We start from the raw sequence: 72,089 nt of genomic DNA, 5'->3' as shown, positions 1-72,089 counted from the left end.
AATGAATCAGTTTAAAAATCTTAAAATCTAGACCAACTGTTTTTAAATCTGATGCGGAACGGTAAAATATTAATTTTATTTTAGTTTTCAAAATAGTTAAACTTAGATTGATTTAAGAAAGTTTCCTGAAACAATATTAATATTAATTTGTTAATTTTTTAAATAACTTTAAAAACAAACATCTTAAAGTTTAACACCATTTCGAGTTAAATTAATTAAACAAGCATATTTTAAATTATTAAAACGATTTGATTTCCAAATCAAATTCGCTAAAATTTAAAGCAAGTATCATAACTATTTAATCATGTATGGATAAATGTCATTGAAGTGTTTAAATGTAAAAAAAGAATCCTTTGATAATATATCAACACCACAAGAAAAAAATTTATATTGGTAGTAATGAAAATTGTAAGTTTTATTATGCTAAATACAGAAAATTTAGTTTTACTTAATTTATATTACAGTTTGTACAGAACTTACTAAATTTTTAATTTTTTTTAAGTAATTCGAAATTTTTAAAACTTACTACAAGTATATAAATCTTTCAGTTCAAAATTAATTTTTATAAACAGTTTTCAACATAATCTGCGTAATCAGCATTTTTATTAAAATATGAGTTGTAATCACTGCATTATTACGGTTTTTTAATTAATTTTGATGTTTTACACTTTTATGTATTAAAACAAATTTATTGAAATTTAAAAGCAATTAATTTAATTATCGAAATTATTGTTCGATGTATTTTTTTGGTCTAAAGTTGTTACAAATTTTTGATACATCAAAACAAGCCAGTCAAAATTCTTAACTTTAGAAATAACAACTAAAATTAATTTATTAAAACGATAACTTTTTTTCAACGTACTTTTATATACATATTGTTTTCAGAACAAAATTACGTAAACTGGTTTTAATAAACTTGTCTCTGGACTTATTAAAGCAAAAATATGTTTTTAGATAGCTTCAAAACAACTTCTATCGAAGTATAGACTTTTTGAGTACTTTTTTTAGTAATCAGGTACCGTGATAGAAATATTTCACTTTAATAAACTAAATCGATTTCAGCAGTACTTATAAAACTACTTCTACTCGTAAAATTGAACTTTACTGTAAAATTATTACTTTTCAATACAGATATTATTTTCATTTGTATTAAGTAATTTGTTTACTTAGTTTTTATCAACTTAAAATCTTTTTTATAAACCGACACCTTTTTTAACCACTCATTTAAATTATTATAATTTATGTGATTTTTAGCGAATTGTTGCGTTAATTTGAGTTAGTAAAAGTAATTAAATATTTTTTTTTATATTTATATTACTAAACTCAATAAGTTTACTTGAACATAATACACCAAAGTTTCAAAATACTTTTTTTGTAGTTTAAAACTTTAACACTTTAAAAGTAGCAATAAAAAAAGAAAGAAATTTACTTAATTTTTCATAACTTTTGGTATTTGTTATAACCAATTGCTTATAACCAATAATATTGTCGAACGCTCAAAATATTTGGTCCTATGACTTGGTGCACAAAATAAAACCTTTCGGTTATCGAGTCGCACACCATGGATACCTTTTTACGTCTTGTCCAGGACAAACTACTTAAGTAATATAATACTCTAAACTCTTTTTTCTTTCTAATAATGAAGGTTTACAATAAAGTTATTACAACTTCGAGTTTTAACGAACATTGGCGAAAGTTGATTTAAAATATTTGTACTTATATTTATCTCTTAGAATCTTGTAAAGTACAAAGTCAAAAGTGTTAGAAAATATCCTCCAAATTATGCTGGTTTTAAAGCGGGTTACAATTAAATTACACGTTGTATATTTGAGGTTTTTTCTTACTGAACAGTTATGATACGTATTTGTTTTAATTTTTAAATAATTAGTGATTTTTTTTATTACTATTTACCATTGTAGAATGACTTGATTAAAAAGCATATTTAAAAATTGATGCTATTGTTAAAAATAGGTATAATTCTAATAATAGCTAATCTTTACTGAATAATATACAGCAGTGGTCGACACGGCGTACACTGGTGCACATTAGTGTACATGAAATTTCTTTTTGGGTGCACGAGACTTTTGGGGTGCATGAAACTTATTTTGGGGTACTTGATTTTTTTCTTTTGCGCAGAAACTAAACTAAAGTTTTTTTTTAGTCTTTCTACATTTAAGACACATTCAACCTTAATATCTAATTGACCATTTTGTTGTCAATAAAACGACCATTTTTGTACTCTCCTAGTTCTATTCTGTTACAGTATGTAAAAATACTTCTACCCTTAGCCTAGAAATGAAAGCGTAAAGTAGTAAATTTAAAGTTAGCGTGTAAAAATTAACTAGGTGTTACCGAATTAATAGTAAAAAAATCTATTAAAAGTGTTTACATATTCTTAAACACTAGCGGCGCTAAAGAATGCAAATTAGGGTGCACAGAATTTTAATTTTGTGACTTAGGGTTCACGGATTCGAAGTAGCGTGCCGACCACTGATATTAAGTATTAACTCTTTGTGGTTATTTAGTTACTTTTTATTTAAAAACTAAAAGCAACTAAAGTTAAAACATTAAACAACAAGACAAGAACTAGCATTTACTTTATTAAAATTCTCAAAACTATTACTTTTTTAAATTGTTGTAAAAGAATATATTCTTTTTTTAAGTATTTAATAACCAAAAAAGAAAATCAACATCTTATACTATAAGAGGCATACAACTTGGAAAAAAAAGTATTGTTTGTAAAAATACCTGGAAAAACTTAGTGGTTTAAAAATTAAAATTTTTAATAAAAAATTTTAAAGTTAATAAGCCACATTGTGTTCTGAGTTTTAAAAAATCGTGATTAATAAATTGCTGATCGTGTTTTAGAAATGAAAATTCAGATCAAACAAAGTTAGTATTCACAAATAAAGTAATGTCTGTTATCCGGATTGTTATAAATGGTATTTTTGATTGAATTTATGTTATTCAAGAAGTACCATTTCAAAAAATCATAACCATCGGTGCTACGAGGAAACTCATTACCATAAGGAAACCATCCCTCTAAACTAACCTGGACTCCGTCGCTGCTCCTCCTGAAGATAATGGTGTTCTTTTCGTATCTTCTGATTCCCGTGTGGTAGACATGACTAAGCGGCATATCTAGTTCTTCAGAAATTTGTCTACAAAGTTTTAATTAATTAATTGTAAAAAAACTAATTTACATACTTATCAATGGTAAATTCAAGCTTTTGCATAATTTGAAAAAAAGATCATACTTTAACCTTGTATAGTTTGCTTACTTTAAATTAAAGTAGAAAAATAGATATAATTTCTCAAATATTAGTACATAATACCTAGTATAGCAAAACAATGAGACCACTTAACTGTATTAGCAAAATACACAAAAATTTACTAGTTTGATGTTATTTATAAAGTATTAGTTACACTGCACAATATTTCATAGTTAAGTTTGAACATTTAGTCTAATAATGTTAAATTATTTTATAAACTTAAGCAAACTTGTGAAAGTTTATAAAAAAGATTACCACATCTAGATATTAATCAACTAACTTTCTTCCACTTTTTGTCAACAATCTTTGGTCGTGTTGTATTAAGTCTCCAGATCTGTTCTGACAATAACTTCTCGCTTGATTCCAATACATATTTCGCTTGACAAGTTCGAGCCTATACTCTGTTGATTATTTATCATTTAACGAACATTTCATATACCCACTTCTTTGGTTATTACAAGTAAAAAAAATTTTGAAGCCACTAGTTAAAACTTTTTTTAAATAAAAAGCTAATTTTCAAGTTTTTTTAAATTGTTAAATTTAATGTACTAAGGTTTTTTTAAATACCCTGTTTTGTTTAAAAAATGCTTTACCACTTTACACAATAGTAAGTTGCTGCATTTATCTTAAGTTGCATGTTAAACTAAGAGTTATTATTTCAGATTAAACATTAGAAGACGTAAGAAACATTTTATTTTTAACTTAAAAACCTGCTTTAAGTAAATAACTTTATAGTACATTCAATTTATTCACTTTGTAAGAACTTTAGCTGTGATTCAAAAACTCACAACGCGAAAAAAAAGTTTATTTTAGAATAAGTAAAAGAAAGTAGTACAAACTTTGACAAGTAAATAAGTTAACTAGTAATTAATCTAAGTTAGTAGTAAAAAGAAGTTTCATTAGATTAGTTTATGTGTATTTAAAAATTTGACTTTGCAAAACTGTAAGCTTAAATGAAGGAGTTCAACTATTCGAAAGTGTACTTCATAAAAAAGCTTTGTATTTTTCAAAACATTAGTAAATTAGTTTATCCTGTAATCCTCCGAATGAATTTACACATTTGTTAAACTATTGACTGTTGTAAATTTATTTAATTATACAACTAACTATCAGTTTTAAAATCATACAAAGCGTTTTGCCATATTAACTAGCTAATAAAATTTAGTTATTACGTCATAAAAGATCTTCGAAATTGTAAGTTTTAATAAATTTCAACTTTTGTCATTCTTTCATTTATCTGAGGATACTTTGAGAGTAGAACATTAAGTTTTAACTGTTTTTAAGTATCCTAAAAATCAAGAACCTTATAAATGTTTACTTTAAAAAACAAGTAGAAGCAAAAACAAGTTTATGAATCATTAATTTCCTTTTGTTTCTAAAAATTACTTAATATATAACTACTATTTATGAATTTACACGAAAAAACAAAATCAAACTCAAATGATACAAAAACATTTATTAAATACTTAACTAAACCCTTTATTTCTGATAAAAACAAAACTTTTAGGTTTAAGCAATTTGTTTAATTTCGTAACTAAAAAATAAAATGTATAGTTATTTATGTAAAAACATTTGAAATTTTGAAATCACCATGTAATATTTGCACTTTTATATACTAATTTTCTCGTTTTTACTTGTTTAATTAAATAAAAATTTGTTTTGTCTTAATCCAATATGTTTAAACTTTTCTAAATTAAAGTAGATTAATAAAAAACTTAAGTTTTGCTCTTTTCAATTTAATATATGTATGTTTTAAAAGACTTATTCGTTATTGGACATTTTTGATTACTTAATCAGTTATTAAAACAATTTAAACTTCAATGGCTATGTTATGCATAACATCCTTGTTAAAAGGGAAGTTTAATGAAAATCAAAATTAAACTGAACGTGCAATCACTAATCAACAAATAGATAAACTGCGATTCATTGTAAAATGTGAATAAAAAGAGTTTCTTGTGGATACAATAGTTAATTGATAAATGATTTTCAACCAGGGTGTTGAATCTTACTGTTTATTTGTCAACCAGTTTGAATATGGGTTTTGAGCTTCGGATAGTATTTGTGCAGCTTGTTTTTGAATCCAAACTGAGTTAGTTACTAACCTTTAACTCTGCTTTAGTCAGCTCTGTTTTGGTCACACAGTTTAGAGTTTGGAGAAAGATAACATTTTTACTGTTTTTATTTGCAAATTAATTATGGTTTATGTTAATTTAAGTTATTGTTGTACTGCTAAGTTTTATTTTTGATTAATTGCCAGTCTTATAAAAGTTTGTACTACTGTTTATAACTTTTTTACTGAAACAATTTGATACTTTATATTTTTTGCTCGTTTTGATTATTTTTGAGTGCTTGAAATTATGTCAAAATCAAGTTTATATCTGGAACATGGACCAAACTTGATTTTTAACCTCCCTCCAGCCTAGATTTAGCTAAACTACTGAGAAGAAACCCTTCACCGCGGTTTAACATTAGCTATAGGGTGCCCAACATTCCACCCTCAGGCATTTAATTGTTAGTATAAAAACAATATATATAACCATTATTATAAAATGTTTTCAATTTAGAAATTTGAGAAAGTGTTAGAAGCAGGAATCATGAGAAAACAATGCCAATTAAAACCATACTTTTTTAAATAAAACATGATTTCGTTATTAACATTAATAAAAGTATCAAAATAATACCTTTTTTGTTGCATGTTATGTTGGACACGTCAACTTGGCCAGGTATATCGCTTCCACAAGTTACTGACTGGGTAGTTGTAGGAACAAATCCGTTCTCACAGGTGTAGTCGATCCTTGTTCCATGATCAACTTCAGTGACGATTGCTGATCCGTTAACAGTTTTTTTTGAATTGTTTACAGAAGGAACAGTGGTACATTCTGTTAATCATAAACATTGTAAATCGAACTTGTTAGTAAATCATCAGCCAAAGTTTTAGTTTTTAAAAGTAAAATGTAAATAAATACTGAAAAAAATATCTATTGTTATAGTTATTGAAACAAATTACCTTGTTTAGATTATATATTATTTATTAAATATTTATGAGTATAGTTTTAGACTAGTTACTAATTACTAATAAAAACATAATTGACTGAAATGAAAGTTAGATGATTAAAGTCAGAGTTTCTAAAAAAAGAAAAAAAAAACAAATACCACTCAATTAATATAAAACATGACTGTAATCATAGGAACTATAATTTTTTCGATGTAAAGTTTTTCAATAGTACATAACCTTTGCAAAATGTAGAACTAAGAAAGTTTTAAAAAGTTAGCTAAATAATTTTTTGAATACATGTTTCATTGATCAGTTAATTATAAAGTATAATTATTAAGTTTTGTATTAAAATAGCTTAAAAATATAAAGATATTTTTGACAAAGGTTAAATGTATACTTATTTATTTATATTTATATTAATCTCGGTAAACTATATATCGAACTCGATTTAAGTAAGTTTCCAGTTTACTTCTAAATTTTTTAGCTTTTAAATTTACGAAAAAAAAAAACAACTTTTGAACTTACTTTCGTTACATTTTATGTTTTGGCTGGCGAGAGTGGCCATGCTTCCGTCCGCGCCGCAAACCAAATCGGGTGACGTCACAGAAGCATCCATTGTGTGCGTGACGTCACAAATGTATGTGATGACGTCATTGTATACAACGGATCCGTCACCGGTATCATTGGACCGTGACTTGAAAGCGTAGGAACCGCCACTTAGAACTGGAGGGGTGCATTCTGTTAGTATTAATTGTTTTTTTTTAACTTCTAAACTATGTGCAGATTTTAATACTGTATATAGCTCAAGAGCATCTACGGCACTTTAATGTTTCAAGGTTAATAAATAATTTAAAACTTTTGCCAATAATTCAACTTTCGGTCACAATTGCTTTTTCGAGTACAAAAATATATTTTACTGCTTTAAGCTAATCATCAGGTAGAAATAAGCAACGCTAAATGCGTTTATATACATAAACTTATAATTAAAAATAAATGTTTATAGCTATAGATAGATATATGAAAAACAAGTAAAGTGTTATAGTTTAATAGCGATTAATAATTAAGCAAAATATGTGTCTTATTTGATTAAATTTAAAGAATTAAATTACTTATGTGTTTTAATGAAATTAAGTATTTTTCTTATCTAATATACAAAACAATACCTCTTCTGTTGCATGTTATGTTGGACACGTCAACTTGGCCAGGTACAACGCTTCCACAAGTTACTGACTGGGTAGTTGTAGGAACAAATCCGTTCTCACAGGTGTAGTCGATCCTTGTTCCATGATCAACTTCAGTGACGATTGCTGATCCGTTAACAGTTTTTTTTGAATTGTTTACAGAAGGAACAGTGGTACATTCTGTTAATCATAAACATTGTAAATCGAACTTGTTAGTAAATCATCAGCCATATTTTGCTTTTAGTTTTTAAAAGTAAAATGTAAATAAATACTGAAAACAAATATCTATTGTTATAGTTATTGAAACAAATTACCTTGTTTAGATTATATATTATTTATTAAATATTTATGAGTATAGTTTTAGACTAGTTACTAATTACTAATAAAAACATAATTGACTGAAATGAAAGTAAGATGATTAAAGTCAGAGTTTCTAAAAAAAGAAAAAAAAAACCAAATACCACTCAATTAATATAAAACATGACTGTAATCATAGGAACTATAATTTTTTCGATGTAAAGTTTTTCAATATTACATAACCTTTGCAAAATGTAGAACTAAGAAAGTTTTAAAAAGTTAGCTAAATAATTTTTTGAATACATGTTTCATTGATCAGTAATTATAAAGTATAACTATTAAGTTTTGTATTAAAATAGCTTAAAAATATAAAGATATTTTTGACAAAGGTTAAATGTATACTTATTTATTTATATTTATATTAATCTCGGTAAACTATATATCGAACTCGATTTAAGTAAGTTTCCAGTTTACTTCTAAATTTTTTAGCTTTTAAATTTACAAAAAAAAAAAAACAATTTTCAAACTTACTTTCGTTACATTTTATGTTCTGGCTGGCGAGAGTGGCCATGCTTCCGTCCGCGCCGCAAACCAAATCGGGTGACGTCACAGAAGCATCCATTGTGTGCGTGACGTCACAAATGTATGTGATGACGTCATTGTATACAACGGATCCGTCACCGGTATCATTGGACCGTGACTTGAAAGCGTAGGAACCGCCACTTAGAACTGGAGGGGTGCATTCTGTTTGTATTAATTGTTTTTTAAACTTCTAAACTATGTGCAGATTTTAATACTGTATATAGCTCAAGAGCATCTACGGCACTTTAATGTTTCAAGGTTAATAAATAATTTAAAACTTTTGCCAATAATTCAACTTTCGGTCACAATTGCTTTTTCGAGTACAAAAATATATTTTACTGCTTTAAGCTAATCATCAGGTAGAAATAAGCAACGCTAAATGCGTTTATATACATAAACTTATAATTAAAAATAAATGTTTATAGCTATAGATAGATATATGAAAAACAAGTAAAGTGTTATAGTTTAATAGCGATAACTTTTTTAATGCTATGTTTTTTTGCTTTTATATTATTTTGCTTAAATATTAAGCAAAATATGTGTCTTATTTGATTAAATTTAAAGAATTAAATTACTTATGTGTTTTAATGAAATTAAGTATATTTCTTATTAAAAATACAAAACAATACCTCTTCTGTTGCATGTTATGTTGGACACGTCAACTTGGCCAGGTACAACGCTTCCACAAGTTACTGACTGGGTAGTTGTAGGAACAAATCCGTTCTCACAGGTGTAGTCGATCCTTGTTCCATGATCAACTTCAGTGACGATTGCTGATCCGTTAACAGTTGTTTTTGAATTGTTTACAGAAGGAACAGTGGTACATTCTGTTAATCATAAACATTGTAATTCGAACTTGTTAGTAAATAATCAGCCAAAGTTTTAGTTTTTAAAAGTAAAATGTAAATAAATACTGAAAACAAATATCTATTGTCATAGTTATTGAAATAAGGTACCTTATTTATATTTTATATTATTTGTTAAATATTCATGAGAATGGTTTTGAACTAAAAACTAATTAAAACCTAAAAGTATAAAAGTTAGCTGACTAAGTATTAGTATAAAGTAGTATAGCTATCTTTGTTTAAATTAGGAACTCCCAAAAATGTACTAGAAGTAAATAAAAACATAGCATTAAAAAAGTTATTTATATTTTTAAAATATTTATTGAAAAAAAATTAAATATTAAATAAAACGTAAAATTAGTTAAGTATTTTATACATTAGTAAAGTATAAATAATAAGATGTAAAAAGCATTAAAAAAAAAAAAATTTGTCGAAATTAAATGTCCACATTTTTAGAGATTTTTATAAGCTGAGACTTTAAGAAAAATTACCAATTATCACTCAATTAATATAAAGCATATTTGTAATCGCAACATTTTTTTTTTGTAAAGTTTATCAATAGCAAGTTACGTTTGTAAAATGTAGAACTAAGAATTGTTTAAAAAGTTAGCTAATTAATTTTTCAGATACATGTTACATTAATCAATCAATTATAAAGTATAACTATTAAGTTTTGTATAAAAATAGCTTAAAAATATAAAGATATTTTTGACAAATGTTAAATGTATACTTATTTATTTATATTTATATTTATATTAATCTCGGAAAATTATTTATTGAACTTGATTTAAGTAGGTTTCCAATTTATTTCTAAACTTTTTAACTTTTAAATTTACAAAAAATAAAACAAATTTTTAACTTACTTTCGTTACATTTTATGTTTTGGCTGGCGAGAGTGGCCATGCTTCCGTCCGCGCCGCAAACCAGATCGGGTGACGTCACAGAAGCATCCATTGTGTGCGTGACGTCACAAATGTATGTGATGACGTCATTGAAGACAACGGATCCGTCACCGGTATCATTGGACCGTGACTTGAAAGCGTAGGAACCGCCACTTAGAACTGGAGGGGTGCATTCTGCAATTATTAATTGTTTTTTCAACATCTAAACTACGTGCTGATTTTAATACTTTAAATAGCTCAAGAGCATCTACGGCACTTTATGTTTCAAATTAAAAATAATTTAAAATTCTTGTTGATAATTCGACTCTCGGTCACAATCGCTTAAATCACTATCATCAGTTGTATGCTCAAATGTTAAAAATAAAAATATAATTAATGATGCTGTAAAAGATGAAAAGATATAAAATAAAAACATCAACATTGGTTTAATAAATTCTTGTGTTTTTAAATGTAACAGATTGAAGTGTTACTTAAAAAACAGATTGTTATATTAAGTGTTTAATAGACAAATAAGTGAAATAAGTTATTTTGAAATGTTGAGAAAACAAGTTATTAAATCAAAGTTGTTCTAAATTTCCAAACACTTAGTATTTAAAACTATTGGATGTATTTCAAGGAGTTATTAACTACAACATTTTACATTGAGTTTGAATTTTAGACACTATTTTTTGTTTTACTTAACTTTAAAGTGCTTTTGTGAATGTTTTTTGTAATATTAATACAATACTTACTAAATTAATCCTTATTTATTCAAAATAAATAGCAGATTAGTTAAACTATTGACTATCACTGATCTATTAATTTATACAAGTAAATATTAGCTTTGATATTGTATTGCATTTTACCAGCTTAACTAGCCGAACGAAATTCAATTATTACGTCATAGAAGTTCTTAATTTAATTCAAAGTTGTGATTACTTGCATCACTCTTTTAATAAACAGTTTTTAATTTTATTAAAAATTCTTTGGAATCCAACTTTTACTAAAATCTTAGAGTAGAAAATATGAAAATATGTGTATCGTTTGGCAGTTAAGATTTATCAATATAGTAACGCAAAGTAAAAACAGTTATTTTTTATAATATATTTGTAAGGATGTAGAAAAAACAAGTAAGCGTTAAAACGTCAGCTAAACAGAGCAAGTATAACCAAAAACTAGTTAAATTAATCAAAGAATTGTTTAAAAAGTTAGCTAATTAATTTTTCAGATACATGCTTATTTAATTTGTTCGATTAATCATAAAGCATGAATATTGAGTTTTGTAATGTAATAATTTTAGAAGATATTTGTGTTAAGGGTTAAATGTATACTTATTTATTTATTTATTTTAATATCGGTTAATTGATTATCGAACTCGATTCAAGTAAGTTTCCAGTTTATTTACAAGTTTTTTAGCTTTTAAGACTAAGAAAAATAAAAATATAAACAATGTTTGAACTTACTTTTATTACATTTTATGTTTTGGCTGGCGAGAGTGGCCATGCTTCCGTCCGCGCCGCAAACCAAATCAGGTGACGTCACAGAAGCGTCCATTGTGTGCGTGACGTCACAAGTGTATGTGATGACGTCATTGTAGACAACGGATCCGTCACCAGAGTCATTGGACCGTGACTTGAAAGCGTAGGAACCGCCACTTAGAACTGGAGGGGTGCATTCTGTATTTATTAATTTTTTTTTAAATTTCTAAACTATGTGCTGATTTTAATCATTTAAATAGCTCAAGAGCATCTACGGCACTTTATGTTTCAAGATTAAAAAAAAATTTAAAATTCTTGTTGATAATTTGACTTTTGGTCAAATCGCTTAAATCACTAGCATCAATCGTATGCTCAAATGCTTAAAAATAAAAATATAATTAATGATGCTGTAAAAGATATAAAATAAAAATATCAACATTGGTTTAATAACTTTTTGTGTTTTTAAATAAAACAGATTGAAAGTTACTTAAACACAGATTGTTATATTAAGTGTTTAATAGACATATAAGTAAAATAAGTTATTTTAAAATGTTGAGAAAACAAGTTATTCAATCAATGTTGTGTTGTTATTCCAAACACTTAGTATTTAAAACTATTGGATGTATTTCAAGGAGTAACTAAGTATAAAATCTTACATTGAATTTGAATTTTAGACACTACTTTTTGTTTTACTTAACTTTAAAGTGCTTTTGTAGATATTTTCTGTAATTTTAATACATTACTTATAAATTAATCCTTATTTATTCAAAATAAATCGCAAATTAGTTAAACTATTGACTATCACTGATCTACTAATTTATACAAGTAAATAAAAGCTTTGATATTGTATTGCATTTTACCAGCTTAACTAGCCGAACGAAATTCAATTATTACGTCATAGAAGTTCTTAATTTAATTCAAAGTTGAGATTACTTGCATCACTCTTTCAATAAACAGTTTTAGTTGTATAACATTACAATTAAGATTTATCAATATAGTTTAGCAAAGTAAAAATTGTTTTTTTAAAGTATTTGTAAGGGTAAAGAAAAAACAAGTAAGCGTTAAAACATCAGCTAAACAGAGCAAGTATAACCAAAAACAAGTTAGATAAATCATTAACTTCCTTCTGTTTAATAGTTTACTTACTTTATGGTATGTTAAGATACTTGTTATCATTTTTTTAGACTTTTTAGGAAGTTTAAACCTAACGCAAATGATTGATTTTTTTATATCATACTAAAGCATTTATCTCTGTCAAAAATAAAACTTTTGGTTTAGATATTAAGCTTAACTTCTCATTGTAACTTTAAAATTTCTCGTTTCTGATATAAAATTGTTTTCAAGTGTAATGTACCATATAATTTTTATAAGTTTATATATTAAAAATCTCGTTTAATCAAAATCAAGCTTAGAAATGACTCGATCAATTTTCTAAATGAATACAATTTAAGCTATTTATTTTTATTTAACACATTCTATTTTTTAATACTAATTAAACTCTAGTGCATATATGAACATCAATTTAACATTACTTTTAGATAAACTTTAGTTATTATTATTTTTATACTTCTTTTCTAAATATTATTTGTAAATAACTTTTTATTATATATTTAAAAATTACAATGATTAGTCGTCTAATAATGTACATAAAATTAATTTATCTTCTTTATTAGAATAGAAAAAAAAATTGAATTGGATCATAAATAAAGCTACATTAAACAAAAAAGTACGTTAATGTTAACAGTAAAAACGCAATTTACCTTTAGTCACATTTGTGACGTCATACTTTGCCACATTGATAGTTGCGTTGAAACCCCGGTGGTGTCGGCTGCACTCGGTCGTCGAAAGAGTGATCAGCACACTGTTCGACCTGACACTAACCGTCGTTGCGCTGGTAACTTTCGTGACTAGTGTTTTCAACGTTTCATTTTTTGTCTTATCTTCCTTCAAACTGTAAACTCGAATTTGGTCGACACTGTTTTCGATGTCGACAAAGTTAAAATCAATATTCAAATGATACCCTGACACCGTGCGGACAAGCCATCGATGCTTGGAAATTTTCGGGTAAGTCCCGTGACCGAAGTTTGCCGAGCTGATGTGGACGTTGAGGTCTTCCGGGGTACGGCTGAAGAAGTCTAGAACTGTTAGGAACTGGTTAGTGAAGTTAGAGTGGATGGTTCTTGCGAACGAATCTGCGTCATAATTGAATGCAAGAATCAGCTCCCTACCACTCCTCAAAATCAGTTTTTTAGAAGCTGCTTGCAGCTCGTTTACTCCTGCTAAATCATCGCCTAAAAAAGTTTTGTCATTTTTACATAGAACATTTTATCAACACAAAAAATAACAACACTTCACTTAAAACACAGTTGTGCAATTTTCTTTCTTAATGTTTAACATGATGGTTTATTTGTTAAATTTTTATTACCGGTAAGGGAGGCAAGATGTTGGAGCATCTTTAACGAAGGCTTTTGAGATATTCTCGTTCGCCTGCCAGTTATTTTCGAATCTAATGCCAACATTTCAACATGATCTGGAAAGAACAATTTCATCGAGACGTATTCGGCCGACTTGCCTTCGTTCAGAACTTTTATAGTGACTAAATCGCCAAGATAGTCTATTGTTTCGTTGTACTTATTCTGAAATTAAGTTACAGTAAAATTTATGCTAAAGACACAACTGATACTAATTATTTTGACTTATTAGAAAATACAATTGCAAAGCAGTTGATAATGTAATGAAAATATGAATTGTTAAAAATCATTTGAAAGTATGTTTACAACTTTTTCATCTAAAATGCTGTCCTTTATTAAAAACTGTCATAAACAAAAGTGACAAGTTGAATCAGTTCTTACTTTTAAACTTTCAACCATATCTTCCAACTGCGACTTGAGAGCCACATCAGCAACTCGGCATTCAACCGAAACGAGATAAGTGATCATCATAATAATATGAACATTCATCTTTAAACTTTGAATTAGTAATTAACTGAAAAACATTATTCTATGAAGCAACTAATAATTTTAACTCTATGCATATTTTTGTTTTAACTTTTTTCTTTTTTTTTTATTCTATAGCTTAAAAATCTAGATTGATAAACAAATACTTTATGAAGAACTCAGTTTAATAATTTGAGTTGAAAAACATGTTTTTGCTAGCACCGCCCCAACCAAGTAAATCTTAAACGAAGCACTAGCAACAATGTTTTCATTGAACTAATCAACTACTGACCGAACCGCTAACACAAGCTGTACTAAACTAACTGTGTTCTAGGGCGTATATAAGCTGTAGATGGGTGATTCATAACCAACACGTACACGGAAGTTAAACACGGAAGAAAAAAAGCGTTGTAAACACGGAAGAGTTTCAAAATGTTCTGAAATTTTATCTCTCGTTTTTTTTTTTGAATATTTCGGTAACTGAAGCTGACCAAATGAAACTTTTGAAGTACACGCATTTAAATTTAAAGCAGTATGAACGAAAGACTCAAAACAAATATATTGAAACTAATACACTTATAATTACATAAACTCATTCATATACTAATGCTTTTTCTTAGGCAGGATTAAAAGATATCATATAAAAGAGCCAGTTTTTTGCAAAAGATATTGATTTTATGAAAAATACAAAAACTTGTTAAAACGTTTGTAGCTACTGCAACATTTTATGAAACAATTAATGTCATAGGGGGTGGTTAGGAGTAAAAGCTAATATGAGAAATTTATTCAAAAAAGTTTTACGTAGTTTGGTGTTTTATTTTGATGTTACAAAACTAATATATATATCAAATTGAAAATGTATGAAAATAATACATTAGAACCTCATTACCATCATTTCACACTTATAAAAAGTATTTTTATGTAAAACTATAATAACTTATCATCTAGCACTTTATTTTCAATTTTAAACTCAGTTACAAGTTCTACCGAGAAAAACAAATCAACGCTTTGAGTTTTAAAACAACAATGCACTACTATTGCACGTATACAACTAAATAAAACAGCATTTCGCAAGCTTAACTATCCTAAAAAGTTTCAATTATTACGTCATACAAATTTAGTTCGTACTTACTTTATTGAAAACAATGTACGTTTCTCTGTGCTAACCTAGTAACACAGCTCAACGGATATTTTAATGAAACTTTCCAAATGATTATTAGCTACATGGAAGGCTTCATAAAGAACTCCGTAGAACTGTATTTACTATTTTTACATGCTGTTGTTCTTGTTATATTCCAACAAATTTGTTACTTTCGGACTTTTTTTAAAAAGCATACTAAAATATAACACTTTTAAAAACTTGCGGTAAATATTTTTATTTTGGTTAAAAATTGTAAAGTTCAAAAACTTCTACCTGTATCAACCTTTAAATGTTTCTGAAGATAGCTTGATAATAAAACATTAAAGTTAGTTGATATCTAAACAGTGTTTATTTTTTTTAAATAAATGTACATGTTATAAAATCTTTTCGAATATAATGTTTTAGTATGTTATTTTAAAATGTTGTACTTTCAATATCGCAAAATATAATCAAGTTAACTTTTATGATAAATATTTTTGAAATTAAATAAAATGAGCGATAAAATTATAAGCTGAACAGAGCAAGTATAAGCAAAAAACAAGTAAAGTGAATCATTAACTTCCTTTTGTTTAAAAAAATACTTACCTAACACTTCGACCATTGTTTTATTTTCTATTTTTGTGTAGTTTTACAAAAAACATTTTTACAACGCAAATGACACTCCGATAGCTTTCAAGGTTTGACACGTAATCATTTACTTTTATTAAGTATTAAACTTTTTGGCTTAAATATTAATTTAATCCCTCAACAAACTTTTAAATTGTGAAGTTTTTTATGTAATTGATTTTAAAAGTCAAACACATTATGTAACTATATTATCTGATAGATATCTCATTTTAACTTGGTTAAATCAGTCACAGTGTAATTAGTGTTTATGAAAAATATTCAAAGTTTTCCTAATTTATTTTGTTAATAAATACTTAAACTTCACTGTTTTTACTTTAATATATGTTTTTTAAAAATGAATTTTGCTTTGATACACATTCTTGGCTGCTGAATTAATCATAGATAAGATATAAAATTCAATCATTTAGTTTAACTTATAAAGATAATTCACAAGAACCTTTGTACAAACAATTCACGCTCATATATAAGGTTTTTATATTTTTTCACTAAAAACTTTAATAATTTGTCCTCTAGTTTTAATTTTTCAAGTTTTAGACTCAGTTACAAGTTCTATAAATAGAAAAAAAATAATTGGAAGCGTTGAGTTTTGAAATTTAAATATAATATTTATTAATTACTTCAAGTTTAAAAGCAATCTATTTAATTCGGGAGCCGTTATATACTTTCCGTTTTAAAGACTTTTATTTTTTTTAATTTTAATAATTAATATCAATTATAACACTGTTACTTAAAGCGTAATAATTAAATGATATATAAACAATATATAAACTACAAGCAAAACACAAGTTAAATAAATTGTTTACAACTGATTAGCAACATTGTGTAAACCTTTGAATAATGTACAGCGTTTCGGCAGCTTAACTATCCTAAGACGTTTTAATTATTACGTCATAAAAATTTAATTCGTACTTGCCTTATTGAATACGATTTACATTTCTCTGTGCTAACTTAGTAACACATCTTAACAGAGATTTTAATGCAACTTTTCAAATGATTAGTAGATACTTTGAAAGCATCATGAAGAACTCCGTAGAACTGTGTTTACTATTTTTACATGTTGTTGTTCTTGTTATATTCCAACGAATTTGTTACTTTCGGACCTTTTTTAAAATGTATACTATAAATATAACACTTTTAAAAATTTGTCGTAAATATTCTTATTTTTGTTAAAAGTTCTAAAGTTCAAAAGTTTCTACCTGTATCAACCTTTAATTGTTTCTGAAGATAGTTTGATAGTAAAACATTAAAGTTAGTTGATATCTAAACAGTGTTTATTTTCTTTAAATAAATGTACATGTTATAAAATCTTTTCGAATATAATGTCAAAGTATGATATTTTACAATTTAATACTTTTAATATCGCAAAAGATAATCAAGTTAAATTTTATGATAAAATTTTTTGAAATTAAATAAAATAAGCGATAAAATTATAAGCTGAACAGAGCAAGTATAAGAAAAAAACAAGTAAAGTGAATCATTAACTTCCTTTTGTTTTAAAAATACTTACCTAACACTTCGATCATTGTTTTATTTTTAATTTTGTGTAGTTTTACAAAAAGCTTTTTTCGACGCAAATGACACTCCGGTAGCTTTCAAGGTTTGACACGTAATCATTTACTTTTATTAAGTATTAAACTTTTTGGCTTAAATATTAATTTAATCCCTCAACAAACTTTTAAATTGTGAAGTTTTTTATGTAATTGATTTTAAAAGTCAAACATGTTATGTAATTATATTATCTGATAGATATCTTGTTTAACTTGCTTAAATCAGTTGACATGTAATTAATTTTTATAAAAAACATTCAAAGTTTTCCTAAATTATTTTGTTAATAAAATACTTAAACTTTACTGATTTGACTCTAACATGTGCTTTTTATGAGAAAAATTTGTTTGATAAACGTTCTTGACTGTTGAATCAATTGCAAGTATAATTTTGGAATTCAATCATTTAGTCGAACTTATAAAAATAATACATAAAAACCTAAATACCAACATTTCACGCTTATATATTCAGATACAAGTTTTATCGAGAATTGAAAATAATAAAAGCTTTGAGTTTTTAAATTTTAACTTGAAATTTATTACTTACTTGAATTTTAAAACAAATTTTCTTTAACCAGAAGGTTAAAGTACTGCATTTTTTAAATATTATTTTATAATTAAAGCAAAAGACTTTAACATAACACTTTTACTTAAACCGGGTGCCTTAAAGTACTGCATGTTTTAAATTTTATTTTATTTTAAACCAAAAGACTTTAATATAACACTTTTACTTAAATCGTGATTCTACAAAAAGGCATCAAAATGCTGTCTAAGCAATATATGAATTATAAGCAAAACACAAGTAAAATAAATTGTTTACCACTTATTACCAACATTGTGTAAAGCTTTGAATAATGTACTTCATTTTGCCAGTTTAAGTACCATAAAAAACTTCAATTATTACGTCATAGAAATTCAACTCGTGAAGTACTTGCCTTATTGAAAACGATGTACATTTCTCTGTGCTAACTTAGTAACACAGCTCAACGGAGATTTAATGAAACTTTCCAAATGATTATTAGCTACATGGAAAGCTTCATGAAGAACTCCGTAGAACTGTATTTACTATTTTTACATGTTGTTGTTCTTGTTAGATTCCAACAAATTTGTTTCTTTTTAACCTTTTTTAAAATGCATACTAAAAATATAACACTTTTAAAAACTTGCCGTAAATATTCTTATTTTGGTTAAAAATTGTAAAGTTCAAAAGTTTCTACCTGTATCAACCTTTAATTGTTTCTGAAGATAGGTTGATAGTAAAACATTAAAGTCAGTTGATTTCTAAACAGTGTTTATTTTCTTTAAATAAATGTACATGTTATAAAATCTTTTCGAATATAATGTCAAAGTTCAAAGTATGTTATTTTACAATTTAATACTTTCAATATCGCAAAAGATAATCAAGTTAATTTTTATGATAACTATTTTTGAAATTAAGTAAAATAAGCGATAAAATTATAAGCTGAACAGAGCAAGTATAAGCAAAAAACAAGTAAAGTGAATCATTAACTTCCTTTTGTTTAAAAAATACTTACCTAACACTTCGACCATTGTTTTATTTTTTAATTTTGTGTAGTTTTACAAAAAACATTTTTACAACGCAAATGACACTCCGATAGCTTTCAAGATTTGACACGTAATCATTTAATTAATATTAATTTACTTAATAATTAACTATTAAACTTTTTGGCTTTAATGTTAAATTAATTTTACAACACTTTTTTAACTTTTGTAGTTTTTTATGTAATAGATTACACAAATTGTGTAATTATATTATCTGATAGATATCTTGTTTAACTTGCTTAAATTAGTTTAAATTTTTTTTAATTTTTATGATAAACATTGAAATTTGTCAAAATCTTTGTTTTGTTAATAAAATACTTAAACTTTTTTGTTTCACTCTAGCATATGCTCTTATAAGAAATTTCCTTTGATAAACATTGTTTACTCCTGAATCAATTACAAGTATAATATTTTAATCTAATCATTTAGTTGAACTTATTAAAATTAGTACATAAGAATCCTAATACCAACATTTCACGCTTATAAAAATATATTTTGTAAAACTTTTTTAACTTGTAATGTAGCTTTATCTTTTTAATTTTAGACTCTTTTACAAGTTTTATCGAGAGTGAAAATAAATAAAGCTTTGAATATTTAAACTTAAACTTAAAATTTATTACTTACTTCAATTTTAAAAGAAGTGTTACTTAAACCGGGAGCCTAAAAGCACTGCATGTTTTACATATTGTTTTATTATTAAAGCAAAAAACTTTAATATAAATTATAACACAGTTACTTAGAACGTGATAAAAAAAAACACATATAAATGCTGTCTAAACAATATATAAAATATATGCAAAACACAAGTAAAATAAGTCGTTTAAAATTGATTAGTAACATTGTGAAAAGCTTTGATTAATGTACAGTGTTTCGGCAGCTTAAATAGTCTAAGAAACTTCAATTATTACGTCATAAAAATTTAAGTCGTGAAGTACTTGCTTTATTGAAAGCGATGTACGTTTCTCTGTGCTAACTTAGTTACACAGCTCAACGGAGATTTTCATGAAACTTTCCAAATGATTAGTAGCTACATGGTAAGCTTCATGAAGAACTCCGTAGAACTGTGTTTACTATTTTTAGATGTTGTTGTTCTTGTTACATTCCAACAAATTTGTTTCTTTCGGACCTTTTTTAAAAAGCATACTATAAATATAACACTTTTAAAAACTTGTCGTAAATATTCTTATTTTGGTTAAAAATTGTTAAGTTAAAAAATGTCTACCTGTATCAACCTTTAATTGTTTCTGAAGATAGTTTGATAGTAAAACATAAAAGTTAGTTGATATCTAAACAGTATTTATTTTCTTTAAATAAATGTATATGTTATAAAATCTTTTCGAATATAATGTCAAAGTATGTTATATTACAACTTAATACTTTCAATATCGCAAAAGATAATCAAGTTAATTTTTATGATAACTATTTTTGAAATTAAATAAAATAAGCGATAAAATTATAAGCTGAACAGAGCAAGTATAAGCAAAAAACAAGTAAAATGAATCATTAACTTCCTTTTGTTTAAAAAATACTTACCTAACACTTCGATCATTGTTTTATTTTTTAATTTTGTGTAAATTTACAAAAAACATTTTTACAACGCAAATGACACTCCGATAGCTTTCAAGGTTTGACACTTAATAATTTACTTTTAATAAGTATTAAACTTTTTATATTAACTATTAGTTCAATCCCTCAACAAACTTTTTAATTGTGATTTTTTTTATGTAATTGATTTTGAAACTAGCTATTTAGTTATATTACCTAATAGTTGTCTTATTAATTTGCTTAAATCTGATTAAATGAGCTTTATGTTCATAGAAAATATTCAAACTCTTCCAAATTTGAAATAGTCTTGATAAAGTACTTAAACTATACTGTTTTGACTCTAATGTATGTTTTTGTAATAAATTTTGCTTGATAAGCATTCTTGACTGCTGAATCAATTACAAGTATAATTTTCAAATTCAATCATTTAGTCGAACTTATAATAATAATACATGAGAACCTCAACACAAACATTTCACGATTATATATTCAGATACAAGTTTTATCGAGAGTTGAAAATAAGTAAAAGCTTTGAGTTTTTAAATTTTAACTTGAAATTTATTACTTACTTGAATTTTAAAACAAATTTTCTTTAACCAGAAGGTTAAAGTACTGCATTTTTTAAATATTATTTTATAATTAAAGCAAAAGACTTTAATATAACACTTTTACTTAAATCGTGATTCTACAAAAAGGCATATAAATGCTGTCTGAACAGTATATGAACTATAAGCGAAAAACAAGTAAAATAAGTTGTTTAAAATTGATTAGCAACATTGTGAAAAGCTTTGATTAATGTACAGTGTTTCGGCAGCTTAAATAGTCTAAGAAACTTCAATTATTACGTCATAAAAATTCAAGTCGTGAAGTACTTGCTTTATTGAAAGCGATGTACGTTTCTCTGTGCTAACTTTGTTACACAGCTCAACGGAGATTTTCATGAAACTTTCCAAATGATTAGTAGCTACATGGTAAGCTTCATGAAGAACTCCGTAGAACTGTGTTTACTATTTTTACATGTTGTTGTTCTTGTTACATTCCAACGAATTTGTTTTTTTCAGACCTTTTTTAAAATGCATACTAAAAATATAACACTTTTAAAAATTTGTCGTAAATATTCTTATTTTTGTTAAAAGTTCTAAAGTTCAAAAATTTCTACCTGTATCAACCTTTAATTGTTTCTGAAGATAGGTTGATAGTAAAACATCAAAGTTAGTTGATATCTAAACAGTGTTTATTTTCTTTAAATAAATGTATATGTTATACAATCTTTTCGAATATAATGTCAAAGTATGATATTTTATAATGTTGTCCTTTCAATATCGCTAAAGATAATCAAGTTAATTTTCATGATAAGTAGTTTTGAAACTAAAAGAAATAAGCGATAAAATTATAAGCTGAACTGAGCAAGTATAAGCAGAAAAACAAGTAAAGTGAATCATTAACTTCCTTTTGTTTCAAAAAAATACTTACCTAACACTTCGACCATTGTTTTATTTTTTAATTTTGTGTAGTTTTACAAAAAACATTTTTAAAACGCAAATGACACTCCGATAGCTTTCAAGGTTTGACACGTAATCATTTAATTAATATTAATTTACTTAATAATTAACTATTAAACTTTTTGGCTTAAATTTTAAATTAATTTTACAACACTTTTTTAACTTTTGTAGTTTTTTATGTAACAGATTACACAAACTATGTAATTATATTACCTGATAGATATCTCGTTTAACTTGCTTAAATCAGTTTAAATTTTTTTTAATTTTTATGAAAAACATTGAAATTTGTCAAAATCTTTGTTTTGTTAATAAAATACTTAAACTTTTTTGTTTCACTCTAGCATATGCTTTTTATGAGAAATTTTCTTTGATAAACATTGTTTACTGCTGTATCAATTACAAGTATAATATTTTAATCTAATCATTTAGTTGAACTTATAAAAATTAGTACATAAGAATCCTAATACCATTTTGTAAAACTTTTTTAACTTGTAATGTAGCATTACCTTTTTAATTTTAGATTCTTTTACAAATTTTATCAACAGTGAAAAATAAACAAAGCTTTGAGTTTTTAAATTTTAACTTAGCATTTATTACTTACTTCATTTTAAAAGAAGATTACTTAAACCGGGAGCCTTAAAGTACTGCATGTTTCAAATTTTGTTTTATTATTAAATCGAAACACTTTAATATAAATTATAACACAGTTACTTAAAACGTGATAATAAAAAAACACATATAAATGCTATTTAAACATTTTTCTAAGTATAAGCAAAACACAAGTGAAATAAATTGTTTAAAATTGATAAGCAACATTGTGTAAAGCCTGGAATATTGTACAGCGTTTCGCCAGCTTACCTAGTCCAACATCCTTCAATTATTACGTCATACAAATCTAATTCGTGAAGTACTTGCTTTAATGAAAACGATGCACGTTTCTCTGTGCTAACCTAGTAACACAGCTCAACGAAATTTTACAATATATAAACTATTTTCAAAAAACAAGTAAAATAAGTTGTTTACAACTGATTGGCAACATTGTGTAAAGCTTTGATTAATGTACAGTGTTTCGGCAGCCTAACTAGTCTAAGAAATTTCAATTATTACGTCATATAAATTCAAGTCATGAAGTAGTTGCTTTATTGAAAATGATGACGTTTTTTTATGCTAACCTAGTAACACAGCTCGACAGAGTTTTTAATGAAATTTTTAAATTATTAGTAACCAGTGGCGTCGTGCGGTATTTTTGTTAGAGGGTACGTAGAATAAAAACAATCCAAAAACTTAAAACTTTTAACTAAGAAGTTTTTACTGCTGTTGTTATATTCCAACGAACTTTTTTATTTTGGATTTATATGAAAAGTAATTTTTAAATTATAAGCCGTTTGTAGATTGAAGACTTCAAGTTTTTCGATTTTGACTGACTGGTAAGTCCTTATAAGAACAAAACCGGTCTCAGTTTACTGAAGGCTTTTAGTCTGATAATCGAACACGTATGATCAAGCTTTATATCAAAAACATGAAGAAATTTCTTCTGTAAAAGCAGCTCCTTTATACTTTAGAAGGAACATTTCTCAGACGTTTACCGTCCTAAAAACTAGCTGATGCCTTAAAACAAGTTTTACCCTGCATCACTATAAATTTTCTACTTGAAGCTATTGAATTCATAAGTATTATAAAACAAACTTACTAAATCACTTCAATTTAAGCCTAATAAATGTGTATATTTACCTGTTATTCTATAACATAAAGAACAGTATTCTGACTAACTATTTATCTTTTTTATACTTTCTCAATTAAAACTATTAAACATGAGTTTTTTAATATATCTTATTTTGATGCAGGACAATTCTACTTCTAAAAACTTAAGGTATTATAATTGTTAAATAATGTTAATTGTCTTTTTCAACAAACTGTTTTTTAATTTAGAATATTTTTTAGATATGGTAATAAAGAGTTTTGAAACTTTCCAAAATATGGCTTTTTATTGTTATTATAAATTTTATGATTTTCCTTTCATATACAATTTTTTAATCCATTGCAGTCTTATAAATTAAATAAGATATATAGTTTTTTTAGTTAAAATTATTTTTCTGATGTGAACCTTAAACATTAAAAAATAACTCAACATATTAGAACTTATGACCATAGTTGCCATAATTTAAAGCTTTTTGTTAATAAGCATGAAATTTATACACGGCAAACAAAAACGCTCTAATTTATAACAAAAATGCTTCTGATCTGACTATATTTGTTATAGTATTTTATTTCAAGCGACTTATAAGTTTTAAACCTATACAAAGAGAGTTATCGCTACAATTTTAATGCTAAATTTTATTTTAATGCTAACCAAATATATGAAACCAAAACTTTAGAATCATTTTGATTCGAATGGAAATCGATAATTTTAATCTATTTTGTTTGAATTTTACATTACAAGAGTTTTACATTCTTATGGATTCTTTTCATTTATGCATCATACTTTAAACTTACATTGTCAATCTAATTTACATATTTCACAATAAGGTTTTTTAGAGTTCTCTTAGACCTATTTATTCCTAATTATATTAAAAACATGTAAAAATATTTGTAAAATGAATCTCATCATCTGCTTTTTAAAGTGATAAACTTGAAGCAAAACATCTTGTAAATTGATTTTTAAAACTTATAGTGCACTGAGTTTAGAATAAACTTATACAAGTTTAAAAATAAACACACATGAATACTGAACACTGAAATATCAACTGTTTTGAGAATGTCAGCATCAAAATGTCTGCTAAAACTAGGCAAGCCAAAAAATAATAACAATGAAAGTTAAGAAGTTATAATTATTTACATTCTATTAGTAATAATAAACTGAACATAGACAATTGAAGTAAGAAAAATTAAAGTAATTTTGGTTGTTGAGTACGAAAGGTCCGCACAAATTTAGTTATTCATTATTTTATCTATTGATATTTGTTATTTCATTATTTGCTTAATAAACTTTATTACTAACTGTAAAGATTAGTGTCTTTATTATAAAAGAAGATTAGGTTATGGTTAACTTATGGCACTAATATCAAACTGAAAATATAATACATTTGATGTCTTATTTAACCATAATTTTAGGCTAAAATGAAAGATATTTTGTTTTAAACAAACTATATAAATACATAGAAAGAACTAAATTATATATTATAAACTAAAATATTTATTAAATTTTATTTTTCAATATCATAATCAATATAAATTATTGTATTGATATAATCACTTTATATTGTAGAATAAAACTAATTAAATATTTAAGCTTAAAAGTTTATTATATATAAATTTAATTTTATTCATGTATTTATCAAAGATAAGTTTTTAGCCTATACTTATGATTACATAAGACATGTATTATAATTTCAGCTTGATATTGGTGCTCACCTAAAGTTAATCATAACCAAAAATTAGAAAAAGTTCCTGTAAATATTGTTGAATAGTGTGAGTCCATTTTTTTGTAGAACCAGAAGATGATGTAGTTTCAAAAAAATTTTAAACTGCAAACGTTAAGATAATTAACAGTTGAAAAATGTTACGTTAGCAGTAAAAATGTCATTAGAAATTGAAACAACATCAGTTTTTAATTTAAAAAAGGCATTAAGGATTACAGTTAGTAATAAATTCTGTTTATTTTATTCTGGTAATAAGTAAATACAAAAATAACAAATATAAGTACATAAAATAATGAGTATGAAATAAAATAAGTAATGAAAAAAAAAAAGAAAATGAGTACTTGAGTACTTGAGAAAATGACCTTGTGTACTCAATAACAGTAATTTCAAAAAAAGGATTAAGTAAACAACCATAAATATTTGGTTGTTTATTGTTGCAAACTTGAGAAGGTAGAGTTTGAGACTGCTGTTTTTTATAAGTGAAAAAAAAAGATATAAAAAATATTAATGTAGTTTGTCATGATTAAAAAGTTTTCTGACAAAATTGTTTTGTAAGTCTTTGTGTTGATGTATTGAATCTTTTGAGGTTTAATTGTGATTTAGTTGAATTTTTTAATATTGTACTAACAGTTAATTACTTTTATTTTTAAAGATAAATATTATTTTTATTTTTTTCTTACAGTATTTTGAAATTTTCTATACATTTTTAAAGAACTTAATACGTTTAGTTAAATATTTTTATTTTAATTTGTCACAGCTGATTGTAAGTTCACACTGGTGGTATTGGTATGTCAGGATCAGATTGTTAATGTATTTCTCAGCATTGGCAAGTACTTGGGATTTGTAGGTCATGATATTTCCACACTTTGTGGTTTTTAGTGTTGAGATGTGAGTATCTGCCAAATGACATGTCACCAAGGGATTTATTTTTGTTATAGATAGATCTTTTATTTTTGGTCAGTTTTATATTAAGGCCTTAGGGGGGGTCCAACATTTTTTTTACAAAAATTAACTTTGGCTTTTATATGAAAGCTTTAAGTACACACTACAAGCCAGTTTTTATAGAATTCAAAAACATCATTTAACTTTTATTTAATTTATTTTAACATTTAATTTTTTGTAAAAATTTTCCAATATTTTTAACTAGGAATTGGCTTATACAACTTGAGAAACTTCTGTAAACATAGCTTAAAATTTATCTAATATTTAATTTCAACATACTTCAAGTATTAGAAGTTGTTTCAAACTTAAAACGAGGGTTTGTAAAAAAAGTGATTGTCTTCAAATGCTGATTTTTAATTTAATTTTTTATTTAATCTACTAAAACTAATGTTTTTAAAAATATAATTATCCAGCTATTGATAATACAGTAATTATTGAATTTATAATTAATTTTTATAATAACAAAAATCAGTGAAAAGTTCTTTTTTTTAATTTTATAAGATTTTTACTAATTTTGAAAAAAATTGTATTTATAAATTTAAAATACTCTTGGTAAAGTGAGAAAAAAGTTAAATTCTCTCATAAAAAACTATATTTTTATATGTTTCATCATTGACAATTAATATTTTCATTTTTAAAAATTTGACCTTTACAAAAGTCATTCAATTTGTCTTGGTCAACTGACATAAATTTTTTTCTAAATGAAATTTGTAAAGTAGTGTGAAACCTTAAATAAGTTAGGACCGTTGCCTTTTAAGTTTTCATAAAAAAAAAAAAAAATCAAGTTGCCAACGGTGATGAACTTGAAAATTCTCTAACAGATAAAAAGTAACAAAAAGTGATAAAAATTACATAAAATCAAGAAATTTCACTATAAAACTTTCTTTAATTAGTTTTAAATTGTTCACAGTGTGTTTGTGTGACAACTAGCCACGTCTAAAAAAAATTGAGCTTAAAACTCCAACGGTGCAATTTTTGGATCCCATACATTTTGCATTGAGGTGGTTTTTAGAAAACCAGTTTGTGCCAAGATGAAAGTTTCTTTGAATCATTAAAAGTTTTCTACAGAGTTTTTTTTATGATATTTCCATAACACAGTTTTTTTCCAGTTAGAAAATCAAAAGTAGCTGTAAAAATAAGCACCCTAATGGGCAATGTTTTAAGGTTTGCAAGGTATCTATACAAAGCAAATGTTTATCGTGTTATGTTTTATGTTGTAAATCATGACAAACTGTTTTAGATTGACAACCTGTTCCTTTAATTATACATGGCTGGCAAGTTTGAATGAAAACAAAACCTTTGTATTAGGCTACCAAAAGCTTGTGGTCTGATGATCGAAACTCTGTCTTTTGAATTTTCTATAGGTTTAAGCTTTTACTCTGATAGGCTTTTGTTTTTATTCATGAAGTTTTGTGGAAGTTTCTTAATTCTATAAAGTTAACAAAATTTAAGCAATTTGTTTAACAATTTCCACAATAAGAAATTTTAAAATTATACTTAAAAATTATTTGTTTTTAAAAATTACTTATTAAGTACTTTTGATGACTTTTGTCTAAAGTAAATTATTAGTTTTACTTTACAGGTTTAATTATCAAATAAAATGCATTTAATAATATTTTATTCTTTGTAACTAGTTGTAATTTTTGATTAATAAGCGCTGTAAACTACTCTTTACAAAATATAATCTATAATCCTTATTAATGAAATTCAAACCATATTTAAAACACTTTAAATCTAGTAATTGACACGAGCTTAGCAGCTTGAAACTATATTAAGTAAAAAGTAAATTGAAATTTATTTAAAAGCTTATATAATTTCTGTTTAAACAACAACTGAATATCAATAATTTGTAAAATCACATTATTAGATAGTGCAAATTTTCATATTGGTTGTAGCAGTTTTTAAAGTTTTAGATTTTATTGTCACTTGTTTAGGGCTAAATCACTTTTTTTTAGTTAGTTTAACTTTTTACATTACTAATTAAGCTACCACTTGCTTTTAACTAACTTTGAAATCAAAAATACTTGTGTGTCAAAGTTATGTAGTTAATTAGGTTCCTTATATAAAGCGTAAGTTGAAAAAGAAAAACATCATAAAAAACCATGTCATCATTCAGTTTTAAATATATTCTTATAACCTTTTCTCATTTTTTTATGTTTATGAAAAAATATACACTTTATATAAAGTGTATTATAGATTTTTACAAGTTTTTCAAATAAAAAAAGAAATTTATTTGTTTACTTCTAATGTATAACTATTTAAATTTTTAAGTTTTTATCTGAATTAATGCCTAATATTGCAAAGAACTTTTCTTATAAATTTCAAATAAACTGTATGAGTAGATATATTTTATTTGGTTTTTTCAAAATTCCCTGAAAAGGGATCATGAAAAATTTTGTTTAAAAAATTTTTTTAGAACCTTTCTATACAACTAACAGTTCATGAAAAAAATAGTACTTGATAAAATTAAAGAAAAATGTTTTATAGTATCAGGCTTTTACACTTTCAGTGTGGCTGTATGTTATTTTTTTATAATAAAAAATAATTATCAAGAATAGGTAAAATGTTAATGTGGGTGGTGTTGATCCTGAGCATTTTAAAAGTTTAGGTATACTTTGCACAAACATAAATAATTACTCTTATATTTTTCTCACTTCAATTAATTTTGTTTTTTACATAAATAAACTTTATGCATTTTTAAGTTGAACCTATTGAAAGTTTGTTGCTGAAATAAGTTGTTTTTTTCTGCTTTATTTTGGGGTTATTGTAATATAACATAAACAAAAGGGTACATAATTAAACAATTTTAATTAAAGTACACAAATAAAATGTTTTTTATTTATTTAGTAAACGTAAATTATACATAAGAATGAATTTATTGTTCTCAAAAACTAAATAAATATTGACTTCACTATACTTTCAATAAATTTGTAAAGCCTAAAGTAATTTATTGAAGTAAAACATTCAACTAAGAAACAACTAAACTAGTAAACCAATTTTTTTGATTTTTTACAGGGAAATTTTGCGATTAATTTTTTTATAGACTAAAAAGTAGTTTAAAGAGGGCGCAAAATGGAAAAAGTGGAAAACAAGGATTTGCTGGAAGAGTTATCTCAACAGCCGTCAAGTGAACCGACGGTGGAAATAAGCAACTCTGACAATTCTCAGGTCCATTTGGAAGGCGCAAACAACTTGAACAACGTCCATCTTGAAGACCCCGCGGAAGCTCCCAAAAGCTCCGGAGACCACCAGAGGCTTCCGGTGAAAGTTTTGGGGGACGCGAGAACCAGTAAGGTGTCCGAGGAAAAGACGCCCTCCGGTGGTGAGAGGCGCACGAGACCCTCCACCCCACAGAGAATTGTCACTTCGAGGCCGCCCACGCCGACGCGGAAGTTTGATGAAAAGTACGCGCTGATCAGGGAGAGGAAGAAGGCTAATGAGTTCAGGATGGGTTTGTTATTAAATAATTATAAATTTAATTATTATAATTAATAGAACTTCAGCTTCAACAAGTTTAAATAAATCTAATTGGTTTTGCAGATTTTGAGGTTTTTTATTTACAAATATGTGTATCTTCTTCTAGTTTCAACAAGTAACATTCTTCAAACAACTTTAATTTACTTAATTTGTTTATGTAAAGTTTTTTGTTATTATCAAAGTATAAACAAATTGAGTTTAATTTGGTATCAAATATTTTTTGCTAATTGTCATAATTTCCGGAATTGATAGATCTCCATTTATAACAAGTTGTTAAATTTAAAAATAAGTTTTTGTGGATTCAAAATTTATTTTTAAAACAATTTTAGTTTGTTCAACAATTTTGTCGTTATTAAAGTCTTAACAAATGAAATTAATATGCATTTATTTTAGTTGTTTTAATATTTAAACAAGTAATTTTAATTTGATAGCTTAATTTTCAATGTAAAATCAATTTTTTTAGTAAGTTAATTTTTAATTAAAAAATTAACTTAAACAAGTGGTGTTATTTTGTAATGCTGCGGTATTAAAATCAAGAAAGTTAATATAAATTAATTTAACAATAAACTATATTAATGCTAAGTTTTAAACAGTTGGTGTTTATGTTATATTCTTCAAAATATTCAAGAAGCCAATATACAAATTAAATCTAGTAATGGTAAAATTAAAGTTGTACTTATGAAATACTCTCTTTTACACTTTTTTACAGGTTATAATATGCAGTCTTCAATTATAAGTTTTTAGTTATTCATAAAATAATTAAATTACCAAAAAACTCTTTTTTTTTTTTGCATAACTTTAAAGGTCCATTTTCAGTTTTATCAATTTTGTGTATATTTTATTTGTGTAAAATTTTCTGATCTTTAATAGGCATACCAATGTAAATGAACTAAGTATAATATTAGATGAATCAAGTACTAACATTAAGAGAATATGTTTGTTATTAGTACTTTTGTATCTTGTTCAAGTAGCTTGTTTTTATTCGTAAGTTTCTTAAATTTGTTGATTTTAGTTCAACCTTTAAGCTGCATAACATGAAACAATATTGTAAGTATTATTACTTCAAAACTAAATATTCAGTTTATATAGTTACATAAGCTTGATTTATTTAATTTAAATAATAAGTAAACAAGTTAAACAAATTCATTTTTTCACTTATTTTCAATGTATATTTGTTATATAAATGTAGCAAAGTTTGTATCGGTACCCGAAATAATTCTTTATACTAGATATGTAAGTAGATGAACATTTTTTTGAAAAAATCTTTTTAAAACTCTGAGGTAAAGCTTCGGTTGATTAAAAACATTGTTGGAGATATCAATTTAAATGAAATTTGTAGCAAAGTTTAATTTTATGTAGCTTTTCCAAATAGTTTTGTTTTCATTTTATTTTCCACATCTTTTAGTAAATTGATGTGTGAAATAAGTTAAATTTATTGATAATATTTGAATTGGAATTTATAATTAGATGTACTCATATGTTATTAAGTCTAATAGATATGAAAATTGTGACTACCAAATTATGAACAAAATTTTCACTTATTTAAAACTTTTATTGCATTTTTGTTTATTTGCACTTTTACTTATTTAATTTTTAAAGTTCAAACTAATTTCATTCATACAAATCTTGTGATCACGATTTTTATTAAACCCAATTTTATTTTATTTTTATGTTAGCAAACAAAAAGCAGTAAAAGTTAATGTTTTATTTGCTCAGAAAGTTGAAAAAACAAATGCTGAATAATAATAGAAATAATAATAATAAAACACTTTTTTCAAAGTTTTGTTCCTTGAATACAATTCTGAAAATCAAATGAAAGTATTATACACTGAACCAATGTATAAAATAAAACTAATTAACAATGTGGCAACTTACGATTATTTGTGTTTTGTTCAAAAAGCTCCGTTTTTATTTGCCCACCACATCAGCTTCGAGTAAATATTTAACCAGCCGAATGTTATTCCACCTTTTGTCTCTTAAAAAAGCTGACTTGATATTATTTAATTTTATTTCTTGTACGAAAGTTTTACTGTCACCCTAACGACTTCTCATCCCTTGTAAATTTTTTTTTTTTGATAAAACTGCTGTGTAAATATCAACTAATTGCAATGTATCGTATAATGTTTGTCGTGCTTAGGTGTCACTGTACAAACACAAAACATTTGCTGCAGTTAAATTTGAAAATAAAAATTAGAGACCTAAAAATTTACCGACTTGATTTGTTTTTGTTGCAAACTCAAAGTTTAAAATTCAAGTTAAATTTCTTAAGTTTTTTTTACACGAAAGGGGTCCAATTTTTATTTTAAGATTTAATTTTATTTTGAAAGTGGCATTTGCTTTAATCTTTGTGTTGTTTTTTTTTTTTTTGAAAATGTTTGATGATAATACTTGACTGTCTAAGTTTTTTAATCGTACCATTTGATGTTTTTGTTGTAGTATAATTAGAGTTTTGTTTTATATTTTTGACGTCATTTTTTTTTCACTTTTTCTTCATAAATAACAAAATTAAAAAAATTAAAAAAAAAATTCTTAAAACTTGTTTTATCAGTTTTAGTGACAACCATTGTTTCTGTTCAGTTATTATCTATTTAGTATTTTTATTCTTTCAAGTGAAAAATTCAATGTTACATAACTATTAAACTTTGTCTCATTGTTCAGTTTGTTGATGAATTGATCTATATTTAATTTTCTAATTTTAATAGTTTTTTTTTAATATTTTTATTCTATCAACAGTAATATTGAATAATACATAATTATGTCTTTGTTTTAGAGATCATACTATAGTTCAGTTAAGTAATATTTATTTAATTTGTTATATTTTCAATAGTTTTTTTAATAACGAGGATTAATTTGTTAACCATTTTGTTTATTTATTTATTTTTTTTTATAGAACAAGGGGCCATGGAAAAAATTCGCAAAAACGAAGAAATTTTCATGAACTACGAAAGAAAAGTTCAAGAAAAAAGAGAAAAGCTAAAAAGTGAAGGTGAATTTAAATTTATTATATATTATATATTTATTATATTTTTGAATTATACAATTTTTTTAATAAAGTATTTGCATTTCAATTAGCATGTTAAATATTTGCTAATCAAAGGATTTTGTAGTCATTTTTATAAATTTGCTGTAAATACTAATATTTGCTTCTTTGCTGATATTAAAGTATATTTGTAATTAAAGTTAAATTATGTTTATCACATACAATAGTTATTAGTGAAACACATTTTATAATTTAACAGTGTATTATTTATAGCAAATGTTTCAATGTTTTTCAATGTTGTATAAACATATATATATATATTGATTGTTGTAGTTAAAGTTGTAGGTTTTTTTTTGAATAAATTTTAACTAGTATTTTTATAAATTGTTCACAGGCAAAAGGTTAGAAGATAAAAGAAAGATGGTTGAAGAAAGAAAAGAAAAAATCATCAAGGAAAATAAGGTAATTTTTATTGAATTGATAAAAAATAATTAATATTGTTTTGTAAATACTGGTTCAAGTTTACAAGCATCAAATTTTGTGGACGCCTTTTTTTTAAATTTTACAAATAATTCATTTATTTAAACTTCTAGTTAATATCAAAATAGTTATAAAATTAGTTCTACAGCTCAATTACAATTCAACGTAAGTTTCAAGTCAAATTCTTCTATTTGTTTGTTATATAGAATATTTCGTCATTAAAAGCCGAGGGTCGAAAAATGCTAGATTGCATTACTTTATTAGAACATAATGTAGTTTTTCGACTTTATTATTATAATTTAAGTGATTTACAATATATTTTATAAAACATGACTCTCTGCTGCTTGTGATACATTTTAACTTTTTTATTCAATCATAGTTTTCCAAATTTTTTGACTCAGAGAAACAACACTTGTACCAAAAATAAATTCAAGTCTTAGCATTGCACATTGAAAATCCCATGTAGAAATTCCAACAGGATTTTTGAAAATAATTTATTTTCTGTTCCTATGAAAGAAAGACAAAGCTAATGCTACTTATGCAGATCACATAAATAAACACATCTCCAAAAAGCCCACTTACAAATCTTACTTGTTTTTCAATCAGAAAAATAAAAAGATAATTTTACATAAACTGATGTTATTTATAACTAAACCTTGAAAAGTTTTGCTTAAAGACTAATTTTTTCATACTTCTTGTTAATTGAAATAAAGTAAAGTTTAACTTTAATTAACGAACAAAACTTGCTTGAAATTAAAAAAAAACAATAAAACAGAACAATTGCTCAAAAAATCATTGTTCAGCACTAGATATTTATCATATATTTCTAAAATAACTTATTTTTAATAAAACAGAGTTATCACTCTAACAGTAATACAACAAGATATTGTCACATAGAAAGAAGTGATCTTACAATAAACCAATGTTGTATTTAACTTATTTTTAGTAAAACTATTGTTCAGCATTAAATATTTTTATTATATATTATATCAACAAACAGAGAAAGACATCTTCACAATAAATTAATTTTAATTTTTCAACCAACTAAACATTCAAAGAAAGACGTTGCTGATCTTAAAAAAATGCAGCAATTCATTGTCACATGAAGCAGGGTTGACAGAAACCTTAAATCTGGAAAAACCTGGAATTTTGAACAATTTTAACATGCTAAAAAGTAAAATTTAAATTTGACACAAAAAATGTATCATATAGATAAAAAAAATTTACTGAATTTGTTAAAAAAACACTTTTACAGTATCTTTTCAATGTTTTTATACTATTTAACACAGTTTCTTACCTTAAACTTAACTTTAAACTGAAAATAGACCCAAAATGTGTACTTTTAAAAGCCTGAAGGAAATTTTAGAAAACCTGAAGAAAATTTGCCAAAAACATTTGGCAACCCTGATAGAAATGTATGATCTTCTAATAATTTTTAATAAAAACAGAGAAAGAGCTGATCCTGCAGAAAACGCAGCAGCAATATGTTGCTAATAGACATACTTCATAATATTTATTTGTTATAATAATTTGTTCATAATATTTATTTATTTATTTTCAGAGAAAAACGGAGCTGATCCTGCAAAAAACCCAGCAGCAGGCGCAGCAGGCGGTGGTGATGAGGAAGCAGCCGTCGAGAGCCAACCAGAAGAAGAGGTGGAGCTGGAGCGCCAACGCGACATCTGGTGGCGGGGGTGAGTAAACAGTTTTAATTGGTATGAAGAGAATTCTGAATCACAAAATCACAAAAAATACTAGAATTTTTAACAAATATCACTAAAGTGGGGGGTAAGTGTACAGTTGTAATTAGTACTGGTTTTATTATGGAGAGAATTGTGAAATTTTTTAATAAATTAGTAAGTTGTTATTAGTAATATTATGAAGAGAATTTCGAAAATTTTTTTAAAAATTAGTAAGTTGTTATTAGTAGTTATTATGACGAGAATTCTGAAAAACTTTAAAAAATTAGTAAGTTGTTATTAGTAATATTATGAAGAGAATTGTGAAAATCTTTAAAAAATTAGTTAGTTGATATTAGTAGTAGTAATATTGTGAAGAGAATTCTGAAAATCTTTAAAAAAAATAGTGAGTCGTTATTAGTAATATCAGGGTTCGTGCGCGTCAGGCTAAGTCAGGCTAAATCAGGCTAAATCAGTTTTTTTGAAAAAAGTTGAAAAACGTCAGGCTAAATCAGTTTTTATGTTTAAAAATTTGAGAATCTCAGTTTTTGTCAGTTCAAATGCATGAAGTTTTTTAATTAAGAATAAATTGAGATGTGAATTTATTTATAAATAACGATTTAGTTATTAAAGACAAAATCAGTCAGTATTTGTAAAAATAAGTGCTTCAAACCTTTTGTTGAATCTCTCAAATAATTTTAAGAATCTTCATTATTTTGTTTTTAGTAGATTATATACGTCATAATTATAAAAATTCACAAAAAAGTACAGTTTAAACATTACAGTTTAGTTTAACAACTTTGCTGTGTGTCTGAATTTGTTTACATGAGCTTTGTTTTTCAGAGCTTAGTTGGTTAAACTGTTTTAATTTCTAATTTAATGGCTTTTTACCAAATACTTTTTAGATTAAAACTCTTAGCAGTTTATTCATATACTTTATTTTCTGTTCATTCAAAGTTATTAGAGATATTCACAAGACTAAAACTTAGCTTAAAGATATAAGTTCATAAGTAGTAGATTCATATTTTGCAAGTTAATGAGTTGATAGTAACTTTTATTTTACTCTTTTTAAATGTTTCAGTTTACTATAACGCTTAGATAATTTTACTTAGCAAAATGAAGCTTATTTTAAAATTTAGTTTTTTTACTTAAAAAGTTCAAATTAAGTGATAAAAGCATGTATTTTAAAAACAGGTATATGATAAACTTATTGTTTTCAAAATTATGTTGTTAATGAAAACTAAGTTTTAGAGTCCAGATCATGTGTTTAATACTTATATTTATGTATTCGTTTAAAAGGATTCTTTGAAATAACTTATGTAATATCATGATTAGCTTAATTAGTTATTTTAAAAATTAAGATGCTTTAATGATAACAAAGTTTTTGAGAGATGTGTTTAATTACATTTTGTTTTTCTTTTACAGACTTATTCACATTTCTGTTTTAATAAAAGCTTCTGGTCCAGTCATGTAACTTATAATTGACGAATTCAAGTACTAATTGACACGAACCCCGTATATGGGTGATATAGGTGGATGTAACTAAGCCCCAAAATTTAATAAAGGTATGAATTCATTGAAGCAGAAATTACAATGACCAGTTAAAAATATTCAAGTTGCTTGGTAAGCGATTGATAGATGTTGAAAAATAACTGATTTATATATTTATTTTCTTTAAAAGTAGTTTTGTGAATACTTTTATTGTGTTAATTTGCTAATTGAGACCCCCCGATACCCAAAATGCCTTCTGAAGGTGATTTTTTCTACTTTGAAAAAATGTCAGGCTAAATTGGTCTCTGTCAGGCTAAATGAAAAGGAATTTCGCGCACGAACCCTGAATATTGTGAAGAGAATTCTGAAAATCTTTAAAAAGTTAGTGAGTTGTTATTAGTTGTGGTATTATTACGAAGAGAATTCTGAAAATCCTTAGAAAAAATTAGTAAGTTGTTATTAGTATTATTATGAAGAGAATTCTGAAAATCTTTTAAAACGTTAGTGAGGTGTAATTAGTAGTGGTATTATTATGAAGAGAATTCTGAAAATCTTAAAAAAAATTAGTAAGTTGTTATTAGTATTATTATGAAGAGAATTCTGAAAATCTTCAAAAAAATTAGTGAGTTTTTATTAGTAGTGGTATTATTATGGAGAGAATTCTGGAAATTTTTAAAAAGTTAGTGAGGTGTTATTAGTATTATTATGAAGAGAATTCTGAAAATCTTTAAATAATTGGTAAGTTGTTATTAGTAGTAGTAGTATTATGAAGAGAGTTCTGAAAATCTTTAAAAAATTAGTGAGGTGTAATTAGTAGTTATTACGAAGAGAATTCTGAAAATCCTTAGAAAAATTAGTTAGTTGTTATTAGTAGTTATGGAGCACAAACGTGTCATCTGGTGGTGGGGTGTGTTTACTGCTTAAACTTTTATTTTAGATAGTTTAGGATAGTTAATGTGTTTACATGTTTTATGTGCGGTTGGGTATAATAAGGGTATCTTTGGTATTTATCGCAGTGTGCAGGGTTGCCAAAAAACTTTGAATCCTGAAAGAATCTGGAGTTTGACAGTTTAGGCTAAAATGTCTGGAATTTGAGAAGTTTTGATAAAATTCCTGGAATTTGAACAAAAATAACTAAAAACCTGGAATTTTGAACAAAAATAACTAAAAAACCTGTAATTTTGAATAAAAATCACTAAAAAACCTGGAATTTAAAGCAATGTGGGGTACTTTTGGTTTTTTTTGCAGTGTAGGGACCACATTGCTGAGTCATCAAAAAAACAAATGAGAGTGTTGGCCTGGTATAGTTGATTGTGGGGGATGTTATAAATAAACATACGTAGTAATATTTAGTCTTTAGAAGCAGTAACAAAAAAAAGTTTTTTTGACTTTTTACTTATTTCAATGTCAGTCTATTAGATGATAACAAAATTGACAAAATTACAAAACTAAATTGTAGTACGTTATAAAAATTATATCAGTGTTTTTGTTTACTATTGATTATTTACATTAAGCAGTGTACAAGAAAGATTTATAAATGAAAATATTCGAGTTCATATCATAATACTACATGTCTAATTGACTTTTTGTGTAATATTCTTATGCTGTAATGTATTACATGTTTTCAATTTTTTTTGATAGAAAAAACTTTAAAAGAGCTATTTTCTTGATCAAACATTCAATTTAATGAAAATAGTGGAAATTATGTTTTTATAAAAATTCAAAAGCAAATTTATCATTGTAAAAGTTTCATTTAAAGTTCGCTAAAAAGCAAAACTTTGTATACGCACATTAAAACATGTAGATAAGGTTAAATTTAAAAATATTTTATTTAAAAGTCACACTAAACGAAACTAAATGTGCTCTTCGTTATTGATTTATAATCTTTAAAACATTTTAACCAATAAGGACAGTCTGGTAACAAATTCGATTTCAATTTAACCAATATGTTGGAATTCCTAGGGTAAGAGTACTGTTTTTACACAAAACTAAAAAAAAGTATAAATAATTCATGGTTAAGAAAGCTGTGACTTATAAGTTTAGCAACTTTAAAGTTTACAAGTTAGCAGCTAGCTTTTCTACAAAGATAGTTTTTCCATATCCATATTTTGATTCTTGTTTTCCAATGCTGTATGCTGAGCAATGTTTTTTATGTTTTGTCGATTTGAACAAGTTTTTATTAACTATTTTTAAGTTAGGAATGAAATTGAAACTTGTTGGTGAAATAAAGTGTCAAAACATAATGTATTTGCACAAAAATACAAGAATGTACGACTCATTACCAATATTACGAAAATAAACATATATTGCTTAACTTAGATGATATACTATTTATACTTAAATGATAAATGTAAAAGAATAATCGATAAAAAGTTGACTACTTATAAATTTTGACGCTTTCCTTAAAAATTCTAGTTTGTTTTCCACTGTTAAGCAATGTGATTATATTTCGTTTTATTGATCAACAAATTGTATTGATTTTTTAATTTGGCAGACTACAGTCTAGTACGTGAACAACTTTTCAAATTACAAGTTTAGTAGTTTCAAGTTCAATACAATAAGTTTTTATTTCATACTTTAAATTGTAAAATAATGAATTTTGTCGTGAACAAAATAATTTCAGTGTATGTTCGACCATTGTATTATTTCTCATAAAAATTTTTATTATTTATTTAAGTTTAAATGAATAACTGTTTTAAAGATTTTTCTAAAATGAATAAAGTATTTGTTTTATAAAGCTTGTCTAATACTTACATAAACAATTGTACAATCGATTAACTTTTGATTACTATTGTTTAATAAGGTGTAAAAATAAAATATGATTAATTTACTAATTACTTTCAAATTCATTGCCAAAAATTGTTTTAGTTAGTTTGAGTGAAATTTTTTTAAATATTTCTCAGCTAATGTACTTGTTGAATATTTCTTAAAATATACATTTTAGTATAAGTTTTAGTAATAAACACGTTTTTATTTCAATAACTAAGAAACATTTTTTACAAATATTTTAAAATTTATCATTTCTTAAAGGTACAATTATGTAAGTTTTTATGGAAAATAAATAAAAGTTTAATTTTTTAGAGTCAAAAATTTTACTTCAATACAACAAATTACCATATACCTCAGAATTGTTATACAAATTTTTCTTACCATCTAGGCAATTTAACCCTCAATTATGTTTGTTAAATTTACAAGACCCAAATTTTTACATTACTTAATTTTTTGAATTGAAAAACAAGCAGGAAAAAAAGTTAATAATTACCTTAATGAGCAGAAGTATGCTAAATTCAAGGTAACTTTCTATACCAACAAATTATCATGTAAATTGTTATACAATATTTCCTACCTTCTGGGCAATTTAACCCTCAAATATGTTCGTTAAAAGTAAAACACACAAGTTTTTACATTACTTAAGTTTTTAAATTGAAAAAAGCAAAAAAATAAGTTAAAAAATACTAATTCAGCAGAATTATACTAAATTCAAGGTAACTTTTTATTCCAACAAATTATCATATAAATTGTTATACAACTTTCTTACCTTCCAGGCAATTTAACCCCCAAGTATGCAGCTTTTTCGCCTCAAATATTTCTACCACGTTTCAAATGCGGCATTAACTTTAAAAACTTTTCGTATTAGCGGTATGTTTTTATTATGCAAGTTGAAAAATAAAAGCATTTGTGGTTTATTGTCTTTAACTTTGTACTGAACTAAATGTATACTTGAGAGCTGAAATTGATATGAATTTATACTAGATATTTTAATTTATTTATAATGTATTTAAAAACCACAGTGCTTTTACTTAGTTTTATTATACAAGTTGAAAAATAAAAGTATTGAGTAAAAAAAGTGGTTGGTTGTCGAAAGTTTACTTTATACTGAGCTAATTGTGTATTTGATATTCATACTGGTTTATACTAAATATTTAAATTTTACTAATGGTATAAAAGCTAATATTGTAAGGCCTTTCAGAGCTTTAATTTAGTTTTGTTGTACAAGTTGAAAAAAAGTTTGTGGTTTATAAGTTATGTAAGTAGATTTTTAGTTTATATAAGTAATTTTTATTTGATAATTAATAATTATCTTATAAAACATAATACTGGACAGCTAAAAAATAAATTGTAATTTAATATTTCAGTTTATTATAATTTTATAATAGTTTTATTGTTTTTCAGAAACTTCATGTCTTAACTTACCGTAAATGACCTTAGAGCCTTTTAGCAATAATGTTTATATAAAAAAAATTTTTTCAATGTGTATTTACAACTATTTATATACTCAGGTAAAAACATAATTTTACTTTCAGTTATACATTTTAATTTTTTATGTTTATTACAAATGTCATGTTTTATTTTTGTTAAAACTTCAATATTTTTTGTGTCGTTAATATCAGCAGCTAGTAATGCCTTTGGCTATTTGGGCACTTACACATCATAAAGTTTAAAAAAATGGTTTTTACAAAAGTAAGAAGTAAACATTTTTTGTATTACAAAAACGCATTTACTTATTGTTTCAAAGTTTAAACCACAATGCTCTTAGCTTCCAAAAATTTTTTTGTGCGTTTTGGTTAAAAAATAAATGTTCTTCTTGATAAAATCCGTCTTAATTAAAGATTGGTCTTTTGCAATGTTTGTTCAGTTACTAAAGACAAATTTTCATTTTCCTCAAAAATAATTTTAGATGACTTATAGAAATTTTGATGTAAGTTTTTTCTGCTGTATTAGCCTAAAGTTTTTAGGCAAATTTGTTTTTGATAAAGTGTTTATGAAGTAGGGTGTTAATTTTTAGTAGAAAACTACTTGATATTTTATTCGATATAAAGCTTACCAACTAATTGTTACAAAGTTTAACAGAAAACTTTGTTTTTTTATATCATTGTGTATAAATGGATTATAGTACTGTCATCAAAAGCTAGTATAATTGATTGTTTTTCTTAAAAAATATTAACAAATAGAAATAGTTGTTTTATACTATTATTTTTATGATAAAAAATTAACAACTAATTGAAGATAATTAAGTTTAGAAATAATTAAAGCCAACTAATTGTTACAAAGTTTAATAAAATGTAAAAAAAATCTAAAATAAGATTGAAAACAAGTGGATTGTAGTTCTGTTGTTAAAACTTATTAAATTTGATTGTTATTCTTATTAAAATTTTGTTAAATAAAGCATCAAGTAAATATGCCCTTATCTTAATGATAAAACTTTAATAATTAATTGAACCTAAGTTAAAGTTTAGAAATAAATAAAGTCGAGTTTTAAATAATATTGAAATTAAATACAATTTGCCAGTAAAATATCAAACAATTATGTAATTAGCTGGCTGCAACTACCAAATTATGCATAACAATTTTAACACCGATTTCTCATTGTAATTTGGTAACACCTTTTTTAAATACCACTAATTGCATCTGTGCAAAACAGACCAAAAATATGCCCTTACCAAAATATGCTACAAGGAATTACTTGAACAAAAAGTTGTTTTAATAAATGAAGTTTTATTTGTAGAAAGTATACAAAACTGACATTTTTAAATCAAAAATCGCTACAGAAACAATAATTAGTTTTTAAGAACATTTTGATAATATAATTTTTTTAATTCGTTTCTAAAGCATTCGTTCATATTAAATAGTTTTTGCTAATTTATTTTGGTAAGTTCTGTTTATAGTTGTGAACTTGGTACTTTTAAGATTTATGTAAAATTATAATATTTTTCTATAAAAATTTGTTGGTTATATTAATTTATTTTTAAAGTACTTGTTATATACTACTTATAGTTTCACTCAAATTTAAATGAGTAACCCTCTTTTTATTTGAAAATTGTTTGTTTGTATAGTTTTACTACTTTGTAATTTTTTAAAGCACTAAAATGCACAGTTAAACAGTTTTCTAAACTCAACCAGTAGTACAAAAACTGGTAGTTTTTAATCTTATATCAATTTAATGTGACTTATTTTTAGCATTACATTTTCTAGTATTTATAAGGTTTCAAATAGTCATTGAATAGTTTAATTTGAAAATGCAATTAAGTTGTTTACTTTTATTTAAAGTGTTTACACAAAATTACCTGAGTGTTTTACAAAGCTTGATGTGGAACTCAAATTAATGTTAATTTTTAACTAATATTTAAATTAAATGAATTCTGAACGTTTTTTAAAGAAGCTTTAAACTAAATTCGCGTATTTTGATGTTCCTAAATAGATTTAATAGTTCTCATTGAAAATACTTGCAAAAATTTAGAAATGAAACTGTTCTGTATTTTCAAGTTGTTGCAATATTTTTGTATTAATTGTTTTTTGTTATAATAAACTAACATTAGCAAAAATTTTTTTTATTAATTTATAATATACTTTTAAATGAGCGAAATTGTTTTTAATCGTGATAGAAAGAAATCCGAAGCAAAACGTTAATACCTTTAAATAAACTAAAAACAGAAAACAAAGTTTCAAAACTTTGATAAATAAAATTAATAATCCATGTTTAATAACGTTTCATCTGATTAGTTTTCAGACATTTTCATTCTTTTCAAAAGCATTTTATAATTCTTTAAGTATTTTGTTCTAATGTCTAAAATCTTTTGACCAAGCTAAATTAAGTATTGTTAGAAATTAATTGAAATTTTTAATTAAAATAGTGTAGTATATTTTTACCTTCACTTTACATGTTTATTGGACAACTATATTAAATAAATAAATAATACTTCTATGTATCTATAACTTTTGAATTTGCTATCAGTTTATTAAAGTACATTCTAATCAATTAAACAAAAATTTGAATTAAATTGTTTAATTAAAAGTATTTTACATAATAAACATTTTCAAACTTATTGGTGTTATAGAAAGTGTTTACTTTGTTTTTTTTCTAAAGAAACAAAGTTAAAGTTGTGTAAAATTTTAAATACCTTTAAACCTAGATCATAAGTATAATTGATAAGTATAAATAGAAAAAGTTTATTTTTTATCAAATCCTTACTAACTTGTAAACTAAACACATATCGGTGGTTATCATGTAACTTTATATTTTATACAAAAAAATATACAAACATCACAAAACTGGAAGGAAAGTTTTATTAATTCTGTTAATTTTTTTACAAACTTAACGCAAGTTGATGTTAATTTATTGACTGCAAATTTGTATACTTTTTACAAACAAATATCAACGCGAAAATTCATGTAAAATAATTGCTCGGAAAGCTGTAGCATATTTAATTAAAAGGAGAAAGCAAACGTCGCGTTTGCACGGTCATTATTACGTCATGTAGTTTTTGTGACGTCATAAAAGGTGTTGGAAATTGAAACTTGAAGAACTTGTTTATGTGATGAAATTAATTGTGATCTGCCCACTGTGATATAGAGTGCTTAAAATTGTACTAAACTTTGATATTATAAAACAAAAGGTTTTAAAATTTGAAATTAAAACAAAAATAACAATAATAACTTAAACTTGAAAAATTGTCTATTTTGTGATGGATTTGATTGAAAAATAGGCACATGATATATGGAAAAATATTTTAAAATTCTTAATGTAATTTAGATTTTGATAAAAATGTTTGATTTAAATTGTTTAGAGTTTGTTTGGAACCAAAACTAAATAATGTTTTTGATAAAAGTGTGTAAAAAATCTTGCTTGAATTAATACACGTATTAAAAAAAAAACTAATGGTTATTTAAAAGCCACGTAAGGTAAAAATTAGAATATTTAGATCCGTTAATTTTACACTTTTGGTTGAAAAATTTGTCATTAAGTCTTTTTTCTTTTTTGTACGTTCTATCTCACTTGTCTCTATACTTTTACATAAAAAATCAGGTTAGTCTACAACTTTGAGAAAAGTATTTATTTTTTTCTAAAATTTATTCAACTTGATTTAACTACTTTTTTTAACATTAGTAACAATTTATCCAAACTCAGGTCAGTAAAATTTTTAAACAAACTTTTGAAAAACGCATACTTGGTTAGATAATCTAGTTATCTGCATTTCAACTTATACAGAAATAATAGAACTCTATATGCATATACAAACATAATTTTTAAACTGCTTCGGGCAAACCAAATGCATTAAGTGCTTTTTTTTCCAATGCGGTAATTCATAAGTGTTTCTATAAATATCATTATTTTTCATGGTCACTTCAAATGTCGTTACGTCAGTTTTAGTTTTGTTTTTGTTACAAATTGTTGAATTATAAACTAAAAGGTTTTTGATCAACTTAAAACTTATATAATTAAGTTGAAAAGAGTTTTTATTAAAAAAACTATAAAAAGATTTATAAACTTTGAAGTACTTTAATGCTATTTATCTAATTATATACTTAAGATATGGTCATTTTACTTCATTAGTAGTTTGTATTACACTTATAATGTTCGGTAAAGTTACAAAGTTATGCATTTATTTAAGTTAAGATCTGGAAACATTAGTTTTTAATTTTTATAAAACTAAAAAATACTTTTATTAACGTACCAGATTTACACTAAAAAACAGTTATAGCTAAGTTTGATGGCACAAGATATGTTGAACTTTTTAGCTGTTTATGTGTTTATCTCCATTTAATGTGGTCATTTTATCCTCCATTAGTAGTTTGAATTTTTGTTAAACGTGGTTACAAGTTGCTTATTACGACTCTATTTATCTTTACAAACAACTTCACAATAGTAGGAGACTTTTAGTAAATTATTAGTTTGTCTCTATAAATAATGCTCACCATAAAAATGATATTAGTTTCTTATTAAAAAATATGTTTTGTTTACTTCTGCTATGGTTATATTGCTGTCATTACTCTTAGTTGTGGTCAAAATTGTTACATATTGTGCAGTTTTGGAGCAGCTTATCTAGTGAACTTTATAGGAAAGTTATAAAGTTAATTTTTCATTATAGAGCTTTTTTCTAAATTTCTAGCTTAGCTTTCTCTAAAAACTTTTAAGTGATAGCAACGGCTGGTAAATGTATAATTTACACAGTTGCTATTTTGATGATAATTATTAGTAATTTGTTTTTGGTTAGTTTGTCTTTTAAACTACTATTTTTAAGTTAACTAATAAATTTAGTTACACTAAGGTTGTTATTGAACTATTAAATTTTTGTCGGTTTAGCTTGAAATTTTATATAGATACGTTATCTTATGATGATGTTTTAATTTTATTTTATTGCAATAAAAAGTTGTTGGGTAAAAAACTGTTTTGATATACATTTGTAAACTTACAATATATTATTTTGAATTGTTTATCTGGTAAATTTGTTCATATTAAAGACAAAGCAAAATAAATAAAATCTTGAGCATTGTGGTTTTTAAATTTATTGAACTTTATGTTTTAGTTGAAAACTTTTTAATTTATAATATGCATTTCTATTACTAAATCGCTTTAAGTGAAATAATTTTTAATTAAAGCTGTATATAAAAAATAAAAACTATATATATAAAGATAAATTATTTTATATGTTAGTTTAAAATAATTTTATTTTGTGTGTTTCTGTAAAGTTAGTATTAAAAAAAGTGTTAAATGTGGGTTGTATAATCAAAGTGTAAATTGAGTTTCTGTTAAATTATAAATTATATTATCTTGAACTAATGTTTTTGACATTAAATGTCTTAGAATGTGTAAACTATTATATACTTTTTACTTCAGATTTGTACATTGACTTTTGACATTTTTAAATTTTAAAGCCATGACTAATGGATTTTAAAATTCATTTCTACACCATAAACATTATCGATTTCTAATGTTTGGCGTTTTTACTCACAACGTATATTTTTACAAAAGTGTTATGATTTTTTGGTATGTTAAAAAAATTAACGTGTTTATAATTTCAGGTTGGACTTTTTCTGTTAGGTTTGATCAGTTTAAGATTGAAACTAAAATTTACAAATTTAGCAAAACTATGTTAAGACCTTATTTAAAACTACATTTTAGTATGTTTACTTTCAAGTGTATTGTATTTAACATCAAGGTTCGTAAAAGTGTAAAATTAAATTTATCTTTGTAAAAAGATTTTTTTGAAATAGGATTATTGTTAATAGTTTAAAGAACTACATTTTAGTTATTTCTGCAAAGTTAATCTTTTCAGAAACACTCTATTAACGGTAGTATAAATAGTTACATGTTAATGTTTTTTGATGATACTCTTTTGTGTTGATTAAATGATTATGGAAAAAAACGCTCTAGACAAGTCTTAGCAAGTTTTATTTACCTACTTAAGTATTTTAATGCTACTAGCCAAACTTTATGAGCTCACCATACATGAATAGTTTTCTTATATTTATAATCTGTCAAACACTGTACACTGTTATAAACGAAATAAAAGCCAGTTTGTTTTATCATTCATGGGGATTTTTAGTTGTTAAAAAATCAAAATATAAAAAATTTAAGAATTATTAGTTTATGGTAACACTGCTGATATTGTATCTTGATATAGTAATAGTTTTTAAAGCTACACTCACTATTTGGTTAATTTTTAAACTTTGAAAATACTGCACTTCATAGATATAAAACAATAGTAATTATATATTTGTTTTTATATTAATGTGATCTAACATTTCTTACAGGTGTATTTCTACAGGAAACTCTTTTATTTATTTATTTTTTTTAATATGTACTAATATTTCACAGATATGTTATCAACTGGTAACTTTTTTAATTCTTTTTTTTAATATGTACTAATATTTCACAGATATGTTATCAACTGGTAACCTTTTTATTTATTTTTTTTTATTGTGTACTAATATTTCACAGATGTGTTATCAACTGGTAACTTTTTTAATTCTTTTTTTAATGCGTACCAATATTCCACAGGTGTGTTACCAACTGGAAACTTTTTCATTTATTTATTTTTTTAATATGTACCAATATTTCACAGGTGTATTATCAACTGGGAACTTGCGATCAAGCCCTTCGTCAGCGAACATCACAAAACTAAACGATGAAAATACCGGTGGTGACTTCTTTAAAAGTACGTTTGTTAGAAGCAAAATAATGTTTTGTTTGTATTTGTATTAAAATTTCTGTTGTATTAAAAGGGTTACTGTATACAGGGTTGCCATAAAACCTGGAATTTTGCACAAAATCACTAAATTACTTGAAATTTTAAACAGTTTTTACATTTTAAGTAGTAAAATTTTGTTTTGAAACAAAATTTACCATAAAGATAATTTTTTTTTTGTCATCATCAAATATTTTTTTATTAAAAAACACATTTAAACTAGCTTTACAGTATCTTTTCAATGTTTTGATGCTATATAACACAGTTTTTTACCTTAAACCTAATTTGAACTAAAATAATGTGTAATTTTAAAAACCTGGAGAAAATTTGTCTAAACCATTTTGCAACCCTGTGTATAGGTATGTAAGAATATGGGTTGAAATATCAATAGTTCTTTCAAATTTTTTTTATTGTGCTATAAACATTATAAAGTGTTTTTTTTAGGTAGGTGTAAAATTAAAATCTTAAAGCTATGTTGGTAGTAGAGTAAAGTTTAAAAGAACTATTTAGTTTATTTATCTATTTTTATGGTTTGTTAGTGTACAAACTACTTTTTTATAATGTGAAAATATTATAAAGGGTTGTTTCAAGTTTTTTTTTTCTGTCTTTTCAAAATACATATAAGCTCATTTTTAAAGTTAAGATTTATACAGTCAAAAACGCCTAAAAAATCAAATCCATTCAAAATATTTTCGTTTATTTAACTTTTATCAATAGTATACTTTTTCAAGATTTTAACAAACTATATTATTTTATCAATTCAAAAACCCACGTAGTAATTTAGTTGGGAATAATTTCATTCTGATTTGAACAGACATTTTTACGAGTTCTCTAACAAATTTGCATGATTTTATTCAGAAGTTTATACATTTTTGCACACAGATTATATTATATTTTAACAACTTAGCCTTATTGATTATGTGATTAACTAATTTAGTTTATATTCACTGCAATCCAGTAGTTTCAGTAGTTTAGCTTTTACTTTGGTGATTCAAAACACAAATCGTAATTTATATATTTCAAATATGTGTTATTCTTATTTCGATTATTAGATATTGTCATTGTTCTTAAGAAAGAATTTGTCAGAAAAACAACTTATTCACCTAGTTATAAAAATGTTTAACAATTACACAAAAAAAAACTATAAACAAATAGAAATAAAAAAATAATTACACATTAAAAAAAAAATAGTTTATGATTAAATTTTCACGCTAGGTTTAGTTTATAACCACAAAGGAATTTAAAGCAGTGCCCTAATTAGCTGTTGTATAATATTTTTAAAGTTTGTTGTTATTAAATACTTATGCACAGATATTTTACTTGACCACACAGTTATACTTTTGTAGGTTATTATTTTATTGTCAAGTATAAGCAAATACTTTTTTTTTTTCAAGTTGAAAAAATAAATACTTAGATTAAATTTTTATGCGTATTTCACAACAAATTTTTAATAAATCTCTTAATTTTATCTATTTACATCCTTTTGAATAATTAGGATATAAAAAAGTATCAAGTATATCTTCGAAAAATATAATTATAAGATGTTTGAACTTTTTATTTTTACTAAAAGATTAGCAAGTATAAATAGTTTACCCTATTTAATATCAAATTAAATTGAAAATACGTAATAAGAAATACAATACCGAACTTCTAAAACCACTAATCTTATCTATGAAACGTTTTTATATTACATAAGTTTATTTCAACTTCTAAGAATTACTTCTTAATATTTAAGATTTTTTTTTCTAAATTACTAATAAAATGCTTATCTGTGCTCTTTATTATATAATGATGAATATTTTCTTGTTTTTTATATCTATTACTAAAAGTTTGTTTTAAGCTTCAGAATTAAATTTAATGAAAAAAAGTTTTTTTGAAAATGCTTCAACGTATATTTCTATGTTCATTAGTATAAAGCTTTACATTTGGTAAGTAATTTTTATATTCTTGTCAGAAGTTAAATAGAATTAATCAGTAATTTAGTTTAATCATCATTATAATTTTTCTATTGGCATCAATTTGAGATTAGTAACTTTTTACAAAACCAAGTCGTTGAAACATATACAAAAGCCTTAAAAAATTCTGTAACACAGAATGTTATAAAATTTAAACAATTGTATAATTGAATATTTCATTCTAAAATTCGTGTAATATATTAATAAGAGTGAAACGCAATTTTACTTCTACAAAAATAAATTACAAACACAAAAAAGTCCTGATAAAATTCTACTTATAATAAAAAAATCTCCTAAATACCAAAAAAAAATAATTTAGAAAATTTAAATTTAGATAAACGTAGAACTAAACACTCTGTTATAAAACTTGTGTGATTTATATTTTATTGAAAGTTTAAGTTACACTTATACAAAAACTAATTACAAAAAATCCCTTATAATACGCATTACTGTCAAAATTTTTGTCCCTGGTACACCATCAAACTGGTAACGTTTCAGGGGAAGCACCAGAGTTGCAACTGGAAGAGAAGTTCAGCACCCGCGCCTCCGTCACCGACCTCTCGCACATTGCGTTCGCGCAGGGGCTGAGAAACTACTCGGACAAAATTGAAACTTCAAACTCTAGCAATTCTTTATCAGGTTTAAAAAAAAAAAGTGAAGTTTCAAACTGCTGTTTGATAATTTCTTGGGTCGGTTTGTAGGGTTTATGGGCTCTGGGGTGCATTTTTTACTGCAAAAAATGTTTTTTTTTTTGAGAATTCAAAAATATGTTTTTATTAGCAAATCAACATTGATTTGCTTTTAATGGATCTACTTGACATAAAAACTAAGAAAAGAAAATTTTTAATGTCTAAAGTGTGGTTTTTAATCAAAATCTATCAAGCAAATTGATTTTGAAGTTGTGCGACAAACGAATTGTTTATTATAAACTTTTTTAAAATGACTGATTTTTTTGTCCTGTATGAGCCATAAACTCTACAAATCATCAACGTCCAAGAAATTAAAACTGCGTTGAAATTTCCCCGTAAAGCGTTAAGTAAAAATGACAAAGTTGGTACTTTAGGTGTCGTGAAAGCTTGCCTTTGTAGAAACCGTTCACAAGTTGTTTAAAATTTGTTTTCTGTTTTTTATGTTTCATTTAAATGTGATTTGTCCACTATTTTTATTTGTGCTTGGAAAAAGTATGAGCCATTCTCAAACTACTTTTATTACCTTTGTACGTATAAACATGATTATTTTTAAAACGTTCTCCACAATTATGTTCCGGTCTTTTAATTTCCCACAATACCTATTTATGCTTGCAAAAATTATAAAGCATTCTCGGGTCGTTGTTCCTGGTTAAAATGTATTATTTTTCAACACTTTTTTTATGAATGAAATATTTAGCAAATGAAAAATGGGTTTGCAGTTTGTTTTAGTTTTATTGGTAGGAACTTGTACCAACTTTGTTTAGAAAGTGTATTATTTTATTTAGTTTGTTTTATAGTTTTGCATGCTAAATTTACTGTGTATTGCATGAAAGCTTGCATGCGGTTGCTTATTTTATTTCATTTGATTTTTGCACGGTCATTTGTTTGTATAACGTTGTATTTAGAGTAAACAATTAAGGTAGTTAAATGTAATAAAATTAAAAGTATACTATATTGTTATGTTTTAGACTTTTTTAAATTAGTGAAATATTAGTTTAAAAAGAACAAACTTAAGGTACCATTTGGTACTTGTTTTAAAAAAATGTTATATAAATTAATTTTAAAAAACTTGAAAGTATCATACTGTTTTCAATATTTTTTCTTTTACTATTTTTAGCATGGCATGATAACGAAAAACTCAAAATCATAACAACGTTCCTTTCTAAGAACAACTTTCTTGTTAGAATTAGCTTCCCCTTTGCAAATTCAAACAACAAATTCCATTGTTATTTTGTTGTTTGTACAAAAATCCTTTTTATTAACACCGTCGCTTTTTGAAAAGTCACATTTTCTTGTGACTTCAGGAAATTTTTCTGATAATTTTTTTACATAAAGATGATTAGATGAATTTTAAGTAGTTTTCGGCTGTTATAAATTTTTTCGCGGGCTTTTTAAATTGGACGGTAATAAAAGAAGTTATTAATTTTAAAGTGTTGAAAATAAATGTCAAATAAAGTTTTAAAATGAAAGTCAGTTAGTTTGTTAATGTATGATTTTTTTTTTAATGAATAAAATAAACATCGATCTATTCTAAAACCTTAATTAATATTTAAATAAATCCTCAATTAAAAAGTTGAAACTAACTTTACACTTTCGAAAAAGAATCATTAAAGCACACGTCCTCAAACATTTGTCATTTTATCACTTTCTGTTATCTTTTGTTTTGTTGAGCTTTTTCTAGTTTACCTCGTCATAGCTTAGTTATGACGTCACACTATAACCTCTATGACGAAACAGAACCCCAAGTATCGGCTCGTTTGATGACCCCGACAAAATCTTCGTTGTTAAAATCCGTGCAATATAGAAGAAGTACTGATAATTTGTTGAGTAAGTGTTAAATAAAATAATCATTTTTACTTGTCTTAATTTACATGTTTAAGTATTAATTGAGTAATGTAAAAAACTCATATTTTATTAAATAATTTAGTATTTTGGTAATAAATAGTTTTCATAATGCATTTTAAGGATAAATAAATGTACGTATATAAATATATTTTTAATATTTAAAGTGTGTTTTTGTTTGAGAATTTAATATATAAGTTATTTTATGTTTTAGAAGTGTTCTTTATTTTCTTTTTATTTTTTTTTTTGTACAATCATAGTCATAGAAACTAGAATGATAAATGGAAAATGCTTACAATATATACAATATTGTGTAAAAATCATTAGATGCTTATAAAACAGATTAAAAGTAAATTATAAACTGATCAGTAAAATTTTAGCTTCAAATTTATTGAAACTTTTATAAATTCATCTGTGAAAAAATGAGTATTAGTCTTAGTGTATATTGTAAAAATATTATCTACAGATTGTAAGAAAGTTTGAAATAACAAAACTAATATGCTAAATGTGTTTGAATTTTGTAAAAAAAATTTAGCAATAAAAATTGCAATAACATTTTGAATCAATACATGATAGAAACTGCAATGTTTTGAACTGAAGCAATTAACAATCGAATGATAATTAACAAATATTAATTTATCTAAAATAAACAAACAAGGTGACAGAAGCAGAAGCGTTGAAAGAAATAAGAAACCGCCAACTTCAGTAAGGTAATTAATTGTTTAAATAATATCTATTAATATACGAAGTATTTGTTTTTATATTAATAATTAGTAGTAAAAACATTCATGTAAACATAATAAAAAAATACCTTGTTGTCTTAGACTCCTTTTAGAAAATTAATAATTTTAACATTATTAAATTAATTATTATTTTGTATATTTGAAATATTTGTCTTTGTTCAAACAATAAGTAGGAAAAAAAATTAGTCTAAAAAAAAACTTTATTGCCTCCGACTTCTGTGAGATAATTATTTGTTTTTATTTAACTAGTTAAGAGGTACTGTATTTATACATTAAAAACAAACGAAAAGTATTACTCCATAACATTTTTTTTGTATTTGATTAACTCAAGTAATCTTGATTTATTTAAGTTAAAAGTGGTGCTGGTTCTTTGAGATTAAATTTTAATTCAAAAAAGAAGTATTAAGTATTGAAAACACTCATAAATATGAATTTATTTTTGTAGAAGATATTCTTATGATTACGTCAAAATTATTACTTCTATTGGGTTTATTTATGTAATGGTTTGTCATTAGTTAGATCCTTTTAAAGTTTTACTGCTTCATTAAGGGATTTTTTTTTTTTTTAATAAAAACAACTTGTTTAAACTGAAATGACCAACAATGAGAGCTCTAAGTTTTCAAATATTATAAAATACACCTTTTATTAACTTGGTGTTTTCCTTCATTAATCTTAAGAGTGGTTAGGTAGAGAATTGCTAGTTTTCCTACTTCAGTAAGTGGATTTATATTTTTCAAATATAAAACAATTTAGTAAGAGTTTAACATTTTATAAATATTTGGAAGTTTATTTTAAGTCGGTATCATAGGTTGCTTTATATTTTGAAACTTAAGTAAAACGACTTTTTCTTAACTTAGAAATTTTAAAAAGTGTAGGTTGAATTAAGTGAATAAAAAAGCAAATCTTAAGCTTAAAATAGTTTTGTATTAACACATTGTAAGTAGTTATGAGTTAACCGATGATTAAAACACTGCAAAAAAAATTCTGTACTTTATACAAGATTTTAGAAAGAGTATAAACATCGCTGTGTTATAATCTAAAACTCGAGTCTCTAAGCTTAGTTGAGGGGCTTTTTTAGATTAGCTTTTACGAGTTTTTACACAATACTGATAAGTTGTTTTTGCAGTTTTTATTATAATAATATATATTAAGATAGCGAGGATTAACTTTTTTTTTTTTGAGATTAAAGCAATGTATAAGTACTCTGTTAGTTAAAAAAGCTTTTTTTTTTAATTTTAAATTTGTATTTATACACCTAGTTTTGAAACTAAGAATATTTTTTAACCATATTTTTAAATTATATCATTTATAATTACCAAAAATTAAATATAAATGTTTATAATTAAGTAAACTCAAGAATTAATAGACAGCAAAATCCATATTGCTGTTTTATTTTAATTGATTTTGTCAAAAACTCATAAATTTTAGTTTCGTTTAGGTTATTAATATTTAGAATTACTCAGTTTCTTTGCTTAATGTTTGTTATTAGAAGTTTTAAAGAAATTAGTAAACGTGGTTTGAATAACACAGTTGCTATCACCTGATAAAAGATACTTGGTCAAGCAATTCGCTTAAATATTTTGCAGCTTGTTTACCAATATGCAGTAATTGTATGATAGATAGTTTCTCTAATTTTCCTATTATTTCAACAGTATTTTTTAATATGTATTTTGATATATTTCTTAATATAAAAAATAGTTTATATCTAATTTTTTTAAAGTTTTTTTTATCATGTAGAACAAGCCAGTCGGCTACTAAATTAACGAGTCAACAACAACATCAGTCCATGATGAATCTTTCTAAACCAAGGTAAATTTAATTTAAAATATATAAAAATAAACGTTTAAAATAATGTTAACCATGGTTAAAAGATTCCATCAAATACTTGCCATAACTTTTTGTCGTTTTGTTTTTTTTATGTTGATTTTAAGGTTTTTATGAGTTGGTAGTCTGCTTTTTGAAACTATGAAAGGTTTTGTTTAGTTGATGTATTTTTAGTCTTATCGTGGGTATCACATTAACATTATGCATCTTTCGAAGTTTTAGATTTGAAAACAAATTTAAAACGTGAATGATATGTATAGGCCAAGAAACAGAATTAATTTATAACCATCATAAGTTTGTTTGAACCTGTATAATTGTTTTGAAAACTAAAAAACTTTTTCTGCTAAAGTATCACATATTAAAGTTGTTGATTTTTTAAAGTTCACTCACAGGCGAATCCCACATTATCGTATATTATTTAACTAATATTAATTCCAATTTTTTTTTACCAGGCAGAGGTCAACAACCCCAAATGCGAACAAAAGGCCGCCGAGTCCAAAACCCACCAGAATACAAGCCACTAGTTTGTTTTGATATAACTGCAATTATAAAATAACTGAATGTAGCAATGAAGTTATAATAATTTCAATGTAATTAAAATGATACAATATTATCACTGAAATGTGTAAAGTAATTTTATTTCTCTCCTTAAAAGTACTAATTTTAATAATCAAAAAGCGAAAAACATATTTAATTTAATTTTTTTTTTTTTTTGGAAATAAACTTATTAAATGCCGTTAATTCGGAATTTTTAATTTGTTTTTTTAGCATTTATCGTCTAAAATAGTTGTTTTCGGATGTTATTAAAATTAGATCGCAATTAAATGTTAAGTTTACCGTCTTATATTTTTAATTACTTTTATATACAGGACCAACAAGTGATAAAGTGGAATAACAAAAAAAAAATATGAAGAACAATTATTTTAATATTTAAAAATACAGGGCCAACAAGTGATAAAGTGGAAACGCCTGTAATAAAGAGAAGTCTGATGAACAACAACACATCTTCAAGATTTAAAATTAATTCTTCGAGACTTTTCAGTCCGACTGCCAGTTCAGCTTTTAAAAGCAGTCAGTTTTTATTTATTTATTATTTAATTTAATTATTTTGTATACATACCACAATAAAAATATTTTAAATAAATTCATCAAAATTGCGCATTAAAAGAAGTTAAGACAGTTTGATTTAAAGCAGCTTTTTGTTATCAAGTTAGTGAGTTAAAAGTAAAAAGTGTGTAAAATGTTAAAATTGATGTTTCAAAATAGCTTTCAAAATCTAGTACTATGCAGAAATAAATCAACACTATTGAAAGGACTTTAAGTGAAATTAACTCATGAAGTAATCGTAGTCGAGCTCTTTGACATTATAAATTTAAAGACCTATATTTTTTTTACAACAGCGTATGTCATCACTAATTTTACTACTTAAAAAAAAACCGTTTGTAAACATCATTACTTTTAATAACACAAATATAAATAGTATTTGATACAAATAGTTGTAATTAAATATTTGTTTTCTAGATAAAGGAAAATCACCAATGTCAACACCAAACACTTCTTTGAACAGTTCGTCAAGCTCTTATTCCATAAAAAGTTCTGCTTTCAAGTCTCCAGCTAGTAATACAGGTAATTAAAATTAAGATATTTTATGTTGGTAATAGTAGAAGTTGTTCTATGAAAAGTTCTGCTTTAACTATCCGGCTAGTTTTACAGGGAATTTATATTGAAATTAGAATATTTTATGTTAGCACTATCTAGTAATACAGGTAATTTATATTAAAATAAAAATATTTTATGTTGGTACTATCTAGTTTCACAGGTTATTTATATTAAAATTAAAATATTTTATGTTGATACTATCTAGTAGTACAGGTAATTTATATTAAAAAAAAAATATTTTATGTTGGTAATATCTAGTAATACAGGTAATTTATATTGAAATATAGATATTTTATGTTGGTACTGGTAGCAGTTATTCTATGAAAATTTCTGCTTTAAATATCCGGCTAGTTTTACAGGTTATTTATTTAAAATAAAAATATTTTATGTTGGTACTATCTAGTAAACAGGTAATTTATATTAAAATTAGAATATATTATGTTAGTACTATCTAGTTTTACAGGGAATATATATTAAAATAAAAGTATTTTACGTTGGTAATAGTTTCAGTTGTTCGATGAAAAGTTTATGCTTTAAATATCAAGCTAGTAATACAAGTAGTTTATATTAAAATTAGAGTGTTTTATGTTAGCACTATCTAGTAATACAGGGAATGTATATTGAAATTAGAGTATTTTATGTTGGTACTATCTAGTAATACAGGAAATATATATTAAAATTAAGATATTTTATGTTGGTACTAGCATCAGTTGTTCCATAAAAAATTCATGCTTGTAAATCTTTTAATACAAGATGTAGTTAACTCTTATAGTTTTTATAATATCTTTATGTGGGTAGTTTCACAGTTAAATAAATGTCAATTATTAATTGTACATAAACAGTACGTCAGACAGCTCTAGTAATAGTTATCCTATGAAGCCTTCTGCTTTAAATACTATTGATAATAAAAATAATTACAAATATTAATATGTTATAAGTTATAACTTTTATATAACTTATTATAAATTAATTTATAATTATTAATATATAAGTTATTAATAAGTTATAACTTTTATATGCGAGTAATTTAACAGTTGCATCAAGTTCATATTCTTAATGTTCGTAAACATCGTAACAGTTAAATATCCATAGAATTACTATTGTACATTGATTGGTTTGTATTATAAATGTTTTATTCTAGGTGCTTCCCCGGCCATGAAAGGGACTTCACCCATCATGAGAAGGGGCAAGTCGCCAGGACCCCCGAAATCCCCTAAACCGAGACCAAACAGCGGCAGGTTCAGTCCGGTGCCTGGCAACAAGCCCCCGCAGAAAACTTCGACCCCTGGCAACAAGACCCCTAAGGTTTTTTTTTTATTTTTACAAGAAATTTATTATGAAATATTTTATTACTATTGTTTATTTATTTATTTCTAAATTTGGATATTACAGCAACTTCTATAAGAATGTAATAACAAAGGATATTTATTAATTATAGGAAATTCTAGTTTACTTATTGGTTTAAAAGTTTACTTTTTTATTCAAGTTTTTAAAGAAATTAATTTAAGTGAAAAAATGTTTTTAAGACTTATAGTCTATATTAGTTTAAACAAGTCTTTTTTGGTAGAAAGTTATCATGATAATTCAAATTAATGTATTTTTTCTAAAGGTCCGAATGAGTCCGTTACCGGGTAGAAAAACTCCATCTAGTGTCAGAAGTGCGAGTCCAATGATGAGTAGAAAATCTGGTGCTAAAAATAACCAGGTATTTATTTCTGAAAATTTTAAAACTAAATTAAAAATAACCAGATATTTTTTTCTGAAACTTTTAAAACTAGATTAAAAATAACCAGGTATTTATTCCTAAAACTTTTGAAACTACATTAAAAATAACCAGGTTTTTATTTTTAAAACTTTTGATAATAAATTAAAAATAACCAGGTATTTATTTCTAAAACTTTTAAAACTAGATTAAAAATAACCAGGTATTTATTTCTAAAATTTTTGAACTAAATTAAAAATAACCAGGTGTTTATTTCTAAAACTTTCAAAACTAGATTAAAAATAACCAGGTTTTTTTACAAGTTTATTAAATTAATGTGTTAGCTTGTAAAACTTGGTTGTGTAAAATTAGCTGATAAAAAAATAATTACAAATATAAATTATATAGTTATGATAATAAATGAGACTCGTATTCTGAAACTTTGAAAATAATTTTAAAATAATCTGATTAGTTTTCGTTTAATTTTATAAAGTACAATTCACTATTCTAACACTAATGGTTTTAATATTTTTCATTTTTTTTTTAAGTTTAATATTATAAAATAATGCAATACTAGTTTAATAGATTTAAAACAAGATAGTATTAATACCTGATAAGTACTTTTTAAAAAAGTATAAAAAAAAATTTAAGAACTACAAGAAACCCAAAGTTTATAGCATGTAATATTTAAGTATTTTAGTATATTATGTATCAACTGTTTTTAATTTGTAAAAGCTCATAACATTTAAATATATCTAAGTGCATTGAACTTATAAAAGTAACTTGAATTTTATTTGATTTATATAAAGTATTTAAGTTGTGTTAAATTATTTGCTCATATAATTCATATTGTTTTTATTTGTACAAAGTTTTTAATAAGTTGAGCTTAGAGATTATTGTTAATAGAAAAGTTTGTAATTTCGAAATACAAAAATATTGTAAACTTTTTTATGTGTTTACTTTTAAAAAGTTTGTTGTTGACTAAAATATATTTTTTTAATTATCTTATAAAGATGTCAAAATATAAGTAGTTTCAATTTGATGTTGTCAAGATCAAAAATGTACTTGACTTTAAAGTCATCAAAATAAAGTGCATGTAGTCGAAACATATCATTTGTCTTTATTTTAGAAAAAAACAGTTGGCTTTAGTTTTTATCATTTTTAATATATTGTAATATAGTTTTGTAAAAGTCTTAATTTTCATTGTTTTACTTTAGTTTTTATTTGATTTATACATTTGAAATTTGTTTAAAACAGTAAAGTTTTTGTACTTCACAGTTCTATAAGCATAAAAAAAGTGTTATAATTTATACAAATCGTTTAATAAGTATGTTGACCCATGCTGATTTAATTTTCTTCTGCTGTTATGGCTTTTTAAAAAATTAACTGACTGTATCACATACTTTATAGCTTATGGTATGCAAAAAAAAAACTGCAAAAAATTAAAATGGTTATTTATTATGAGTTTTAATTATGTAAAAATATGTAGTTATAATGGTTCATAACTTAATTGTTAAAACAATTAATTTATAATCTTGAAATTGCTATGGTTATGTTTGATAATGTTTCAAAATAAATTAAAGGTGTTTTTTTGTTTACATTCGTTTTACTTATTACTTTTGTTTGAAGTTTTTCATAACTTGTAGTAAATATTAAATAAGTAATAAGTTTTACAAACTTTTTATCTTTATATATCTCGTACAGCTTAAAACTTTAGTTTTACTTTACTTTGATCTATTATTTAAAAGTCCTTGTTTATTTAGTTTAATGCTGGTAAGCTGTTTATAAATTTGACAAAAAATAAGATGCCTAATAACCATTAAAGTTATAAAGTTTTTATTTGTAAAATAAAGCTTTTAAAATGTTTTATGATGAATAATGACAAATTAAAAAAAAATAATATTGAATAAGCACTGGTGTGTCTACTGGGATTTTTCTTTGTTATCTATTGATTATGACAAAAGGTAACTGTCTAATTATCAATTTAAACTTAACAAGATTGGAATAACTTTTGACGTAAACGTTACGACTTTATATAAATATATTATTAAGGTTTAATTTACATTTTGTTGTTGTAAAAATTGATTTGTTTGATACTTAAATAGTTTTGCTGGGGTAGTTATTAATTATGCAAATATATTTTTTTGTTATTTAAAGTTAGTTTATAGATATTTACTAAAAACAAGTTCACAGGTTATGAATTATATTCTACTAACTTCTTTCTTTGCTAATTAAACCTAACCTTATTTTAATTTTTGAAGTTAAAAAAATAATAATAAATTTTTTTTGTGGCAATAAATTTTAAGAACCTCTTCATGCCTAGACTTAAAATAAAATTTTCACAACTCTGTATTTTTTTCATAAAAAAACAGTTTGAAACTTTTTTACACTCTAGCATACTGAAATGTTGGTGTTCAGTGCTTTATAATGATTTACAACTTGATATGATATGTTTAATAGTTATTAAAAGATGTAAAGAGTTCAAAGTGTGTGCAAAATTTTAAATTCAACATTTTAAAATGCTAGAATGAAACTGCTATCAAATAAAGTTTTTTGTTTTTGAATAATTCAAGTAGAAACAAAATAAATCATTCAATAAACAAAGTTGATTTAAAAATCTTTTTTTTGCTTATTTTGAAATATTTAGCTCACTTTTTATAGTTCAAACAAGAATTGCTAATTTCGGCAGGATTGATTTTTAAAATTCATGTTAACATATTTCAATACTTTTTTCTAAAATTATCCAATACGCTTTGTCTGGGAATATTGTAAGTATGTTTTTTGTTTTCAATTTTGAGATATTCCAAAATCGTGACGGATTAAGATGAATTTTGTGTATTTTTAATGCAAGTTAATTATCATAGACAATACAAAAAATTAAAAGGTTCAATTGCTTTTAAATATTTTAATTTCAGTTTTTCTTTTAAATTCTCAAATGTTTAATCTGAAAGTATCATCTTAAAAAACATTGCATTATATACATACTTATTTATTATGCAGTCAAATAAAGTTTACTATTCTAAGAATTAAATGTTAAGTAAAACATTATTTTATTATAAGAATTTAATAATAAAACAATTTAAGCAACATAGAAAATTAACCTTAAACTGTTTATTTATAAGTTTATTAAGTAAAGTCAGGTATTTGCAATTACTAAAAATAAACTTTCACTAGTTGCAAAGTTCAAATAAATTGATTTAGAAACTTAAGTTTTAATTGAAAGCTTATCTTTTACATTACTGATTTTTCTAAGACAAAATTGTATATCTTAATTATATTCTTTTAGAAATAAGATAATAGTCAAAGCAAAAGATTACATACTAAATATATTTTGTTCTTTTTTTTTCGAATTCACAGTTTAGTTACACAGATACTTGATTTTTAGGTTATTTATTACATTTCAGTGAACAACTAGTTTTCAATTTGGTTTTTTTTTTTTAATTCATCTTAAAATTTTTACTTATTTGAAAAGATTTTAAATTAATGCTACCTATATTTTAATAATATTGAAATTTTAAAGAAGTAAATTAAGTTATTAAAATTATTAACAATATTGTACTCTGATATTAAAATAACTGTGAGTTTTTAATTTATATTTTATTAAATGAAAATTTATTCAAAGCTACCATTTCATAGAAAAAATATTAAAATGCTTATCAATATGCTAATACTTTCATTTGTAGTAAAATAATATTTCGTGATATAGTTTTGTGAAATTGTCATTTTAAACGTGTAGTAAGATATATAGTATTATTTTGAAGTATAAACTTAAAATTTTACTTAAATTGTTTGCAAAAAGTTTTTGAAAGTAAGATTAAACTCCTTAAAATTTATAAAATATTAACAAAATTATAATATTCTTTTGTGTATAAGTTATTACTAATTATAGATACAGCTTCAACCAAAGAAAGTTTGTACCCACTTTAATTTGCTTGTTAGGTTTATTGAATAAAGTTTGTAAAGTAGACCTTTATTTTTCTAAGTTCAACTTAATTGCAAGCTAAATCCGTATATACAGAATGAAAAACTAAAATCTTAATTCTTTCAACGTTTATCTTTTTTTAAATGTATATCTTTAGCAGAAATAAACAATTAAGCTTTTGTTTTAAATATCAAGCTTTGTTTTAATAAAAAATTAGTACAATAATATTCAGTTTTTAGGTGTTATTTATAAAATTAGTGGGCTAATTATATTTGCATGATTAATTCTTAATATTTTAATGTTTTTTAACGACGTTTGAAATTAGCAGTTTGTAAATAAAATATTGGTTGTTTTCTAACTGTTTAAAGCTTTATTTAAGTTAATATATTTGAAGTTAAGGTTTATTAACAACTAAAGTTATCACTAATAAAGAATAATTATAGGTTTCTTTAAGCTATTGAATAAAAAGGTCGGAAATAGTGAAAATAAAATAAAAATTCAAATCAAGTACTTTAATGGTATTACTTTAATCTTAGTTTTAGTTAGTGATCAACTTATAAAAATTTTATTAAATTAAAAGTTTAAATACAACAAACTTTTAGTTTAACAAGTTAGTTTGACAGTTTTTGTTGTAATTAACTATTAGAAAATATCATCAAATTTAATTATAAATAATATTATATTGGCATTGTTTTTAATATAGGCTAGTTTATCATGAAGTTAAGAAAATATTCTTTAATTTTTAAACGATTAAATACCATTATTTGTAAAAAAAATACTCCTAAAATTAAATAGTTAAAATCCTTGCACATTATTTGTTGAATGATGCTCAAAAGATTGTTTGTTTAGATAATTTAAGGTGTGTTTATTTACCTATCTAATCTGTTGTCTATTGGTAACAGTATAAACATTTATAAGCTTTTGTATGCTGTTTTAGCTTTGAACTTAGCAATGTTATAACAACATTTAATATTTATTTTTTGTAGAAATAGTTTTAGAATATATTAAATAGAAAACTATACAAAGGTTTAGTTTGACAACTTATTTTTAAGAGAAGGATTTATTTAGAAGTCTTAATCTTACTGAAAAATAAGAGTACATTTATTTTATTTTAACTTTTATAAACTAATTAATAAAATTCGAGTTTAGTTTTTTTACCTTATGAAATTAAATACATTTTCACTTGTTGTAATAAAAATAATATTTGTACATTAAACTTTTTGTGTTTTATGAATGTACATGAATTCAAACTTTCACAAAAGTATAATAATCCATACTGGTAACATTTTGTTACATTTGTACAACGTTTGTAGTAAAACAAGTTTCGCGAAATTTTACATTAAAAACGTGTTACAAAAAAGTTTTAATTCACGTGGATGAATGTTTAATTAAAACGAAACAATATTTACTTTTAAATTTAAAACTGTGCTTAATTGGTTTAAATTAGTAATTACTTTAAGTTAAGATTAATTTTTGTTAAATTTTGAGTTGATTAGTTTTTTAAATGTAACAGTTTAGTAGAATATGTAGTTTAAATTTTTCAAAATAAATTTTCTATTATTTAAAAAATACATTTTAGCTAAATAAAATCAAAAATCATTTTTACATTTTTTATAAGTTTTAACAAAAGTAAAACTATCAAAGTAAAGTCTAGTACACGTAGTGTGTCAAAATATATAATAAAAATGTGATTTAAATGTAAATACATTTGTATGAATTATTTTTAAAATCGTGTCACTATAATTGAAAAATATGATTTTAAACGTGGACTACTTGTTTTTGCATGATTAATTTTTAACAATTTCATGATTAAAATAGAATTTTAAATATTTACATACTAACATTTTTTGATAAAACAAATTTTTAAGAAAAAACTGTAGTTTAATTTAAAAAAATTGTTTGTAATAAGTTCCTTTAATTAGTTTAAAAATACTTAAAATTCTAGTTGTCTTATTTAATAAAGTACAAAAAATCTTAATTAACTGATTACATGAGTTTATTTTAAAGCAAAGAGTAATGATATCAAATAAAGCTTAATTTTTCTTTTATTTGAAGTTTCATTTGAAATACGAAACTTTATTTTTCTTTTGTTTGAAGTTTAATATGAAATTGATACTTAAAACTCATCAAATACAGGTTTCAATACTTAAGTACTTTTGTTATCACATGAAAAATCTCACAATTAATTTTAACATCTCTCTTTCCAAGAACACAAAAGTTTTTCGCCCACGGTGAAGTTTACTGATTTTTACTTAACTTTATATTATGTTTTGTTTAATATTTTTTGCTTATTGTGTGTACTTACGTTTAATAATGAGGTAGATTTTGTCTATAATTTGTTATTGTTGTCTATAGTTATAAATTATTAAACTGGTTGTTTTATTAAATTTTTGTCAAAATTGTACAATCGCCCTGAGGTTATAAAAACTTGAACTAATTATTTTATACAGTTAAATAACAGTAAAGATTTTAAGGAACTATGTATTATTTTTCGTTTTTTTTTCAAAACTGTAAATTGTTGAAAAGTTTAGTTTTTTGTTTTCAAGTCGACTTAAGCTGTAAAGTTTTATAAAAGTATTAAAACCATATTAATTTTTATTATTATCTCACTGAATTGTATAAAATCATAACTCAAAAAGTCTACATAAATAACAAAATTGTTTTCTAGTTAAAATGTATACTAGTTGTATCAAGTATAATATTGTGTAATACCTCTGTGAAATTCATCTTACAATTCCAAGCAGACTTTTATATAAAAAATAACTAATCATAAAAGGAACTTGGTTGTAGAACACGATTAAAACATTTTTTTGTATATTTTTTGTTTTTAGTAATATATCAGTTTAAAAATAAAAGTATTAATGCTCAACAATTGTAGGAAACTAGTTTAATTTTTGCTTTAAGTATATGTATATGTGTATTTACACTTTAAGTATAGTCAAAGTACTTTTTCAAAACTGAAGTGTTGTAAAAGTTAAAAAGCTGAGACCTTGCTTTAAATTTTCATTTAATTACACTAAAGTACAAACTAATTCCAAACTTTTTTTAGCAAATAAACTTTGCTGCTTTGAAAAAGACACTGTCTATACATTAATAAAAATAATTCTATTTGAATAAAGATTTATTATTAACTGATAATCTTCCTTTTTTTTTGAGTTGTTTTGAAAATAAAATCTTCAAAATATCCGAAGTTACATTTTTCACCTTATCAATAAGTTGAAATGCTTAATTGTTATTTTTAAAGATAAACATTTTACAAATATTCATTCAATATTTTTTTTTGATAAAACATAGTAATATATGGAATATAAAAGCTACTGCAGTATAATTGCTAGTCACTGATACATTTTCAAAATTTATTATTTTATGAATCTCAGTTTACAGTTTTGAACAAATTGAACTTCACTGCAATTGCTAAGCACGTGTCTAACCATTAAATCAATATTTAGTTATACAAAAACTTTCCGTGGTTTACTAACTTCTAGCACAACTAAATAGTGTGAAATAGACTATTTTAAATACTGTAAAATATTACTGTACAGTACTAAATACTGTACAATCAAATAAAACTATTACAAAAATTAAAAAGACGTTTAATAAATCTCTTTCGATTTAAAATTAATCTTACAGCATATTGAATATACAAGTGTACTTAAAATAATCAGTGTTCAAAAATCAATACAACAGTGTTTATTGGATATTTATTAAAAAACACTCAAATAAATCAATAATACTTTCAAAGCTTTTACTTGTTTATCATATATTTAAATAAGTCGATACTAATTAATTACATTTATTTAAGTTTATTTGATTAAAAAAATTATGTTTATGAACTATTTAAGCTATGCTGCGTTTTTTTATTTTTAAATTTAAAAATAGTTATATTATTATTTATTTTGCCAGAAATGTTAACAAACAAAATTTTAAATATTATGTATTTGATATTGATCTTTTTATACTCAATTTACATTTTATTAATCAACTCGAGCTTCTAAATTTGTTGTCAAAATAACCTTTAACTCTTTTGAAATAAATAAATAAATAAATCAACGAAGGTTCTCAGTCTTATTCAAATAGAATTTAAATTTTGATTTATTTCAAACGAGTGAAACATTGTTTTGGCAATAAAATTTAAAAACTTTAGTTGATTATTCTCTCTTATTCGAGAACTTTTATTGTGATATCTAAAGTAAAAAATACACTTTATTAATCATGTGAACTTATTTGTCTTTGTTTTTCAGACCACCAAGAAACCTGATAAGAAGCCAGCGAAAGACGAGAACTTGCCCAAACCAATTAGGAAGCCAGTTAAAAAGGAAACCAAGCCTGAAGAAAAACCAGATAAAGCCACTCAAGAAAAAACTGATGTTCCGCCTAAAACTGACTCTGTAGTAAATGTCGACCAACAAAAATCAGATTCAAGTTCAGTAGATGAGCGAAAGCTGGTTGAAAACAAAGAAAATTCAGTTTCCGAGACAAAAACAGCTGAAAATGATGAAACTCGGATTACTAAAGAAACTTCTGAAAACGTGATTAGCGAAATTGTGGAAGATTTGGTTCAGAAAGCCACTGAAAAGGACCAATCAGAAGCTCACAAAGCAGTCAAAGCAGCCAATGAGAGAACAGAAGGAGTTGTAAAAACATCTGAAACTGTTAAAACTGAAACACCATTGGCAGATTTGAGCTTCGAAACCAAATTGGTTGATGTTGAACCAACTAAATCTGACGTATTTGTGAACAACGGTACCACGTTGGACTCCAATCAACCCGAGCAATTTGAAAACGACAGTTTGAACGGTGATGCGGCGAACAGCGAGCAAAATGAAAAACCAACACAAGACTTGATCCGAGTTGGCGAAGAAAAACTGGTTGGCGCCAAATCAAGTGTTGCGGACCAAGCGTCAGATGGTAGTATTTTGGTGCAAATAAACGAAAAACCGGATGAAGCTGATAGTGAACAAGACGAAAGTTCAAAAGAAGCTCACGACCTGGTACAAGTAAATGAAAAATCAGGTGATGTCAGTCCGAACCACACAAACGGCAGCGTTGCCAACGGAAGCCACGAAAACGGAAATTTGCTGGTCGATCTGACGTCGAACGGCCACGTTGAAACCAAAGAAGACGTTTTGATTTCGTTAGAGGGTGACAATCCTACTGTGGAGAGTGACAATATTACTGTAAAGAGTGACAATCCTCCAGTGGTGAGTGACAATCCTACAGTGGAGAGTGACAATCCTACATTAATGAGTGACAATATTACTGTGAAAAATGACAATTCTCCAGTGGAAAGTGACAATCTTACTGTAAAGACTGAAGTTAAGCCTGTCGAAGAAACAAAAGTCGATCCAATGAAAGTTGAGGAAGCCAAGCCAGAAGTGCAGGAGGAAAAGGTTTGAAATATTTGTTTTTTTGTTTTTTTTTTAAGAGTAAAATACTTAAGCCATACCTTTATTTTCTAAAGTCTCAAAGTCTTTTCAAAATCAATTTAAATTTTATTTTTCATTTAAGTGTTTTTATCTTTTATTAAAAAGTTTGAGATAAATATAGACTTATGACATTTTTTGGTTTTATACGGAGACATCTTTGTCTTAAACTTAAATTTTCTCATTTGAAAGTGCTCATTGAAATATTCTTATTTGCTTACAGAATTTACAAACAAATTTATTTGTGGTCAAACATAATTAGTTTATTTATGTGTTCTTATTTACCAAGCAGAAAGAACTTACTGAGCTCGAAGCGTTCAAACTCACCCTGGCAATGAAAAGGAGAGAGGCGAAAGAAAAACGAGAGAGAGAAGAGAAAGAGAGACAAGAGCGCCTTAAGTGAGTGAAAATCGTTCTCTCGAAATATTCTCTCAAATATTTCTATTTACAAAATATTTCTGTGAGACTCTTTGAACTTAATAACTGACCAACCGAGTTTGTTTAATTTTTTTTTTAAAGTTACTTGACTATCAAACTCCAAAATATTTGAAACTCCAACAGATAGAACACTTAATTCATAGTTTGTTTGAAAACAACAAATACGTGACAGATTGAGATAATTATACTTTTTATTCTTGAAACAGGTTGGAATCGTTGGAACAGCAACGGAGAGAGGAGGAAGCGAGGCAGATGGCGTTGGACGCGTTGAAATATCAGAAGGAAGCCGAGGAAGAAATGAAAAAAGTAAATAAAAAATAATATATAACACATACAACAATACAAATAAAATAAAATACATGGCTGCCACTATTTAGATTAAATAAACTGTCCTGAGTCACCCAGGGTTTTTAAAATCCTGATTTTTTTAATTTAAAAATTTACCTTGTAATTAAAATTAGTTATATAATAAAAAGAATTGAAACTAACACTAAATCTCATTCAAAATCTATAAAAAAAACCTTTCGTGAGGTTATTAGAAAACCTAAAACTGTCCTATTTTTTACAATAAAACTATCTCGAGCCACCCTGTGATTGAAAATAAAATTCAAAATATCATTATCTGTCCATCCTGAGATTTTAATTATTTTTTAAATATCCTGATATTTTAAAAAAGTTCAAAGTATCCTGAGTGTGTGGCAACCCTGATAGTATGTAAGTATTGAAACAAGTAGCGTTGGAAAATGTTAGAAAGAAGCCGAAGAGGATAAGAGAAAAGTAAGGAAATGTATACAGGGTTGACAATAAATCTTGAAAAACCTGAAATTTTGAACAAAATCAGTAGAAAAATCTGAATTTTTAACAATTTTTACATGTAACTAGTAAAATTTCGATTTAAAAATTCTATCACAAAGATAAAATTTTTTGTCATCTTCAGAAATGTTTTTTATTAAAAAAATTCATTTAAAATAGCTTCTCAGTATCTTTTCAATGTTTTTATACTATTCAACAAAGTCTTATACCTTAAAATTAACTTTAAACTATAAATTCCAACTATATTCAAACATGTACACTTTTAAAAACCTGGAGGAAATTTACCAAAAACATTTAGCAACCCTAGTAAATATGACAATAAAAGGAGATATATAGAGGGTTGCCAAAAAAAACCTGGAATTCTGAAAAATCCTAGAGAAAAACATTTGGTAATTGTGTATGTAGGGTTGACACGGCTAAATCATTCAAAACGTTAGATATATAATAGCCACACTTGTATCTGTATGACTATAACACCATTTTTTAAAAAGTAATAAGTAATGAGATTCCTTGAACAATAGCTCAGATAAGTTTTGACGTTGTTTTTTGAACATATTTTTATGTATTAAAAAAATACTCAAGCTTCTTTATCTATAGATTGTTGGCCGTAGAGAGTAGTAAATCTGAACAAATAGTATTGTTTATAATATTATGGATAAAACTAGGTTAAAACAAATAATAGCATTTATAATTTTATTTTGGGGCTGATATAAGTATGAAGTAGTTTGTTTGTTAATTTCTTTGAAAATTTGTTTTAGTCAGGATTAATTTTTGTCCACTGTATATACAATGAAATCAAAACTTGTTTTATACTGTTTTTTTTTCAACCATTTAATCATAAATTTATTTTATTAATATTTTTTTTATTGTAAATAGTTTAAATACTACTAATTTGTTTTATACATTTTTAGCAAGAACAAGAAAAAGCCAAGGCTGCCACCAATTTCATCAGCGAAGAAAAGAAGTCGGAAATCGAAGAAAGGCAGAAGAAGAAAGCTCAGGAGATGAAGGACAAAATAAACGAGAACCAACTCAAAAAGGAAAAAGAAAAACTCGAACGAAAAAAGGTTTGCAGTTATTAACGTTTATTTTTTTTAAGCTCACAATTACAATTTTTGTTATGTAGCTCCGCTCAAATGTCAATAAACTTTATTTTAAAACACTAATAAATATTTTGTCATAGTGTTATTAGAATACCAAAAAATTTATTAAATACTATTTTTTGAGTACATAAAAAGTATTACAAAAATTGAAATGTCTGTGGTAACTGCAACATAATTACTATATAACTTTGTAAACTTGATGTTACTTTTATAAAAAAAGATTATGCAAAACATAACTAGTTTTAGTTGGTGTTTTTTTATTATTCAATGTTTTATTGTATTAGTATATACTTAATTTAAAGTTTATTTTACATATTAATGTTGTTAAATTTAATCGTTACCTTTCTTTCTTTCTTTTCGCTATCTTGATTATAAATTCAGCAACAGTCTATATAATTTTAGTATCTCATACACAGAGTGGCAAAAACATGGAATCCTGAAATTTTGACAATTCAGGCTAAAGAAAACCTTGAATTTTGAAAAAAAAACACTAAAATACCTGGAATTTGAAACCATTTTTACATGTTAACCAATTAAATTTCGATTTGACACAAAAACTCTACCGTATAGGTAAAATTCTTGTCATCATCATAATTTTTTTTTTAATTTCAGAGGTTAGAAAGAATAATGCAGCGGACGAGAGGCAAGAAAGCTTCAGAAGAAAGTAAAGAAATACAAGAAAAAGCAGATGAGCAAAATAATAATAACGGTGTTAACCATAACCATGTGTTAGTTTTAAAAACACAAGTCAAAACAGTAACTGATTTACAAAGCTTTTAAAAAACTTCATTTTTTTTGTTTTCAATATTTTATTGTATGAATTTATACATAATAAAAAGTTTTTATTTGTATGGTAACATTTCAACATAACTAATTTTGTCTATTTTTATGCTGTTTTAATTATAACTTCATCACAAATTTTTTTTTTTAAATTTTTTATACAATTTTCTCATGTACAAATAGTACTTTCATTCCAAATATAAATATAATTATTCCAGGTCACCGACCCAAAACAATGGTCACATGACAACTGATAATTTGTTCACCAGTTTGCATAGCAACGACAAAAATCCCCTCAGCAACCAAAACAACTCCGCCCTTAGCAACGAACCCAAATTAGACGAGCAGCAAATAGTCAATTCAGCCCTGGTACAATGATTTTAATTTATTTGAAATTAATTTAAAAATAAAAAAGATTTGAACTGAGATGAAGAAAAAAATGTTGGTTTAAAAAAATGTGAAAAATGTTCTAATAAAGGTATATTTATTAATAATTAAAAATAGAACAACTTTTGAAATAAGTTTGAATTAATTAACTTATACTGTTTGTTTTCACTTTATAAAAAGAAGTTTGAGAAAACTAATTTTTAAATAATTTTAAGATAATAAACATTAAAAAATTTGTACTCAAGACTGGTCAACGTTCTAAAAAAAAAAAAGAGGAGTTTTAAGGTTTTCGAATAAAAAGCATTTTATAAATTGAGTTAGTGTTATTGTTTTATAAATTTTTAGTAACTTTTAGTTTGAAGCTTTTTATAGTTCTGAACTAATGATTGTTTATTTGAAATGTTTAATTTATATCTGTTTAACTTTTATGCTTTTATTTTACATTTTTATAAAAAAGTTACATATTTCCACCCTTTTTTATATAAAGTATACGTTCATTTATTTTGTTTTAATTTTTCATCCTTTATTTTCAAAATGTTTATTTTTTTTAAGTGCTATTTTACAAGTTTTTGTTTGACTAAATAGTTTTTACTGGTATGCAAAAGTTATATTAACCAATTATTAAATAGCTAAAAACCTTTTAATTACCTTTAAAATAATCCGTATCCTAAATTAAATTGTGTTTTAAACATTACTTAGTACATTTTTTATTTCTTTATTTTTTTCTTATTAAGGCCAAACTGTCTAATATATTTTAAAATGTTTAAATATATAAGTTATTTTAGTTTTCTTTCAAATTTTTATGATTAAGTTTTTTTTTTTGGTTAAAATTACGCTCTAAATTATTATTTCTTAACTAGCTGGTGAAATGAATACAGCTTTCTTTTTTATGAGAGCTTTTACAAATAAAAATGACTATTTGATAGTATTGTATAAAAAAATTCAGCCAATTTTCATTTTCTTTGAGTTTTTTGATTTCGTCTAA

At 24.8% G+C, this 72,089-nt stretch overlaps 1 protein-coding gene across 4 annotated transcripts; it reads left to right on the top strand.

The window, feature by feature from the left end:
• The first annotated feature begins 29,770 nt into the window (after positions 1–29,770).
• LOC145849701 (uncharacterized) lies at positions 29,771–71,747 on the top strand. Of its 4 annotated transcripts, none has more exons than XM_082954725.1 (20): positions 29,771–30,201; positions 33,118–33,213; positions 33,602–33,669; positions 35,249–35,381; positions 47,702–47,794; positions 50,278–50,418; positions 52,206–52,295; positions 52,969–53,020; positions 54,791–54,862; positions 55,330–55,400; positions 55,820–55,948; positions 56,399–56,503; positions 57,678–57,841; positions 58,146–58,241; positions 66,402–67,550; positions 67,873–67,982; positions 68,228–68,327; positions 69,746–69,901; positions 70,550–70,665; positions 70,936–71,746. In XM_082954725.1, the coding sequence occupies exons 1-20, from the start codon at positions 29,823–29,825 to the stop codon at positions 71,093–71,095; spliced, it is 3,480 nt and encodes a 1,159-aa protein (XP_082810851.1). In that variant the 5' UTR covers positions 29,771–29,822; the 3' UTR covers positions 71,096–71,746. The 4 variants fall into 4 exon arrangements, with proteins under 4 accessions (XP_082810851.1, XP_082810852.1, XP_082810854.1 ...); XM_082954726.1 differs by having other exon boundaries at positions 67,876–67,982; positions 70,936–71,745; XM_082954728.1 differs by lacking the exon at positions 50,278–50,418 and having other exon boundaries at positions 70,936–71,747.
• The last annotated feature ends 342 nt before the right edge of the window (positions 71,748–72,089 follow it).

This window comes from Thalia democratica, chromosome 2, assembly GCF_965202585.1.
Source record: "Thalia democratica chromosome 2, ktThaDemo2.hap1.1, whole genome shotgun sequence".
Classification (NCBI taxonomy): domain Eukaryota; kingdom Metazoa; phylum Chordata; class Thaliacea; order Salpida; family Salpidae; genus Thalia; species Thalia democratica.
Note: the sequence above shows the minus strand (reverse complement) of the source record. Positions and strands in the feature narration are given on the sequence as shown.

Excerpts from the sequence above, each read along its gene's own strand:
- LOC145849701 (XM_082954725.1), top strand. The coding sequence starts at position 29,823 with ATGGAAAAAGTGGAAAACAAGGATTTGCTGGAAGAGTTATCTCAACAG. Across the intron at positions 33,670-35,248 it reads AAATCATCAAGGAAAATAAG|AGAAAAACGGAGCTGATCCT; the intron begins GTAATTTTTATT and ends ATTTATTTTCAG. Across the intron at positions 47,795-50,277 it reads CGGTGGTGACTTCTTTAAAA|GGGAAGCACCAGAGTTGCAA; the intron begins GTACGTTTGTTA and ends GTAACGTTTCAG.